At 43.0% G+C, this 72089-nt stretch overlaps 2 protein-coding genes across 2 annotated transcripts; one reads left to right on the top strand and one right to left on the bottom strand.

The window, feature by feature from the left end:
* Positions 1–3449: 3449 nt before the first annotated feature.
* LOC118937798 (voltage-dependent calcium channel gamma-5 subunit) lies at positions 3450–11546 on the top strand. Its single transcript, XM_036939338.1, has 6 exons — positions 3450–3765; positions 7854–8113; positions 8906–8992; positions 10127–10267; positions 10550–10695; positions 11221–11546. The coding sequence occupies exons 2-6, from the start codon at positions 7918–7920 to the stop codon at positions 11479–11481; spliced, it is 831 nt and encodes a 276-aa protein (XP_036795233.1). The 5' UTR covers positions 3450–3765; positions 7854–7917; the 3' UTR covers positions 11482–11546.
* A 3006-nt stretch (positions 11547–14552) lies between these two features.
* LOC110486798 (cytohesin-3) lies at positions 14553–64343 on the bottom strand. Its single transcript, XM_036939337.1, has 13 exons — positions 63937–64343; positions 37395–37477; positions 37110–37174; positions 36220–36286; positions 35696–35814; positions 34764–34844; positions 29885–29997; positions 29030–29178; positions 27520–27631; positions 21380–21456; positions 20975–21046; positions 20429–20583; positions 14553–18620 (listed from the first exon to the last, which is right to left on the bottom strand). The coding sequence occupies exons 1-13, from the start codon at positions 63953–63955 to the stop codon at positions 18548–18550; spliced, it is 1185 nt and encodes a 394-aa protein (XP_036795232.1). The 5' UTR covers positions 63956–64343; the 3' UTR covers positions 14553–18547.
* Positions 64344–72089: the final 7746 nt, after the last annotated feature.

The following is a 72089-nucleotide window of genomic DNA, read 5'->3' as shown; positions in this document are numbered from 1 at the left end:
TTCTTGCTTAAAAGCAACGAAATCTCACCAATATCCAAATGCCACATTCAGTATTTTCTCACCGAACAACAGAAACTTCACAGCAATAACTTTTCCATCTCCTCAGGGTGACAAAAGGATGAAGGTTGTCTGCCGTCTTCATATTAACCCTTCAAACGTGGCCTGCCAGATAGGAGCATTTAGAGGTTTCGCACACTCGGCCTGCACACAGACAAATTGTCAGCAATCAAAGCCTACTGAGCCCTCAGATGAATCAGCAGAGTCCTGCTGTTTGTTTTGTCTTGGGCTGGGGTTCGACCTCGTAATGTGTGTGTATGTCTGTTGTTTCTCCCACTCTATGCCCCCCCCTTCCCCCCCCCCCCCTCTCGCCATCTCTCTTCCCCCTCTCTCTATTTCTCTCTCTATTTCTCTCTGTCTGTCTAAGTGGACCACTCTGCATTCACAGCACACAGACCTGGCCTGGTACGTTGGCTCCTATTATATTCCAGTTGCTGAGCAAGTGAACCTGCTCATAAAGCCATAATAATGCAGAATACTTTTGGAATCTAATGGAAGTTCATCTAGATAAGATATGCCCTTGAGCTATATCTCGTCGGTTATATATGTAACGCTCGTCGTCGAAAGGAAGAGTGGACCAAAGCGCAGCGTGGAAAGTGTTCATGATCTTTATTGTCAAGAATCACTCAAACAAAAATAACGAATACAAAAACAAAAGCGGACAGTTCCGTCAGGCACAGATACTAAACGGAAAACAACACCCCACAAAACCCAAACGGAGAATGACAAGTTATATATGATCCCCAATCAGAGACAACAATAGACAGCTGCCTCTGATTGGGAACCACACTAGGCAAAAACAACAAAGAAATAGAAAACATAGATTCTCCCACCCGAGTCACACCTTGACCTAACCAAACATAGAGAATAAATAAGGATCTCTAAGGTCAGGGCGTGACAATATAAGCTAATACTGAACACATGAGTAAACAGTTTGCTTCATGTAAAGCACTCAAATGCCCCCTACACACTTAGATTGTACAACTTATTTACAACGCATTTGACATAATGGTTGTGATACAACAGATATTTTTCTGATACAATGGACAGTTTTGTCTGTTCCTTGTGTTGTTGTTTTTGTACAGAAGAACTCTCTGTTGTATCACAACGGTTGTGCCAAATGTGTTATGTATTCCTTGTACAACATGAGTGTGTATGGGGACAAGAAGACTCATATTTTATCCCTTATGAGAACGTGACTGTAGCAGACAACTTATCACTATGCACAATGACAGTCTTTGTTGGTACACTCTAAAAAGTAGGGGTTCAACAAGGGTTCTTCTAAGATCCTCAAAGTTCTTTGAAGAACCTTAGTCTTCCTGGCACTGCAAATGGCCCACAAAAGGTTCTTCCAAGAACCCCATATGAGGTGGGGTTCATCGAGGAACCTCCTTAGTTGGTGGGGGTTCTTGCAGGAACCTAACTGCCCAACTGAAACATTTGGATTTGAATTTGAAAGGACAGCAGGTGCAGGCACTTAACTAAAAAATGTAAAGATCTCCTCAATTTAAGGTTGGTCCCTTATATGATCTAAATTGATATTGTTTTGTAATGATACCATCTCTCTTTTCATATTTGTGCAAATCTTTCTAAAACAAAGACTGGACACAATTCAATGGATTTCAATCAACAAAGAGGTAAGAATTTGTAGGCTACAATATGTTGAAGGCTATAATATGTTGAAGGCTATAATATGTTGAAGGCTATAATATGTTCAAGGCTATAATATGTTGAAGGCTATAATATGTTGAAGGCTATAATATGTTGAAGGCTATAATATGTTGAAGGCTATAATATGTTGAAGGCTATAATATGTTGAAGGCTATAATATGTTGAAGGCTATAATATGTTGAAGGCTATAATATGTTGAAGGCTATAATATGTTGAAGGCTATAATATGTTGAAGGCTATAATATGTTGAAGGCTATAATATGTTGAAGGCTGGCTTTATTGGGTGCAGATGACTGAACTGCTCACTTTTGTGTCTGTGTCTGCAGGTATACAGACGAGGAGGCATACAAAGGTATGTCAATTGGAATGTTATGCAAATCACATTTGCCATCCTCTTCCCTTGCCTCTTCAATGAATAGCCTATAGGCCTCTATGGACAACGTGTGTATATGAAAACCCTCATCAAAAAGGGTTTTTTCATTCACATTCACCACAAAAAAACAAGGTATGAATACTGTCGTGTGTTTTGTTAATCTTATGTATAATTACATTTTGGGGGGATTCACAGACTACACCCTCCTACACCTCTGATGAATATAACAGGAAACCTGTTCGATCACCACGCAATGCAAAATCATTCTGGCTATGGATACAGAGAACATCAACACACTAACATCAACACACCAGAAGACTTGGGACTCTGCTGGGAGTTTGCCTCATATTATAATTTTTAAATTCGACTTTGCCACTAAAATCATAATAAACTGAGAACTAAAATATTGTGTTATTGTTATGCATATTATTATCATTAACAATAATAATATCAGGGAGGGGGGGGGGGGTATTTAAAAAAATAACCCCAAAAAGTTATTCAAAAGTTTATTTGATGATCCATTAAAATAGGTTATTTTAGGGTTCCTCAAAGAACTTCTAGAGGTTCCCCCACAGTTTCAATTTGAAGAACCCCTAAAGGATACTCCAGGAACCTTTTCTTTTTAGAGTGTATGTGTTCCTTATGTTTACAGAGATGTAAAAGTAATGTCCGATTGAGCTGACATATGAAGTGTTTACCGTCAATGAAGTCTCCGTGAACACGGGAACGTTGCCTTTAAATTTAAATCGAGCTGTAACATGGATTTTCTGCGATACTTCTGTCATACTCATTGAATCCAGCCCAAAGCATTCTCTCTCATCTGTCTTTCGTTCATGGCAGGAGCTGGCCTTGGTGCTGAAGTCCCAGGGGCCCGGGACTGTTTCTAGACAAGACAGAATAAAGGCACAGTGTTTATGATGCCTTTGTATCAGCTGTTTTGCTGGGGCTAATTCTGTATTTTTCCACTGGTGTGAAGTTATTTTCTGCTCACTCTATCAGAAATGTGTGACATGTTTTCACAAAATAAGAGGACATGTTTCAGATTTATTTTTAGGATACTTTGAGGAATTGCACACATAAATAACATATATCAATACGATCTCTCTAAGGCAAGAGGTAGACTTATAATTTCATTATTGATGATCTCAAAACGTTCTAAATATACAGTAAGCCATATGAGCATCTATCATTGGTGACTGGACTCCTTTAGGGGGTGATACTGACGCCACCTTTCTCGGAAAAAGTGTAAGACTGTATGTAACCTGATGAAATAGTTTGTTTTGGTTGGTGCCCCCCCCCCCCTCTCTCTCTCTCGTAGCCTCCGCATTCAGCATTCCGCGCAGCGATGATATCAATCACCATGGCACGAAGCGTCTGAGTTGAGCTGAGCAGGACAGCTACGTGCTGGTGCGGTCTGCGGATATGTCCGTCGTCAGTAGTGAGTGAGTGAGGTCGCCTGCTAAATCCTAGAAGCTCTAGAGGAAGCGCACCTTCATGCCAAGAAGCGAGTGGCTACGGTGTGCACCTCCGTCCGTCTTGTCTGTTTACCCAGCGGCGCTCCAACACTTTTTGTTACTGTCTGTGAGGGGTGCAGATGAAGACACACATAGGAGGGAGAACTACTGAGAGAGAACCCAGACTCATCCTACGCACACAGATCTGAGGTACGCAATCTGATGTAATGCCGAGTTTATTTGGTCCGGAATTTAAATTGGACGTTTTTATTTCCCAATGAGTTGCGTTTTGTATGACCTTCGCATTTTAATTTAAGAGGGGATATTTGGATTGAACCGGCAGTTAAAATTGATATATGTAGTCACAGTAAATTGTTTGAATAAAGATGAGTGATTAGAGAACACGTTTTCGTACTACAGCGCAGGGCACTTTGCCTCTATTTTTTTTCGTAATTTCAGGTCCATGGATAGTTCCCATGCATGCAGCGGTTCAAAGAAATGTCACTTCACTAAACCATTCAACTTGTAGCTGTAATACAAAGTGACGTGAACAATAGTTATCTCTGCAAATTATTTATTTTATCTCACCAAAGAGCTAAATTGGACAATTTATTGGTCTGTTTTCTTTCATCATTGTTTCTGATCGATATCTTTTCGCGGATCAGACCAATGGAAAGTTTTCGTTCTCTCTCTCTGTCTCTCTCTCTGTTTCTCTCTCTCTCTCTCTCTCTCTCCTCTTTCTCTCTCTCTCCTCTTTCTCTCTCTCTTCTCTCTCCCTCTCTCTCTCTCTCCTCTTTCTCTCTGTCTCTCTCTCTGTTTCTCTCTCTCTCTCGCCTCTTTCTCTCTCTCCTCTCTCTCCTCTTTTTCTCTCTCTTCTCTCTCCCTCTCTCTCTCTCTCTCTCTCTCTCTGTCAGAGAAAGAGATAATGGGTCTGGGCGGGAAATTATAGAGAATTGCGCGCTACTGTCACCTTTGAATCAGCTGCACAATAGAGCGCCGATGAAATGACGGTGTCGCCGCAGACAATCAGTTTATGGACTACCTGCAATATCCTCTGCAAGTCGACAACACCGAAATGACAAGTGCCATCCTCTAAAGTTGGTTAGTTTGAATCCTCGAGCCGACAAGGTTAAAAATCTGTCGCGCCCTTGAGCTACGCACTTAACCCTAATTGCACCTGTAAACTGCTCTAGATAAGAGCATCTGCTAAAATGATTATTGAAAACGAGTTCAACCCTGATTGAACCCTGAACCCTGAACTCAACCCTGAGTTCACGAATGTTTTTTAGCATCTGCATTCTGCAGCCTGTAACCATATAGCATATTAGTGTGATGGAATCTGTATTGAGAAAGTGTGTCCACATCTTTGGTCAATTATTTAAAATACTTTATTTGAATTTATATTTTGTCCATTTAGCTAATCAATTAAGTCTGGAATGCACAGATATGTTTTGGGATACTGCCAATAAAATTATTCAAATATGCCAAGAGAGACAAAGATAATAAGCACTTTTTTTTAAACAAAACAACACCTTAAAGTCCATTTTATTTTTCTGTAGTACATTTTGTTAATCTGTAAACCTAAATCCTCAAAGGCTGGACATTTCCCAGTAAACTGGCTGTGGTTCCATGTATTATAAACTGGTCTAGAAATCCCCCTACAAACCCCAGTCACAGTGAAGCCCACCATGGAAAGGTTTATGAGTTATGAGACTGAAAGAATGGGACTCTGCAGCTATCAGCAGTTTACAGCAGGTTGCAAATCTTATATAAATACATACACATCAATACGTAGCCTAGAAACAGAACCATCACAACCATAGAGCCAAAATATAGGCTACTATCAGTCACCACAGTGTCATATATTCATTCAATCAGGGGTAGTACTAGGATGGTCTTGATTGTAACTAACTGAAAGGACATGCTTCAGTCACTTCTAACCATCCAGTTGTATAACAGGTTGGGTGTAGGTCTGATGACACACTTGTAACATAGAGGATGCTTATGGGCCAGGCAATATGAATTGCTGGGCATATACAGTAGGACAAGCCATTTTCACAAGTTGAGGTGTTTTGTAGCCTTCACAGTTGTCTATTTTGTTGACAGTTTGCCCCTCTGATGTCTTTTACCTCCTTCTTTTTACCAGTGATGATGTCATGAACCTTGAACCCGATCACGCGTCCATAAAATGTTCTTCTTACTCATTCCCTCAGCAATCACCTTGGTGTTAATTGGGGGATTTTCATATCCAGTATGACACAGATCATTTGTTTTAATAAGTCACACTAAAGTGGAACATGTCTAAATTTGTCTTTTGACTCACTGCCTGGTGTGAGTGAGTGACAGGGTTGTGAATGTAAATAGAAGACTGTCTCTGTATTCAGTCTCGCTTCAGTCTGCCATGGTGAATGTTTCCTGTCAGAGTTCAGAGGCTACAGGTACTGAAATAGTAGAATCAGATTATAACTAGTAGAAGTCTTTGTGTGTGTGTGTGTGTGTGTGTGTGTGTGTGTGTGTGTGTGTGTGTGTGTGTGTGTGTGTGTGTGTGTGTGTGTGTGTGTGTGTGTGTGTGTGTGTGTGTGTGTGTGTGTGTGTGTGTGTGTGTGTGTGTGTGTGTGTGTGTGTGCGTGCAAGTTTGTGTGCATGGATGTGTGTGTGTCATGCCCTGACCTTAGAGAGACGTTTTATTTCTCTATTTGGTTAGGTCAGGGTGTGATTTGGGGTGGGCATTCTATGTTTTGTATTTCTATGTTGGCCTGATATGGTTCCCAATCAGAGACAGCTGTTTATCGTCGTCTCTGATTGGGGATCATATTTAGGCAGCCCTTTTTCCCACTTTCTGGTGTGGGATCTTGTCTATGTATAGTTGTCTTAGTGCACATCAGTAGCATCACGTTTTGTTTGTTTGTTTGGTTGCTTGTTGTTTTGTTCAGTGAGTTTCGATTTATTCAAATGATGTGGAACTCTACTCACGCTGCGCCTTGGTCCGATCCTTATGACGAATGTGACAGTGTGCATGCACAGATCCAGTCAAAAGTTTTGACACCTACTCATTCAAGGGTTTTTCTTCATTTTTTTAATATTCTACATTGTAGAATAATAGTGAAGACGTCAAAATTATGAAATAACACGATATAGGAAGCCGATTCTAGATTTAATTTTGGATTGGAGATGCTTAATGTGAATCTGGAAGGAGAGTTTACAGTCTAACCAGACACCCAGGTATTTGTAGTTGTCCACGTATTCTAAGTCAGAGCCATCCAGAGTAGTGATGCTGGAAGGGCGAGCAGGTGCGGGCAGTGATCGATTGAATAGCATGCATTTAGTTTTACTTGCGTTTAAGAGCAGTTGGAGGCCACGGAAGGAGAGTTGTTTGGCATTGAAGCTTCCTATATTTTCTATTTTGTCACTTTGTCCAATTTTTATTCCAAAATCTCCTCAATTACCGCCTCTCTCTCCTTTCTTTTTTTCTTTCTTTCTTTCTTTCACACTCACACTCACACTCACTCACACTCACACTCACACTCACACTCACACTCAAACACACACACACACACCAATCATGTAAGCATGTCCTCCTTCAGGGCTTGATGTTCCTCCAACACTCTTAACGCCTGCCGGCACGCCCGCACCGCCCACACAGTCATTTATATACCCTCTCAAGTCCAGGGGAATTCACCACAATGAGCCAACAGCTGTGTTTTAAATCAGGACATTAAGTCTATTCACTGAGAAACATTTTCAGTCTACCTTTGAAACGTATTTTCAAACACCTCATAGCACCCAGCCATGCATACTCCCACGGTTTCTTTCTTGTGTGGCTGTAAGGTGTTGCTCCTCATGCTTTATCATTAATTGGCCTATAGATTCATCCACATGTCCTCACAGCCACAGAGCAGAGAGAGAGAACTGAAAGGGTAGTATTAGAACATCAGCACAGGGTCGGGTGGCTGTGTCATGCTGTTAGTCGCACTCCCTCCCTCCCTCTCTCTTTCTCCCTCTCTCCCTCTCTCTCTCTCTCGCTCCCTCTCTCTCTCTCGCTCTCTCTCTCAGTGACACAGGGCAGTATGACATGTATCTCTGTCTGAGAGATCTAGCAGCATTATCCCATTATACATCCTCTACCAATCGTACAGAAAAGCATGCCAGTCAATTGTGTGTGTGCCTGGTCCTTTGCACCCTAAGTGTGTTCACTACCAGTAGGTCGCTCTTCTTGTGTCACCAACTACATCCGTGTAGTTGCTTGTGTCACCAACTACACCCCATTAACTGTAACAACCCCCTACTTCTCCCCACAGATCTGACCTCTCACCTCTGACCCAGTGCCCCCTACTGGTGCGGACCACCTCTGATCCTACCGTGATGAGCGCGTGCGGCAGGAAGGCTCTGGCATTGCTGAGCAGCGTGTTTGCGGTCAGCGGGCTGGGGCTTCTGGGAGTTGCGGTCTCTACAGACTACTGGCTGTACCTGGAGGAGGGGGTCATCCTGCCCGTGAACCAGACCACTGACATCAGGACCTCCCTGCACTCTGGACTCTGGAGAGTCTGCTTCCTGGCAGGTCACTACCATCTCCAGCTGATCCTGGATCAGACCAATTGAGACAAATTCTAGCTGTACACTCTTAGAAAAAAGGTTACAAAAGTGTTATTTGGGTGTCCCCATAGGAGAGCCCTTTTGGGTTCCAGGTAGAACTATTTTGGGTTCCAGGTAGAACTATTTTGGGTTCCATGTAGAACCCTCTGTGGAAAGGGATTTACATGGAACTCAAAGGGGTTATACCTGGAACCAAAAAGGGTTTCTCAAAGGGTTCTCTTATGGGGACAGCAAAATAACATTTTTAGGATCTAGATCTTCTTTCTCACTGTCTGGTTGTTTTTGGGGAATGAGAGGGAGAATGTTGCATTTCCGCATTAGCGATGAAAGGTGACAGAGCTAGAGCGGTGTTTGTCAGACCAGAGGACATTAGCGATGAAAGGGGACAGAGCTAGAGCGGTGTTTGTCAGACCAGAAGACATTAGCGATGAAAGGGGACAGAGCTAGAGCGGTGTTTGTCAGACCAGAAGACATTAGCGATGAAAGGGGACAGAGCTAGAGCGGTGTTTGTCAGACCAGAAGACATTAGCGATAAAAGGGGACAGAGCTAGAGCGGTGTTTGTCAGACCCGGAAAACGGTCTTCTCACAAAATCGTCTGTTGCGTCTGAACGGTTCGGCCTACAGTTTATGACCCCTCTATGGAAAGTCTCAGCATGTCTTTCTGTCTTCATGTCTCCCTGTCAAAATAAAGGTTAAATCATAACCTCTACAACCTCTGTATAGGCTCTCTATAATCCCTCTCTTCTTCTCTTCCAGGTGAAGAGGCAGGTCGCTGTTTCACCATCGAGTACATCATGCCCATGAACTTACAGCTGACCTCTGAGTCCACAGTCAGTGTACTTAGTAAGTTATATTTCTCTAATTTTCCTGTCTCTCTCTCGCTCGCTCTCTCAATCTTTATTGTGTGGTTGCCTCTGTTGCCAAGGCATTGTATACATAATTGAACAATATGCTTGAGAAACAATAATAATAAATATAAACCTTTAGGCCATCTGCTCTAAAGGGTCACTCCCTCTCTTCTCGATGGACCGTGTTTGGTTGAATAGACCCTGTCTGTGTGTGAGTAGATGAAGCACTCTTTGTGGTCAGAGTGAGTGGGTGGTTGGAATACTGCCAATGCATTCAGGACAAATAAGGACAAGTGACACAATGTATCAACATATGGCACCCTCTTCTGGTTACTTAGCTGAACAGTCTTTCTGCCTGAATAGCTGAAGCTGTGAGAGGGAGCAGTGCACTGTACAATTAAGAAGCTGTATGTGCATTGGAAGAACTATTACTGATGTTTTCTGAGTTCCTGTCGATGAATGGAGTGGTAATGATAATATCAGTCTGGCTTGTAACCAGCGTTCTAAAGTGAAGAAATGGAAGAACAGACTGAATGCGAGAGATAATATATTGCCTCTTGGGTGGCAAGATACGTGTAAAATGGTGCTTCTTTATCATCAGTAATTAAACTTTCACATCACCAATTAAAGCTCTAATGCTTAAACGTAATAATACAATGCAGTTTTATTGAAATTTGTTTTCCTCCTCCTAGCGTGTCTGAATGACTACCTCTTTACTATTCAAGTCTCTTTCCAATTGCCCCGAGCCCAGTCTGCCCATACAGAATAAAATGAGTCATCAGAACTCCCAGCGTCTCTGGGTCTCCACCCTGCTGACTCCTCTCTGCTTCAGAATACTTATTAGGTAATAACTCTGAGGAGTCACACTGAGGGGAGTTTGACTTTCTCTAAAGTCCCAGCCTCATTAGGTTTTGGTTGATGCCTGTTGAAAGGTCTCTGCTAGACAGGAAGATTGTTTGGACCTTCTATGTTCAGAGTTTCAGATGAAAGTAGAGTATAAGAGTTTGTAGATGAGCATAGCTATATGTGTCTGTTAAATTCTGTTTCTGTATAGTTATGTCTTTCTCTATGTTGCTGTTTTTCTCTCTCTCTCTCTCTCTCTCTCTCTCTCTCTGTCTCTCTCTCTCAGAGATGATTCGTTCAGCCACTCCGTTTCCTCTGGTCAGTCTGTTCTTTATGTTCATCGGCTTTGTGCTAAACAACATCGGACACGTCCGACCTCATCGCACCATCCTGGCCTTTGTCTCCGGAATCTTCTTTATCCTTTCAGGTACTCTTCTAATCTTCCCTCTCTTCCTCCTCACCTCATTTTCTTTCTCCTCTTCTTCCCTACTTCTCCTCTTCCTCGTTTTCTGCGGTCTCTGCTTCAGCTACAGAATGTGACGGTGTCTATCTCGCTTTAACACAATCACTATCTGTCTTCTCTGTCTGTCTGTTTCTTTCTCTGACTGATGTTCAGGCTTTGAAGGTTTGTTTAATCTCTCGTTTGTCTTCCCCCCTCTCTCTCTCTCCTTCTGTTATCTCCCCCTCCTCTTCCCTCTCTTTCTGTCAGGTCTGGCTCTGGTGGTAGGTCTCGTGTTGTATATATCCAGTATTAATGACGAGATGTTGAACAGGACTAAGAGCAGTGAGTCCTACTTCAGCTACCGGTACGGCTGGTCCTTCGCCTTCGCTGCCATCTCCTTTCTGCTCACTGAGGTACTTCAAAATCCAAAAGGCACTCGCACATCTGAGCTATCTTTGTTGCAGGTCCATGGTGACAGTTGAATAAGACGAGAAAAAAAGAACATGCACTCACTGAGGTAGATTTGTTGTAGAATAAATCTACATTGTATGATAGTTCACTACCAAAGAACATGCTTTTTTTTTTATTGTCACACACTGGATAGGTGAGGTGAAATACTACAGCCATAGTAGTAGAGCACCCCTGGAGCAAATTAGAGTCAAGTGCCTTGCATTTCACCTTGTAGGCTCGGGTATTCGAACCAGCAACCTTACGGTTACGGCCCAACGCTCTGATCACTAGTTTACCTATCGTCTGCTGGTGTGGTACCCTCTCTTCTGGGTCTTCTGGCTCTCTATACTACAGAGTGCAGTGTCCTCTAACCTTTATCGTCTGTCTGTCTGTCCGTCTGTCTCTCTTTCTGTCCCTCTTTCGGTCCGTCTGTCCGTCTCTCTCTCTCTTTCTGTCCGTCTCTCTCTCGCTCTCTCTCTCTCTCCCAGAGTGCGGGCGTCATGTCCGTCTACCTGTTCATGAAGCGCTACACAGCCGAGGAAATGTACCAGCGCCACCACCCCGGCTTCTACCGGCCACGCCTCAGTAACTGCTCTGACCACTCCGGTCAGTTCCTGCACCCGGAGACCTGGGCACGTGGACGCAGCCCCTCGGACATCTCCAGCGAAACCTCACTCCAGATGAGCACCAGCTACCCGGCCCTGCTCAAGTGCCCCGACTACGACCAGGTCTCCTCCTCACCCTGCTGAAGGGGTCATATCAGGTCAGGGCAGGTCGCCAAGGTCAAGGGTGAGAAGTCATAGGTGATGTTGCTTTTCGATTCTAAGATCAGCTTTCTTTTTTAAGTTATCTGGAGTCTGTGGAGGGTTGCTGGGAAGTTGCTGGGTGTGGATAGAACCTCCCGCCTGTTTACTGGGAGATCAGTCCCAATAGATATACAGGGAAGCCTCTGTCTCTTTATTTTCTTGTTGTTCGTTCCCATTGTGATGCTGTGCCCTGGACCTTGTTTGAAAACGTCTATGATTGCTGCTGAGGCAACAGTTGATGCCGCTGTGCCACATCTTACCTACAGATGGCAGCAAAGTGCAGAGTTTTTTCAGGAGTATTCACTTCTCACGTATTTTCTATTGTATCTGGATACTTACTGCCACTGATTAGTTAACTTGACGAGGACCAAACTAACATTTACACAAATGTTTGAACGGGAACAATATATGTCACTATGTTAAAGCTGCAATCAGCAGTTGAAACAATAACAAAGTAAACTCCCATCCCTTTTCAGTAAAAAGCTGAGGAATGGGGCTAGAGAAATATAACCACTCTCAAATTCATAGACAGAGCTATGGATGCAAGGACTGGCCATCCATGATATCTAAATGATTGTTACCATGTTTTGAAGGTATATAGTGTTTGTTTACAAACACTGGAGTGAAACAAGCTTTTATTTTGGTTTCCGATTGTTATGACAGTTGAACTAAGCACATGAGGCATTTGTAATATTAGAACATCATATTCTTAAGAGGTCCAAAAATGGATGAAACAACTGCAGATTGCACCTTTAAACGTGTATGTGTGATATGTTAAATTGTGTAGTTTGCTTCATGTTGGAGTTTTTTGATGTGTCCCTGCTGGCTCACGGATCTGCCAACATGACGTTTTCATGTTATGGAATCTCCTCCCAGACAATGCTTTGTTTATGTATCATGTAAAAATGAATTATTTGAAAAGTAATTGGTATTCACTCTAAGACAGATTGTTTATACATGCATATGGATAACTGTTGTACATTGTATGAATATAGCGAACCATTGTCAAATGTGTAGTCGCTGCTTAAAATGATTCATTCTGAGTGTCAGCTTCATGCCGTCGGCATAGCAACTGTTACAAACTGTACAATATCTGGAGAATATCTAAATGTGGGAAATAAATAGACTTTGTGAAATCTTTTTAATGACATTGCCTGTGGATGGAATGCAATTTCATTCATTAACTCCAGTTTCAAGATATTGATGGTTTGAGAACTAACACAGCAGGATAGGAGAATTAATGAAGGGTAGGAAAGGGTTAGGGCTTAGCTAAAATGCATGTTGTCAACAACTGCTATCCCCAACGTGACAACTAGATGGCGCTGTAATGGTAGCCACAACCTTATAAACCATCAGTCTCAACAAACCATCGGTATCATAACACCGGTTAATGGATTGGAGTTCAATTTGGCTTACATGTATTGTAATGCTACATCAATACACTGGGAGTCAGTGTTGCATCACACTATAAAGCAGACAGAAATCCCTTCAGGTCAGAAGTGTATAGAAAGAATCAGGACTTAAACACCCATCTGCCCACTATGTTACCTAAGAACTCGGTCCCCCTCTTTCAAATGATTTATTTTCACACCTTATCTAGACACTATCTATTTATTGGCCAATTAAGGGGGGAACTCATATTACTCTGACCTGATCTATGTCTGTTTGCTGATCAATGAAGTGGTAGATTTTAACCATCAGTAAAGGGTTTCACATAGACTTTAACCATCAGTAAAGGGTTTCTCATAGACCTTAACCATCAGTAAAGGGTTTCTCGCTCTGTAGACTTGAACCATCAGTAAAGGGTTTCACATAGACTAACCATCAGTAAAGGGTTTCTCATAGACTAACCATCAGTAAAGGGTTTCTCATAGACTTTAACCATCAGTAAAGGGTTTCTCATAGACCTTAACCATCAGTAAAGGGTTTCTCGCTCTGTAGACTTGAACCATCAGTAAAGGGTTTCACATAGACTAACCATCAGTAAAGGGTTTCTCATAGACCTTAACCATCAGTAAAGGGTTTCTCATAGACCTTAACCATCAGTAAAGGGTTTCTCATAGACCTTAACCACCAGTAAAGGGTTTCACATAGACCTTAACCATCAGTAAAGGGTTTCTCAAACTTTAACCATCAGTAAAGGGTTTCTCAGACTTTAACCATCAGTAAAGGGTTTCTCATAGACCTTAACCATCAATCAGTAAAGGGTTTCTCATATACTTTAACCATCAGTAAAGGGTTTCTCATAGACTTTAACCATCAGTAAAGGGTTTCTCATAGACCTTAACCATCAGTAAAGGGTTTCACATAGACTTTAACCATCAGTAAAGGGTTTCTCATAGACCTTAACCATCAGTAAAGGGTTTCTCATAGACCTTAACCATCAGTAAAGGATTTCTCATAGACTTTAACCATCAGTAAAGGGTTTCTCATAGACCTTAACCATCAGTAAAGGGTTTCTCAGACTTTAACCATCAGTACAGGGTTTCTCATAGACCTTAACCATCAGTAAAGGGTTTCTCATAGACCTTAACCATCAGTAAAGGGTTTCTCATAGACCTTAACCATCAGTAAAGGGTTTCTCATAGACCTTAACCATCAGTTAAGGGTTTCTCATAGACCTTAACCATCAGTAAAGGGTTCCTCGCTCTGTAGTCTTGTCCCACCACTCCACATTGACCATCTGTCCCTACACTCATAAGAATGTTCATGGACATGGTCTGGGCGTCAGTTGGTTGGTTATTGTTCAGGACATTGTTCTTTTCTACTGCTTTTCCACCATATGAAAAACAGGCAAATATTGTATCTAAAGTCTATTTAAATAATTACTACCCATGACAGTTGGTACTTATGATTAACATAAATTAAGAACTTAATAACCTTTGATCCATGACCTAAGTTTAATAAAATATACATTTCAGCATATTATCTACTGATAAACTGGATGATTAATTGCATATGGAAATATGTAGGTCAAGCTCAATAAATAATAAATCAATGCGTCGTACAACGGATGTAGTCTTTGTATACTTTATGTAGCTTTCCACGTCATGTACAATGTGACCAATAGCTTTTACAGAGATAGAAAAGTTCATTTAGCTATAGCCCCACACAAGGGGCAGTAGTAGGTAATATTCTGCCCTGAGATCAGGGGTCATATCTTACAAACACATAGAAAAACTACTGGATTCAACTTCATCAGTCAGCATTATAGTTCGGACATCATCATTTTCATCATCAATATTACTGCCACCCATATCCTATTCATCCTCAACATCTGCCTTATCATCATCATCAATATTACTGCCACCCATATCCTATTCATCCTCAACATCTGCCTTATCATCATCATCAATATTACTGCCACCCATATCCTATTCATCCTCAACATCTGCCTTATCATCATCACCATCATCATCAGTATTACTGCCTCCCATATCCTATTCATCCTCAACATCTGCCTTATCATCATCATCAATATTACTGCCACCCATATCCTATTCATCCTCAACATCTGCCTTATCATCATCATCAATATTACTGCCACCCATATCCTATTCATCCTCAACATCTGCCTTATCATCATCACCATCATCATCAGTATTACTGCCTCCCATATCCTATTCATCCTCAACATCTGCCTTATCACCATCATCAATATTACTACCACCCATATCTTATTCATCCTCAACATCTGCCTTATCATCATCATCAATATTACTGCCACCCATATCCTATTCATCCTCAACATCTGCCTTATCATCATCATCAATATTACTGCCACCCATATCCTATTCATCCTCAACATCTGCCTTATCATCATCATCAATATTACTGCCACCCATATCCTATTCATCCTCAACATCTGCCTTATCATCATCAATATTACTACCACCCATATCCTATTCATCCTCAACATCTGCCTTATCATCATCATCAATATTACTACCACCCATATCTTATTCATCCTCAACATCTGCCTTATCATCATCATCAATATTACTACCACCCATATCCTATTCATCCTCAACATCTGCCTTATCATCATCAATATTACTACCACCCATATCCTATTCATCCTCAACATCTGCCTTATCATCATCATCAATATTACTACCACCCATATCCTATTCATCCTCAACATCTGCCTTATCATCATCATCCATATTACTACCACCCATATCCTATTCATCCTCAACATCTGCCTTATCATCATCAATATTACTACCACCCATATCCTATTCATCCTCAACATCTGCCTTATCATCATCATCAATATTACTGCCTCCCATATCCTATTCATCCTCATCATCTGCCTTATCATCATCATCATCAATATTACTACCACCCATTTCCTATTCATCCTCAACATCTGCCTTATCATCATCACCATCATCATCAATATTACTACCACCCATATCCTATTCATCCACATCATCACCCTCATTGCCATCATTATCATCCTCATTCCTGCTGGAAATGGACTTTTCCTGACATCACGTTATATAGTATTTGTTTATGATCATGTTTTTGACTTGTGTACAGAAGACCTCAAACTGACCTGATGCAAAGTACAGCCAGTAGGTGTAACATGTTTCAGAGTATTCATACAACAACAAAAAGGAGACCCATAAAACCTCTACATTATTTACATATACATAACTTAAGTCTTTAGTTAACGCTTACGGACAGAATGGAACCATTTGACAAAGAAAATAAATACAAACAAGATAATAGATTATATTTTGTAAGGGGAACACAAAAAGCAAGCAAGGATCTTCGGTTACAAATGAAAAGCATATGGGTCACATCAATGCATCGCCCCTCACTGGCGCTGTTGGACCTCGAGACACTGAAAGAAAAGCTTAAAATGACTGGTACCCTATTGGGCTGTTTCACAAACCCATATTCAAGCATTCTCTTAGACTACAACACATTTTCAAAGGATGTTCAATTGCATTGCAGACACACCATTGAAAATGGAGTAACTCCAATCGTAGGCTAAATATAGGTCTATGTAACCACCCCTATAATTCACAACCAAAGTTAAAAGTATGCACATTTTAATATTCTGTGGTCCGCACAATGTTTGGAATCAGTCCAGCTGACTCAAGACTGTAATGTTGTAGTTTTTCTAGGTTTTGTCTTCCTAATTTCAGCACTAACCTAGCGTTGTATTCTGAGGTTGCAGCAGAACTGCTGCAATGGCACCTGGGAAAAAGAGTTGAGCACCATAGTGGGATGATTACATGGTTTATGTTTAGGGCCAGGAGTGTAAGGCCCAGATTTGTTCCTGGTCAGGTCACATGTTCATGTACGGTTACTGCAGCCCTGGAACTTTCTCTCCTTCCCTCTCTCTCTGATACACTCACTCCATCTCTCACTCTCCTCTTTCTGCCATGTCTTTCCATCCACCTGAACACTCACAAGAGGAACTCTGTTTTTCTACCATCTTCATAAATGATCACACACAAACCTTTCTGTATAATGGATGTCAGAGACAGTCGTTGTGTTAAATGTCTGCTCTTGGCTTGCGCACTACTGTGTTTACATACATACATGCATATATACTGTGTAGATACACACACAAGTTAGCACACCCACTTCTAAATGCACTTTATGGTATATCTATAAACAGACATACATGCATGTGTATGTGAAAAATTGCAGTTTTGCTTTTCAAGTCGCCCAAATGCAGAAGACACCTAGAAAGCAGGGGTTGGAACCAGTTCAGGGAACAGAACAGAAAAATAAATACATGTTTTGAGGAACAGAAACAGAACCGTGTACAAAAGTGATCCCTAGTGTTCCGGAACATAACTGTTATTTTCAAATCTTGAGAACCAATGTTCTTTTGAGTTCCAAAAATAAATAAATATAAATTCTAGTATATAATATTCTGTAATTCGTTGTATAAGGCTAGTAATACCCTACACTCATTCTAATTCAAGACCTGTTATGATGTTTAGAGCTTCAAGCCAAGCCCCCTCCATGTCCACCCCTCTCTCTCTCTCTCACACTCTTGCTCCACCCATTAAATTTCAGTCGCATCTCACACCTGCACTTATGTGACTAAATAAAAATGTAAACAACAATCTAACCCGTTCCATAGCAAGCTGCTCTATCGGCACTAATTGGTGGAGTACAAGAATTGTTGGAGTAAAAATTTGCTAAATGCAATGTTGATTTCACAGGTTAAACATTTTATGAAAAGGATATATATAAGCTGTTACTTTTTGATGGTTGGAACTGGTTCAGAACTTTATTTTCTGGTCGGAACACTGGAACGGAATGAAAAAAATAGGGTTTCTGCTCGGAATGGAACGATTGGGAAATAATTTCTGCTCCAACCCCTGCTAGAAACACATGGACGTAATCAGAACGAATGTGGGGAACACAGGAGGGCAGTGTGGGGGAGTAAAGAGACAGAGAGAGCGAGAGAGAATGTGTGTTAATACATGTTAATACATCCCACTGGCTTCCCTCGGTAATCTGTAGTGTGGCTGAACCACACTGGTCCTATAGAGGGATGTCTCCCTGTGTTGGTCCTCTGCTTTAGTCCTGGGACGTCATGTCCCTGTAACTCCAGCCCCTGGTACTGCAGCCAGGGCTGGGGAAGTGTCCAGAATGGGGACGGGGGTTGTCTTCAAGACCGGAGACTGTCCTCGTTGTCTTCAAGACCGGGTGCGAGTTCTATCAGGGTCTGAAGGGTCAGATGGCTATCTTTGGTTGACCATCATCTCTCTAGTGACAAGTTGGGCTCTGGGGGTCCAGGGGGAGAGGGATAGTAGGGAGGGAACTTCATGAGTGGAGTCTGTCCGTGGGAGTGGAGGGAGGGATGGATGGATGGGTGAGGGGTGAGGGAGGGGGAGTGTGGAAGGGGTGTTTAACTTCATGAGTAAGGTCTGTCTGGGGAAGAGGATTGGTGTGCTGAGGAAAGGGGGTTAGGGGTGTCCCAGTTTGGGGTGTCCTGGGATGAGGGGTGTCCTGGGACGAGGGGTGTCCCTGCTCACTTCTTGTTGGCAATCCGTCTTTTCCTGGTGGCCAACATATCATAGAAGGGATCCCTGCTGATGCTCGCCCTGGAACAGCCAATCAAAACAAATATATAATAATACGCCAGGGGGAAACTTGAGCATCTTTGATATGGAAATGCGGCCACATTTCTACTAACCCCTGCCTTAACTAACTAGATGAAAAAAATAAAAGTTTGTTCGGTGACCTAGTTTTGTTTCCATGGTTTCTGAAGAAAACCTACCCACCCCCTTTTTTCTTATTTTCCTCAGCACTACGGTTCCATCTCTTTCAGAGATTCTGTGGAATGTCGTTCCCTGATTCCCTGTTCTAGAACCCTTCCAAGTGTTCTCATTCTAGCACTCTCTCCTCTCTGCAGTTTTCCAAGTTTATAGGTTGGAGTGCAGGGCAAACAATAGTGCTCTAAATTATCGACACTCCAGCTCTCTTTTTCTGGGAGAGAAGGCACTCGGTACAAAGCGAAGTGAGTCACAGAGCCATTCTGGCTCCGGCACAGAGCGCAGTTTCAGTTTCACGGGTGTAAAATCCTGTTAGCACCAGCACAAAGCCAAAACCGGCTCAACCCCCCACTGCGGATTCTCTCTCTCTTACTCCCTTTACATTGTCCCCCATATACGACTATGTCTCTGAGCTATGGCAACAATTCCTCTCCTTTTTTTTTAGCTTTTGGTTATTTACCGCAACCTAATTTCAGAAAAACAAAAGAAGAAACCCCGGGGCGCCTTTCTTTCTGGAAATAAATTCAACAGAGAATGTAATAGGATGAAGTATATCCATGAAAAGACATTGCGACACATTGAAATGGATATGAATGTGATACCAAATATTGACTTATTTACAATGGAGCTACAGTATAGCAAATATATTGAGATAGCCTACATAACATGTATTTCATAAGTTATATAAGAGCTTCATAGCCCAGTTCAGAATTTTCCAAACTCACACAGATGGTCCCCTAAAAGTAGTCTTAACTGTTTGTTTAAAGACTGTCCTACATCGCGATTAAAGATAAGAGGATAAGGAGCGTGACTATACGACCATCCCTATTTTACTGAGGAAATGTGATTGACATAAAAGCCTTTTATCTTGGCTAAATCCTTATTGACTCCCTCTGAAGAAGATAACACACACACTGCATGGTAATGGTTAGCCTCTGTGGCAACAGGGGGGAAGCGCTGGGGCTTTAGCCCAGTTTTGAGCCTCCTTTCCTGGCCAGGCTAGCTGGGCTCGATCCCCATCCCCCGGGGTGCTTTAAGCGATAACTAATCCTTCCCGTATTTCCCCTGGGGGAGCTAACTAGCATTATAGCCTAGATAGTGAATGTGTTGGGGAGTGGTTTTGGGAAGCGAACTAGCATTGCAGCCTAGATTGTGAATATGGTGGAGAGTGGAGGGAAGCTAACTAGCATTGTAGCCTAAATAGTAAATGTGGTGGGGAGTGGAGGGAAGCTAACTAGCATTGTAGCCTAAATAGTAAATGTGGTGTTGAGTGGAGGGAAGCTATCTAGCATTGTAGCCTAAATAGTAAATGTGGTGGGGAGTGGAGGGAACCTAACTAGTATTGTAGCCTAAATAGTAAATGTGGTGTGGAGTGGAGGGAAGCTAACTAGCACTGTAGCCTAAATAGTAAATGTGGTGGGGAGTGGAGGGAAGCTAACTAGCATTGTAGCCTACATAGTAAATGTGTTGGGGAGTGGAGGGAAGCTAACTAGCATTGCAGCCTAAATAGTAAATGTGGTGGGGAGTGGAGGGAAGCTAACTAGCATTGTAGCCTAGATTGTGAATGTGGTGGGTAGTTCCAGGAAGCTAACTAGCCTTGCAGCCTAAATAGTAAATGTGGCGGTCAGGAATCTTACTTGATGGACTTGATCCACTCCTCTTTCTCCTCAGTCGTGGGCGCCGATATCCTATACACCGTGTGGTTGCCCTCGACGACCCGGCCGTCCGCCTCCGTCTTACACGCCTTGATCACCGAACCCTTGTGGTTGGGGTTGTAGAGCTCGAAGCAGTTCTGGGGGTTGCAAGGTAGTGGTGAAAGGGTGGTCCAACACTTTAGGAAACCCTAGTGTCTTTCCCCAGCAATCAGTTCTGATGGGTGAGGAGATGGTTGAGTGGGTACTAGCATTGTAGCATAGTCCCAACAGGGTGGAGGTGAAAGGGTGGTTGTATTGCCCAACAATTAGAGACCCTATCCTCAACTAGGTTACATGTTCCAGGTCAAATACATGGCTAGAAATATGGAAGACTATGTTGACTTTTGACCCCTGGTGATATCATGAGTTGGGCTTCTCCACTGGGTGAGTGGAACCTTGTGGATGAGGTTGACTACCAGTACCACCTAATATAATAGTGACATAATAAGGTTTCAGAAGGGATGTGATGCAGTATCATGAAGCACTCACTGGTTTCCTGGGTTCCTCCACCTCTCTGATACTGAGGTTCTCTAAGGGGATGATCCCACGAGGCTCCTTATCCTGGAGGAGAGAGAGAACAAGACATGATCTGTGACATTGTTTCATAGACTGGAAAACAACCTTCATTCCCCTCTGCTCTGCTCTCTCTAATATAACTAATGATGTTAGTGTCTGGCAGGCAGACAGTCTGGAGGACAGAGAGATAATGATATGATCCTCTAGGATAATACAAGGGTAGAGGACAGACTGCTGATAAAGCAGCTGGATCTCTGGATAGAGAGGCAAATGCTTTGATAAAAAGCTTCCAGTTATACTACCACATATAAACGCCTGTACAAACACACAGGCAGCGTACTTGCCTACAATACTGCGCTCGCACACACACACACTTACTGTTGTGTACTCAAAGTAGTACAGGCAGTTGTCTGTCAGGATGAACCACCTTCTCTTCCAGGTCTTCACTCTTCCCCCTGAGACAGGAAATAGGAAGGGGAAACAGGAAGTGATGACACAATGGAATTAGTGACAGACTGACAGCCTCCACCATACTCCTCACAGTAGGAACAACAGGAGGAAGGCACTCCAACAAGACCAGAGCTGGAAAGTAGGCAAAGTAATGGCCGACCTTGACCACAATAACATGACAGCTCTAGTGTTATAAATCAGCCAAGATAAATAAATAAAGTTGCTGAGAGATTTGTCTCAAACAATGGCAGAAAATCTAGATACTGTACGTAATGCATGTATACCAATGCCACAGGAGAAATAGAATATGAGTGAGAAAGAGAGAGAGAGAGACCTTACACTTCCTCTCAAACACCCCATCCTCCTCCTGTGGACCTAAGACACTGAAAGATCAAAGCCAATGAACTCTGCTGTTGGTACTTGGCACCACTGATTGAGAGGTGATGCAATTCCATCACAGGATTTGTTCAGCAACGTGATTGGTTAAACCATGTCTTCCAGTTACTGCATAGAGAATATTCAATGATTAAATGATCACTCACACAACTCCTGAATTATTGCTAACTTTGCTCATTCATTTTTTAAAGGCAACGGAATAAAATGCTATTGGCTCTCCAGAAGAAGGAAGGTACACACCACACTTGATATGAACCTAACTTGGCATCTAAAGCACCCTTGGAGGAATAACACACACGCACACAAACGCATTTGTAAGCACAAATGCACACACACACCAAACCCCCAAGCAAAGAGTTTTGTAGCATGGGTATACCAAAGCTGAGGGGTATAGAGGGGAGGCAACACACAGTTGAAATAGTTTTTAACAGTGTTCCCCCTCAGGCAACTACAGCCCAATACAGTGCAGCGTTCAGCTGAAATGAAACACACAGAGATGCAAGGCAGGGATGCTGAGAAGACTTCCCTGTTGGAAGACAGCAATAAATACACCAATACTGTGTTACTCTCTCTCACACACACACACACACACTTATCCCTCAGCACTGGCAGTGGTATTCACATAAAACGATACTAAATACAGCTGTTTATGAGTGGAGCGGCATTCAAGACTTTCAAATGCATGTTTTTCTTTCCATACAGTCACATTTCAGCGCTATGCCGATTTTCTGTGTATTAGTTGGGTAAACTGGTACATGCCACACAAAAAGCGTAGAAATAGACAGATATATAAAGAGAAAAGTAAGCCCCGATCCAATTCTATACTTTTGATTTACAAATCAAATCAAAGTTTATTTGTCACGTGTGCCAAAAACAACAGGTGTAGAACTTACAGTGAAATGCTTACTTACAGGCTCTAACCAACAGTGCACTTTAAAAAAAGTATTAGGTGAACAATAGATAAGTAAAGAAATAAAAACAACAGTAAAAAAAGACAGTGAAAAATAACAGTAGCGAGGCTATAACAGTAACAAGGCTATAACAGTAGAGAGGCTATAACAGTAGCGAGAATATAACAGTAGCGAGGCTATAACAGTAGCGAGGCTATATACAGTAGCGAGGCTATACCAGTAGTGAGGCTATAACAGTAGCGAGGCTATATACAGTAGCGAGGCTATATACAGTAGCGAGGCTATATACAGTAGTGAGGCTATAACAGTAGCGAGGCTATAACAGTAGCGAGGCTATAACAGTAGTTAGGCTATATACAGTAGCGAGGCTATATACAGTAGCGAGGCTATATACAGTAGTGAGGCTATATACAGTAGCGAGGCTATAACAGTAGCGAGGCTATAACAGTAGCGAGGCTATATACAGTAGCGAGGCTATATACAGTAGTGAGGCTATAACAGTAGCGAGGCTATAACAGTAGCGAGGCTATAACAGTAGCGAGGCTATATACAGTAGCGAGGCTATAACAGTAACGAGGCTATATACAGTAGCGAGGCTATATACAGTAGCGAGGCTATATACAGTAGCGAGGCTATAACAGTAGCGAGGCTATAACAGTAGCGAGGCTATAACAGTAGCGAGGCTATAACAGTAGCGAGGCTATATACAGTAGCGAGGCTATAACAGTAGCGAGACTATAACAGTAGCGAGGCTATATACAGTAGCGAGGCTATAAACAGTAGCGAGGCTATATACAGTAGCGAGGCTATAACAGTAGCGAGGCTATAACAGTAGCGAGGCTATATTCAGGGTAGCGAGGCTATAACAGTAGCGAGGCTATAACAGTAGCGAGGCTATAACAGTAGCGAGGCTATATACAGTAGCGAGGCTATAACAGTAGCGAGGCTATATACAGTAGCGAGGCTATATACAGTAGCGAGGCTATAACAGTAGCGAGGCTATATACAGTAGCGAGGCTATAACAGTAGCGAGGCTATATTCAGTAGCGAGGCTATATTCAGTAGTGAGGCTATAACAGTAGAGGCTATATACAGTAGCGAGGCTATAACAGTAGCGAGGCTATATACAGTAGCGAGGCTATATACAGTAGCGAGGCTATAACAGTAGTTAGGCTATAACAGTAGCGAGGCTATATACAGTAGCGAGGCTATAACAGTAGTTAGGCTATATACAGTAGCGAGGCTATATACAGTAGTGAGGCTATAACAGTAGTGAGGCTATAACAGTAGTGAGGCTATAACAGTAGCGAGGCTATATACAGTAGCGAGGCTATAACAGTAGCGAGGCTATAACAGTAGTTAGGCTATAACAGTAGCGAGGCTATATACAGTAGCGAGGCTATATACAGTAGCGAGGCTATATACAGTAGCGAGGCTATATACAGTAGTTAGGCTATATACAGTAGCGAGGCTATATACAGTAGCGAGGCTATATACAGTAGCGAGGCTATAACAGTAGCGAGGCTATATACAGTAGCGAGGCTATATACAGTAGCGAGGCTATATACAGTAGCGAGGCTATAACAGTAGTGAGGCTATATACAGTAGCGAGGCTATATACAGTAGCGAGGCTATATACAGTAGCGAGGCTATATACAGTAGCGAGGCTATATACAGTAGCGAGGCTATAACAGTAGCGAGGCTATAACAGTAGCGAGGCTATATACAGTAGCGAGGCTATATACAGTAGCGAGGCTATAACATTAACGAGGCTATAACAGTAACGAGGCTATAACAGTAGCGAGGCACACAATGCAAATAGTCCGGGTAGCCATTTGATTACCTGTTCAGGAGTCTCATGGCTTGGGGGTAAAAACTGTTGAGAAGCCTTTTTGTCCTAGACTTGGCACTCCGGTACCGCTTGCCATGCGGTAGTAGAGAGAACAGTCTATGACTGGGGTGGCTGGGGTCTTTGACAATTTTTAGGGCCTTCCTCTGACTCCACCTGGTGTAAAGGTCCTGGATGGCAGGCAGCTTAGCCCCAGTGATGTACTGGGCCGTACGCACTACCCTCTGTAGTGCCTTGCGGTCGGAGGCAGAGCAATTGCCATACAAGGCAGTGATGCAACCAGTCAGCATGCTCTCGATGTTGCAGCTGTAGAACCTTTTGAGGATCTGAGGACCCATGCCAAATCTTTTTAGTTTCCTGAGGGGGAATAGGCTTTGTCATGCCCTCTTCACGACTGTCTCGGTGTGCTTGGACAATATTAGTTTGTTGGTGATGTGGACACCAAGGAACTTGAAGCTCTCATCCTGCTCCACTACAGTCCCGTCAGTGAGAATGGGGGCGTGCTCGGGCCTCCTTTCCCTGTAGTCCACAATCATCTCCTTAGTCTTGGTTACGTTGAGGGATACGTTGTTATTCTGGCACCACACAGCCAGATCTCTGACCTCCTCCCTATAGACTGTCTCGTCGTTAATCAGGCCTACCACTGTTGTGTCATCTGCAAACTTAATGATGGTGTTGGAGTTGTGCCTGGCCATGCAGTCGTGGGTGAACAGGGAGTACAGGAGGGGACTGAGCACGCACCCCTGAGGGGCTCCTGTGTTGAGGATCAGCGTGGCAGATGTGCTACCTACCCTCACCACCTGGGGGCGGCCCGTCAGGAAGTCCAGGTTCCAGACGCAGAGATGGGATAATGGTTTTGATGTGAGCCATGACCAGCCTTTCAAAGTGATGGTTGTCTTTTGCACCTCCATTCTATCCATTATATTTCTACAATTGATAGTTATTAATCCACAGCTGAGAATATCTGGAATGATCCTGTTTTCCGTTTGTTGTTTTTCTTGCCCTCCAGGTGAGACATGTCATAGGATGTGGTGTGGCAGGCTGACTGTGCATCCTGTGGTTTCCTGGGTGTGTGTGAGTGGGATTTGTCCTAACAACGTTCTTGTGGGAGAGCTTTGTCCCAACATTCCTACAGGGCTCATCACTGACCATCCCTTAGGGCAGTAGTGTCCATGGAAAAACACATGTTTGTAAAGCACACTAAGTACTACCAGAGAGTTTTTAGCACCATCTTCGGTCTTATTCATTTCATTGAATCTCTCATTTCCTTTCTGTCTTTTAGTCGATAAATCCATGCTAAAAAGTCATTAATCCTATACACGCTGTTTTCATAGACTTTTCTGGGGAGTTTTGCCTGGCATATTTACATGAGGTAAAATGCTTAAAATACTTTCTCTTAATTTCCACAGTGTACAGAGTGATCCTCTCTAAAAGAGACTAATTCATTTAGCCTTCAGGGTTTATTTGTACTGGGCCAAATTAGAATTATTACAGAGAAAAGTCCAGTTGTAAACTGCCTGGGGAGAGAAAGCACTATAATATAATCATTCACAGGTCTTAAGGCACACTGGGACTATTTGCAAACATATATACTGGGTTTGATGAGGCTGCAGAGACGTTACATAGAGCCAGTGGAATGTGCAGCATGTCTGAGCCAGTGTGTGTGTGTGTGTGTGACAAGGCTTGGCCCACCTGCACGGAGTTGGCCTTTAACCCTAACAAGTCATAATAAGGCAGTTGGATGGCAGCGTTACAACAGCTGTTGAAACAGGGACCTGTCCAAAACACAGGGGCTGTAGGACGCAATAAAAACAGGAAATGAAAAGTGGGTTGAGATGGAGGTAATGGGAGAAGGGAATGAAAAGAGAGATGGAGGGATGGAGGTTAGGGACAGAGAGGTGAGAGGTCAGAGAGAATAAGCACAACAGAAAATAATGTGTATGCAACCTTACAGCCGACCAACCAGAAAACCCCAAATACATTTCTAAAGATATCACACCAAGATAATGTTGGTGAGGAGGAAGAGGAGACAAGGGATGACAATCAAAAACCCATGTAAACAAATAAAACATAAACATGGGAGAGAAATAGAGAAAAATGTGATAAGGTTCAAATGTGGGAAACTGCACTACTATATTTAGGAAGGCGAGAGCTCTGTATAATATAAATAAATTAAATGATTGTCTTTGAGTGTTGCTATGACACCCGTCAGTTCCACAGCCCCCGGTTATTTTGTGATCACTGCATTGTGGGAGAGCTGATGATGACCGCTCCCTCAATTAATGCTGCAACCATGGTAACAGGTCAGCTTGACTGTGTGTGGAGAGACATTGCTACCTGTCTCTGGGTCTTACAGTGTTATGTAACTAACAGTTGTGACCTCAAATGCACCTTATCATGGTGATTTACCATGGTGATTCTTTCAACTTTAACATACAACCATTTACATAAAATCCTGCTCGAATATCCTTTAAACTGGCCAAAGATTGTGAAATATTTATTCCTGAATCTTCAACATCCTGAAAACCTTGAATCTGGAGGTTTAAAATAGACAACACTACAGATAACAGCCCACTGTGTGAGAACTCTGAACACTGAACCTTGTTCATATTGTACCAACAAGACGTGAGTCATGCAGCAAAACACATTGCTTGAGAGACTGCAACATTACAGTCTACAGCAGAATCTGGATCTTAGCTGCACGGGTCAGCCAGTGAAACACTGTACTGGTTCATAGCAAGAGAATGGTGTAAGAGGAACCAAAAACCATGTATAGCAATAGCATAGCACTTAGAATGAATCTCCAATACATTGCTTCATTGTAAGTAGTATGCTAATGGAGCCATTGGAACAGAGAGGTGGGTGTGATGCAGGCATTGTTAGTAAGGGACTGCATTCTCATCTCTACTAACCCAGTTTGAGCAGCCATCCCTCTCTGTCTGGGTTGAAGAACGTGTGAGTTAGGTCGTTCCCATCATCCTCTGGGATCTTAAAGGGTTCACTCTTAATGCTCTCATAGAGATTCTGGAGAGGAGAGAGAGGGATGAGGATGGAGTGATGGAGAGAAGGAGAGAGAGGGATGAGGAGGGAGTGATGGAGAGAAGGAGAGAGAGGGATGAGGAGGGAGTGATGGACAGAGAGAGAGGGATGAGGAGGGAGCAATGGAGAGAGAGAGGGATGAGGAGGGAGCAATGGAGAGAGGAAAGAGAGAGGGATGAGGAGGGAGCAATGGAGAGAGAGAGGGATGAGGAGGGAGCAATGGAGAGGGGAAAGAGAGAGGGATGAGGAGGGAGTATTGATATTGGAGAGAGAGAAGGATGAGGAGGGAGTGATAGAGAGAGAGAATGATGAGGAGGGAGTGATAGAGAGAGAGATGAGGAGGGAGTGATAGAGAGAGAGAAAGAGAGAGAAAGAAAGAAAGAGTGAGAGAGAGACAGAGAGAGAGAGAGAGATGGTGATGGGGGAAAAGGCGGTGAAAGCATTAGTGTTAAACTCCTACCACTTGAACAGCCACTTCCTGCATCTTTTAACAGCCATCCCAGTCCATAACTAAATCAACAGTGCATAAAACATGACAGAACAAGATCCTATGAAGGACTTGTTAGAAAAGGAAAGTGTTGGAGGGTGTGCTCATTCATAGGGGCTGAAACTGGGTGTTAAATACTTGGGACACTTTTGACAATCTGAGTTACAACTTTGAGAACTGTTGGGAGAGAAAGGAACAACAAGCCACCTGCAAGAATGTGTGTTATGTGTATGCCCTTTGAACTGCGGTTGAGCTGAAGGCTGTGTGATTATCTCTCTGAGCTTGTTAGATAATAATGTTCATCATTAGCATTACTGGCCTGAAAGAACAGCACATTAGATGAGCTAGCATTTTGCTACAGTATCACCCTCGATGGAAGAGAGTAAAGCTTCTACGTGACGTGGGAGAAACACAAACACACACTCATCAACCATATCCACCCCCCCCCCCCCCACTCCACACACCAAACACACACTCATCAACCATATCCAACCCCAACCACTCCACACACCAAACACACACTCATCAACCATATCCAACCCCCCCCCACTCCACACACCAAACACACACTCATCAACCATATCCAACCCCCCCCACTCCACACACCAAACACACACTCATCAACCATATCCACCCCCCCCCCCCCACTCCACACACCAAACACACACTCATCAACCATATCCAACCCCCCCCCACTCCACACACCAAACACACACTCATCAAACATATCCAACCCCCCCTCCCCCCACCAAACACACACTCATCAACCATATCCAACCCCCCCACTCCACACACCAAACACACACTCATCAACCATATCCAACCCCAACCACTCCACACACCCTCATCAACCATATCCAACCCCCCCACTCCACACATCAAACACACACTCTCACCCTGAGTAGGTCCTCTGGCAGGTCTCCTCCCTCGTTGATGCCTCTGTTCATGGAGATGAATCTCTCTACGGGGGGCTTGTCTCTGACGTTGGGGTTGTGGAGGCTGGTATTCAACATGATGATGGCGAAGGACAGGACATAACATGTGTCTGGGGAGGACAGCAGGGATAGGTGGTGTGAAGTGTGTGTGTGTGTGTGTGTGTGCGCGCCGCTATGACTTTGCAATCATGACTATACCACCCACTTCCCCCACCACCCCACTCTGTTCTATAACCCCTGGCCATTTTAACCTGGTGTGTGTCGGGGCACCAGTCCCCAGGGGGACGCAGCAGAAGCAGCTATAACTAAGTCAGCGTGTCACCACTGCAACACATCCATATTCATGAGGCCAAGACCACACATCAACCCACCACTGGTTACTGGGACAGGGGACACAACACTGCAGATAGAACATAGAGCTGACATGACACAATATCATATACGTCCTAGACAATACATGTCTCTACAGAGACAACGTGTGGCCTGAGCGTGCTTCACTAGTCACTAATGACCCTCTGTTATTGACCAGTGATCAAAGTCCTTATTAGAGGAGCCATGCAAGTAGTGATGACACAGCAACAATGAACCGCAAGTCTGTCAGCAACAAAGTGCATTAAGTCATCGGACAGAGAGTCAAGTACCGACTGATAGTGAGTGATTCTAGAAATGTGAGTGTACCGGTATTTGGGTTTTTAATCGTTATAGCAATTCAAGACTTCCTTTTCAACAAACTGACGCATTGATCTAAGGCAGGGGTGGTCTGGCGCTGCTCTTTATGACAGGGTCTGTCCAACGTGTGTGTGTGTGTGTGTGTACCTGTGGATTGGAAGACACCGGGGTTGCAGGAGCAGTACCGCGAAGCGAAGGCCTCCATCATACGATCGATCTTCTGAGCCTCACCAGGCAGTCTGAAACTCCACAGAAACTGTCTACACTAGCAGAGAGAAAGATAGAGAGAGGGGGAGAGAGAGCGAGAGAGAGAGAGAGCGAGAGAGAAAGAGAGAGAGAGGATAGAAGACAGGAAAAACAAATGAGAAAGAAAACAGAGGCTCCAAAAGTGTATTGAAAGCAGCAGGACATCATTATAAAGTGTATTGAAAGCAGGACATCATTATAAAGTGTATTGAAAGCAGCAGGACATCATTATAAAGTGTATTGAAAGCAGCAGGACATCATTATAAAGTGTATTGAAAGCAGCAGGACATCATTATAAAGTGTATTGAAAGCAGCAGGACATCATTATAAAGTGTATTGAAAGCAGGACATCATTATAAAGTGTATTGGAAGCAGGAGGACATCATTATAAAGTGTATTGGAAGCAGGACATCATTATAAAGTGTATTGAAAGCAGGAGGACATCATTATAAAGTGTATTGAAAGCAGGACATCATTATAAAGTGTATTGAAAGCAGGACATCATTATAAAGTGTATTGAAAGCAGGACATCATTATAAAGTGTATTGGAAGCAGGACATCATTATAAAGTGTATTGAAAGCAGGACATCATTATAAAGTGTATTGGAAGCAGGAGGACATCATTATAAAGTGTATTGAAAGCAGGACATCATTATAAAGTGTATTGAAAGCAGCAGGACATCATTATAAAGTGTATTGAAAGCAGGACATCATTATAAAGTGTATTGAAAGCAGGACATCATTATAAAGTGTATTGAAAGCAGGACATCATTATAAAGTGTATTGGAAGCAGGAGGACATCATTATAAAGTGTATTGAAAGCAGGACATCATTATAAAGTGTATTGAAAGCAGCAGGACATCATTATAAAGTGTATTGAAAGCAGCAGGACATCATTATAAAGTGTATTGAAAGCAGGAGGACATCATTATAAAGTGTATTGAAAGCAGCAGGACATCATTATAAAGTGTATTGAAAGCAGGAGGACATCATTATAAAGTGTATTGAAAGCAGGACATCATTATAAAGTGTATTGAAAGCAGGACATCATTATAAAGTGTATTGGAAGCAGGAGGACATCATTATAAAGTGTATTGAAAGCAGGACATCATTATAAAGTGTATTGAAAGCAGCAGGACATCATTATAAAGTGTATTGAAAGCAGCAGGACATCATTATAAAGTGTATTGAAAGCAGCAGGACATCATTATAAAGTGTATTGAAAGCAGCAGGACATCATTATAAAGTGTATTGAAAGCAGCAGGACATCATTATAAAGTGTATTGAAAGCAGGACATCATTATAAAGTGTATTGAAAGCAGCAGGACATCATTATAAAGTGTATTGAAAGCAGCAGGACATCATTATAAAGTGTATTGAAAGCAGCAGGACATCATTATAAAGTGTATTGAAAGCAGCAGGACATCATTATAAAGTGTATTGAAAGCAGGACATCATTATAAAGTGTATTGAAAGCAGCAGGACATCATTATAAAGTGTATTGAAAGCAGCAGGACATCATTATAAAGTGTATTGGAAGCAGGAGGACATCATTATAAAGTGTATTGAAAGCAGCAGGACATCATTATAAAGTGTATTGAAAGCAGCAGGACATCATTATAAAGTGTATTGAAAGCAGCAGGACATCATTATAAAGTGTATTGAAAGCAGCAGGACATCATTATAAAGTGTATTGAAAGCAGGACATCATTATAAAGTGTATTGAAAGCAGGAGGACATCATTATAAAGTGTATTGAAAGCAGCAGGACATCATTATAAAGTGTATTGAAAGCAGCAGGACATCATTATAAAGTGTATTGAAAGCAGCAGGACATCATTATAAAGTGTATTGGAAGCAGGACATCATTATAAAGTGTATTGAAAGCAGGACATCATTATAAAGTGTATTGAAAGCAGCAGGACATCATTATAAAGTGTATTGAAAGCAGGACATCATTATAAAGTGTATTGAAAGCAGGACATCATTATAAAGTGTATTGAAAGCAGCAGGACATCATTATAAAGTGTATTGAAAGCAGCAGGACATCATTATAAAGTGTATTGGAAGCAGGAGGACATCATTATAAAGTGTATTGGAAGCAGGACATCATTATAAAGTGTATTGGAAGCAGGACATCATTATAAAGTGTATTGGAAGCAGGAGGACATCATTATAAAGTGTATTGGAAGCAGCAGGACATCATTATAAAGTGTATTGGAAGCAGGAGGACATCATTATAAAGTGTATTGAAAGCAGGACATCATTATAAAGTGTATTGAAAGCAGCAGGACATCATTATAAAGTGTATTGAAAGCAGCAGGACATCATTATAAAGTGTATTGAAAGCAGCAGGACATCATTATAAAGTGTATTGAAAGCAGGACATCATTATAAAGTGTATTGAAAGCAGGACATCATTATAAAGTGTATTGAAAGCAGGACATCATTATAAAGTGTATTGAAAGCAGCAGGACATCATTATAAAGTGTATTGAAAGCAGGACATCATTATAAAGTGTATTGAAAGCAGCAGGACATCATTATAAAGTGTATTGAAAGCAGCAGGACATCATTATAAAGTGTATTGAAAGCAGCAGGACATCATTATAAAGTGTATTGAAAGCAGCAGGACATCATTATAAAGTGTATTGAAAGCAGGACATCATTATAAAGTGTATTGAAAGCAGGAGGACATCATTATAAAGTGTATTGAAAGCAGCAGGACATCATTATAAAGTGTATTGAAAGCAGGACATCATTATAAAGTGTATTGAAAGCAGCAGGACATCATTATAAAGTGTATTGAAAGCAGCAGGACATCATTATAAAGTGTATTGAAAGCAGCAGGACATCATTATAAAGTGTATTGAAAGCAGCAGGACATCATTATAAAGTGTATTGAAAGCAGGACATCATTATAAAGTGTATTGAAAGCAGCAGGACATCATTATAAAGTGTATTGAAAGCAGGACATCATTATAAAGTGTATTGAAAGCAGCAGGACATCATTATAAAGTGTATTGAAAGCAGCAGGACATCATTATAAAGTGTATTGAAAGCAGGACATCATTATAAAGTGTATTGAAAGCAGGACATCATTATAAAGTGTATTGAAAGCAGGACATCATTATAAAGTGTATTGAAAGCAGCAGGACATCATTATAAAGTGTATTGAAAGCAGCAGGACATCATTATAAAGTGTATTGAAAGCAGCAGGACATCATTATAAAGTGTATTGAAAGCAGGACATCATTATAAAGTGTATTGAAAGCAGGACATCATTATAAAGTGTATTGAAAGCAGGACATCATTATAAAGTGTATTGAAAGCAGCAGGACATCATTATAAAGTGTATTGAAAGCAGGACATCATTATAAAGTGTATTGAAAGCAGCAGGACATCATTATAAAGTGTATTGAAAGCAGCAGGACATCATTATAAAGTGTATTGAAAGCAGCAGGACATCATTATAAAGTGTATTGAAAGCAGCAGGACATCATTATAAAGTGTATTGAAAGCAGGACATCATTATAAAGTGTATTGAAAGCAGGAGGACATCATTATAAAGTGTATTGAAAGCAGCAGGACATCATTATAAAGTGTATTGAAAGCAGGACATCATTATAAAGTGTATTGAAAGCAGCAGGACATCATTATAAAGTGTATTGAAAGCAGCAGGACATCATTATAAAGTGTATTGAAAGCAGCAGGACATCATTATAAAGTGTATTGAAAGCAGCAGGACATCATTATAAAGTGTATTGAAAGCAGGACATCATTATAAAGTGTATTGAAAGCAGCAGGACATCATTATAAAGTGTATTGAAAGCAGGACATCATTATAAAGTGTATTGAAAGCAGCAGGACATCATTATAAAGTGTATTGAAAGCAGCAGGACATCATTATAAAGTGTATTGAAAGCAGGACATCATTATAAAGTGTATTGAAAGCAGGACATCATTATAAAGTGTATTGAAAGCAGGACATCATTATAAAGTGTATTGAAAGCAGCAGGACATCATTATAAAGTGTATTGAAAGCAGGACATCATTATAAAGTGTATTGAAAGCAGCAGGACATAATTATAAAGTGTATTGAAAGCAGGACATCATTATAAAGTGTATTGAAAGCAGCAGGACATCATTATAAAGTGTATTGAAAGCAGCAGGACATCATTATAAAGTGTATTGAAAGCAGGACATCATTATAAAGTGTATTGAAAGCAGCAGGACATCATTATAAAGTGTATTGAAAGCAGGACATCATTATAAAGTGTATTGAAAGCAGCAGGACATCATTATAAAGTGTATTGAAAGCAGCAGGACATCATTATAAAGTGTATTGAAAGCAGCAGGACATCATTATAAAGTGTATTGAAAGCAGCAGGACATCATTATAAAGTGTATTGAAAGCAGGACATCATTATAAAGTGTATTGAAAGCAGCAGGACATCATTATAAAGTGTATTGAAAGCAGGACATCATTATAAAGTGTATTGAAAGCAGGACATCATTATAAAGTGTATTGAAAGCAGGACATCATTATAAAGTGTATTGAAAGCAGCAGGACATCATTATAAAGTGTATTGAAAGCAGCAGGACATCATTATAAAGTGTATTGAAAGCAGCAGGACATCATTATAAAGTGTATTGAAAGCAGGACATCATTATAAAGTGTATTGACTGCACATTATCAATAATAAATACTACTATATTATTTTTTTTAAATGTGATGAACAGCTGGGAATCTTAGTCCAGTAATATGCAGAAACAGCTCACCGTAAAGCCTGTACGAGGTTGAGATCTGCAAACTCATGAAGGTCTACGAACGCCTGCAACACCTTGAGGTTGAAGTCGTCCCTGGGATGAGGTTCAGATTCAGGTCAGGAAATGTCTGGTATTCAGTGTTAGTCAAGATCAGTCTAGCACTTCCAAAAACAGAACTATTAGAGGTAAAGTGTGTTTCAATCCATTAGGAACTGAAATGTCTGTTAGGGGAGAGGCCCTTTTTAAACCCAACTCCACCCCTTCTCTAGATTATGACTCTATCAAACCATTATACAATATGATAAGATTGCAGGTCGTAATAAATTGCTATTTGTTTGTGCATTCAACCAACTTAACATACAAGATGTTGTTGCTTTCTTAAGGGCATTTTCTAAAGAAAACGATCTATCCCAACCACAGAGCCAGCCTCAGACTCTGCTCTGTCCATTTGCTACACAGGTTGTTTTGACAGTCACATTCCTGCGAGGTGGCCCACGTGTCGTAGATATGAAACACATGTAGCCAGGCAGAGCAGATCTCTGTTTTACTGGCATGGCCCCTTGTCTACTGTCGCCGCTGTGCTCTGTAAATCCAGACAATCCATTTCCCAAGGCTTTATGCCCGGGCTTATACACGCACAGAGGGAGAAATCTCCCTGAGAGATGGACAGAGTGTAGGAAAGAGAGAGGGAGAAATCTCCCTGAGAGATGGACAGTGTAGGAAAGAGAGCGAGAAATCTCCCTGAGAGATGGACAGAGTGTAGGAAAGAGAGAGGGAGACATCTCCCTGAGAGATGGACAGAGTGTAGGAAAGAGAGAGGGAGAAATCTCCCTGAGAGATGGACAGAGTGTAGGAAAGAGAGAGGGAGGGAGAGAAGGGAGAAAGAGGGGGAAAGAGGGAGAGCGAGATGAAAACAGAGGAGGTTAGAGCAGTGTGTTTGTTACCTCTCTCCTAAGTAGTCCCCTATGACAGTTTTGTTGAGGCCCTCTCCTTTGTAGAGGAACTGGGATACGTCCTCAGGAGTGTGCTGGAGAAGGTCGTTCTCCAACAGAAACTGGATCCCCTGGAAGACACACACAGTTTGGTTAGCACTCCAAGCCACACACCCACCCACACACACACACACACACACACACACACGGTTATCTGTTTTGACCTGAAGGAGAGCTAGGAGGCATTACAATAAGTCATTAATACAGATAACACAACATCCAGATAACACAACATACAGATAACACAACATACAGATAACACAACATACAGATAACACAACATCCAGATAACATCTTTGATGGACATGGTTTATTGTGTAACCTTTTCTACATGGCTAAAGGAGGCATAACAGGTACACATGTAAGTTTCTATCTGTTTTTATAGAAATCAGAAAACATTCAATAACACCAGATTAACATCAGTGCAAGTGGGTAAATCATGTATTTAGCATGGATTGCATGGACTTTAGACAAACCTTTTTGGGGTCCATGTTGAATTTCTTCCTTCCCATGGCGATCTGTTTATTTCTTTGTGTTGTTTTACTGTGATTGGACAGAGCAGAGAGATCCATCAGCTCTCTAGAACAGGTGTGGCATTATCAACAACTGACGCCGGTATTTGTTCACCAGGTCAACTGTCACATTTGTCTACTTCGTACAGTATTTATCCAGGATACTGAACGGTATTGTGGTGAGTTAGTGAGTTTACACGGTTAGTTTACATAGGGCTGGGTTCAGGAGAAATTCAGCTGGATTCAGTTATTACTGTTCCAAGACAGCTATGAACATGAGAATGTAATGATCTTCTAAAAACAAGGATCTTTGACTTGTCTTTCCATTTGGACTGTAACATCAACCATGTAGGTTGTTGTACCGACTAACTGATTAGCAGGAGAAACTCAATCTAACTCAAACTCAGTCTAATGAAAAATGAATGAAAACCATATGCCTTTCTTTGTGTTCGTGTGTGTGTGTGTGTGTGTGTGTGTGTGTGTGTGTGTGTGTGTGTGTGTGTGTGTGTGTGAGAGGTGTGTGTGTGTATTATTGCATGTGTGTATACTGTGTTCTCCCTGTGTCCTAAAATAGCTTGAACCATTCCCCAGCTGCACCTAAGACACACACACTAACACACACTCTCTCCACCTCATCACCAATGAGCCCTGAACAGCCAATCAGTTGTCAGTCCCTGAATAGGAGCGGTTGTGGGGCATTTATCAACTGTTTGGCAGAGGGGACGGCTCAGCTCTACAAACAAAGATGGATTATTAACCCACACTGGGACAGGTGTGTGGCTGGACGACTTGGAGAGGAGAAGGGAACAGCAGCTAGGAGGGGGGAGGGGTGTTGAAGGGGGGGTGTTACGCACCTTTCCCCCACGCAGGTTAGCTGCTCGATCTCAGTCATCACCTCTGCAATCTCAAACTTCAACCGCTGCCAACAGGATTAGAGGGAGAATTAGCTGGGTTGAATTCACAACTGAACTCTAGTTGTTTAAGCAGTGCATTATAAATCAACAAACAGATTCAATGTAAGTGGTTAGAGTCAAAGTAACATTTTAGCCACCCACATAAAGTCATATCATATCAAGGGTGACTGATATCTTTATAAAAAATATTAAATCTTGATATTTCTTTTCATTTTCTTGACTCACCTCAATGTCATCCAGTAGCTCTTTTTTCCTGCGTCGTATGTTTGACAGCTCATCTCTCTCTTCCAAGGAAAGGTCTTCAGGTACTGTGAAAGAGAGAGATGTAAGTATGGAATTAAGATACAAACATAGTCAGACACTTCCATGGATGAAGATGTGATAGCTAGTGTGCTGTAAAACAACACACAAGGCTGACGAACCACAGATCTAGGATCAGATTAGTGTACCCCAATGCTAAACCTAACCATTAGGGAGATGGAAAAACATCTGATCCTGGATCTGTTGTTAGGGACACGTTCCAGTTCCACCTACTAGTAAAACAACACATCACTCTCTAGCAGTATACTGGAACTTCTGAGAGCTCTTGACTTCCTCTCTGGCAAAAGGAAAACTCCTCCATGAATTACAACCAAACCGCCCAGGACCTTGGACCCCCCCCCCCCCCCCACACACACACACCAGCGCTGAACATCTGCTAAAACGTGCATCGTCCAATATTAGTTCTCAGATAGTCTGCTTCCTCATTTGAGGTAATTAGTACCACTGAGATATCTGGGCCAAATGCTAGCCCACTTTTCACACACACACACACACACACACACAGACTATACTGTATGTGAACTGAGCACCCAGTGGTAAATCATACAGACTGACATTTACACGTGTTCTACTCAATAAGGAGTCTCCCCAGTCCGTCCTGCTTATCCCTCAGTTTACCAGCAGCACGTACATCAACCTGTCTCCCCAGACCTCTCTCTGAGGACGTCCTCCTCACCACCTCCCTGTTAGAAAGCAGGCAGAGGCAGGCATGCTCAGGCTCACAGGATGTAGGTCATTCTCACATCAAGAGCCGTGGCAGAGAGTGGAGGGGGGGATTAAATCCCAGCTGATTCATAGAGCAGCTTTACGATTCAGATTGTTTCTCTTCTCTCTTTCCATTGTCAATAGCTATTGACTTGTCTTTTTTTCTCTCTCCGTAAAGACAAAAAGAGATACCACGGACCATTAAGTCGGGATGGGATGGCATTGTGGTACTCAACTCTCGGTGGCTTCTCATCACGGATGAGCAGCCAATCAGAGCCAAATGCAGATGGTAGACAGAGGAAAAGGATCTCAGAAGTGGTGATCATTCTCTCTCACGGCCGAGTGGACCCACTCAAAGCCTCTGACTGACTTCTACATAAATGAAACAGAGAGATAGATGAAGGAGAGAGGACACGGAGTGTACAAAACATGTTGCCCTCAGAACAGCCTCAATTCATCAGGGGCATGGACTCCACAAGGTGTTGAAAACGTTCCACAAGGATGCTGGCCCATGTTGACTCCAATGCTTCAGAAAGTTGTTTAAAGTTGGCTGGATCATTCTTGATACACACAGGAAACTGTTGAGCATGAAAAACCCAGCAGCATTGCCGTTCTTGACACTGAAAACCAGTGTGCCTGGCACCTACTACCATACCCTGTTCAAAGGCACTGAAATATTTTGTCTTGCGCATTCACCCTCTGAATGGCACACATACAATCCATGTCTCATCCTTCTTTAATATGTCTTCCCCCTTCATCTACACTGATTGAAGTGGATTTAACAAATGGGGGTGCAACCCAATATTAGGAAGGTGTTCCTAATGATTTGTCCACTCAGTGTAGCGAGAGGGGAGAAATAAATAGAGTAGATACAGAGAGAGGAAAAACAAATAGAGTAGATAAAGAGAGCAAGGATAAATAAAAAGAGTAGATACAGAGAGAGAGGAGAAATAAATAGAGTAGATACAGAGAGAGAGGAGAAATAAATATAGTAGATACAGAGAGAGAGGAGAAATAAATAGATACAGAGAGAGAGGAGAAATAAATATAGTAGATACAGAGAGAGAGGAGAAATAAATAGATACAGAGAGAGGATAAATAAATAGAGTAGATACAGAGAGGAGAGAAAAGAGAGAAGAGATATATATACTAGACAGCTAGAGAGAAGAGATATATTTATTTTTTATTTTACCTTTATTTAACTAGGCAAGTCAGTTAAGAACAAATTCTTATTTTCAATGACGGCCTAGGAACAGAGAGAGTGAGATATATACTAGACAGCTAGAGAGTGAGATATATACTAGACAGCTAGAGAGAGATATATATACTAGACAGCTAGAGAGTGAGATATATACTAGACAGCTAGAGAGTGAGATATATACTAAACAGCTGGAGAGTGAGATATATATTAGACAGCTAGAGAGTGAGATATATACTAGACAGCTAGAGAGAGAGATATATATATACTAAACAGCTAGAGAGAGATATATATACTAGACAGCTAGAGAGTGAGATATATACTAGACAGCTAGAGAGTGAGATATATACTAGACAGCTAGAGAGAGAGATATATATATACTAAACAGCTAGAGAGAGATATATATACTAGACAGCTAGAGAGTGAGATATATACTAGACAGCTAGAGAGTGAGATAGCAATAGGGGACAGAGAGAGAAATAAAATAAACCAGAAGAAAAAAAGACTATAGATACCACTACCATAAGACAGCCAGAGAGAGAGAGAGAGAGAGAGAGAGAGAAAAAAAGAAGCGATTCCCAAACCTTCCATAACAAAGCCATCACCTACAGAGAGATGAACCTGGAGAAGAGTCCCCTAAGCAAGCTGGTCCTGGGGCTCTGTTCACAAACACAAACAGACCACACAGAGCCCCAGGACAACAGCACAATTAGACCCAACCAAATCATGAGAAAACAAAAAGATAATTACTTGACACATTGGAAAGAATTAACAAAAAAACAGAGCAAACTAGAATGCTATTTGGCCCTACACAGAGAGTACACAGCGGCAGAATACCTGACCACTGTGACTGACCCAAAATTAAGGAAAGCTTTGACTATGTACAGACTCAGTGAGCATAGCCTTGCTATTGAGAAAGGCCGCCGTAGGCAGACATGGCTCTCAAGAGAAGACAGGCTATGTGCTCACTGCCCACAAAATGAGGTGGAAACTGAGCTGCACTTCCTAACCTCCTGCCCAATGTATGACCATATCAGAGAGACATATTTCCCTCAGATTACACAGATCCACCTGTTGCCGTGAGAAAAGGGCAACCAGTGAAGAACAAACACCATTGTAAATACAACCCATATCTATGCTTGTTTATTTTATCTTGTGTCCTTTACCATTTGTACATTGTTAAAACACATATATATATATATATATATATATATATACAGTGCCTTGCGAAAGTATTCGGCCCCCTTGAACTTTGCGACCTTTTGCCACATTTCAGGCTTCAAACATAAAGATATAAAACTGTATTTTTTTGTGAAGAATCAACAACAAGTGGGACACAATCATGAAGTGGAACGACATTTATTGGATATTTCAAACTTTTTTAACAAATCAAAAACTGAAAAATTGGGCGTGCAAAATTATTCAGCCCCTTTACTTTCAGTGCAGCAAACTCTCTCCAGAAGTTCAGTGAGGATCTCTGAATGATCCAATGTTGACCTAAATGACTAATGATGATAAATACAATCCACCTGTGTGTAATCAAGTCTCCGTATAAATGCACCTGCACTGTGATAGTCTCAGAGGTCCGTTAAAAGCGCAGAGAGCATCATGAAGAACAAGGAACACACCAGGCAGGTCCGAGATACTGTTGTGAAGAAGTTTAAAGCCGGATTTGGATACAAAAAGATTTCCCAAGCTTTAAACATCCCAAGGAGCACTGTGCAAGCGATAATATTGAAATGGAAGGAGTATCAGACCTCTGCAAATCTACCAAGACCTGGCCGTCCCTCTAAACTTTCAGCTCATACAACTTATCAGAGATGCAGCCAAGAGGCCCATGATCACTCTGGATGAACTGCAGAGATCTACAGCTGAGGTGGGAGACTCTGTCCATAGGACAACAATCAGTCGTATATTGCACAAATCTGGCCTTTATGGAAGAGTGGCAAGAAGACAGCCATTTCTTAAAGATATCCATAAAAAGTGTCGTTTAAAGTTTGCCACAAGCCACCTGGGAGACACACCAAACATGTGGAAGAAGGTGCTCTGGTCAGATGAAACCAAAATTGAACTTTTTGGCAACAATGCAAAACGTTATGTTTGGCGTAAAAGCAACACAGCTGAACACACCATCCCCACTGTCAAACATGGTGGTGGCAGCATCATGGTTTGGGCCTGCTTTTCTTCAGCAGGGACAGGGAAGATGGTTAAAATTGATGGGAAGATGGATGGAGCCAAATACAGGACCATTCTGGAAGAAAACCTGATGGAGTCTGCAAAAGACCTGAGACTGGGACGGAGATTTGTCTTCCAACAAGACAATGATCCAAAACATAAAGCAAAATCTACAATGGAATGGTTCAAAAATAAACATATCCAGGTGTTAGAATGGCCAAGTCAAAGTCCAGACCTGAATCCAATCGAGAATCTGTGGAAAGAACTGAAAACTGCTGTTCACAAATGCTCTCCATCCAACCTCACTGAGCTCGAGCTGTTTTGCAAGGAGGAATGGGAAAAAATTTCAGTCTCTCGATGTGCAAAACTGATAGAGACATACCCCAAGCGACTTACAGCTGTAATCGCAGCAAAAGGTGGCGCTACAAAGTATTAACTTAAGGGGGCTGAATAATTTTGCACGCCCAATTTTTCAGTTTTTGATTTGTTAAAAAAGTTTGAAATATCCAATAAATGTCGTTCCACTTCATGATTGTGTCCCACTTGTTGTTGATTCTTCACAAAAAAATACAGTTTTATATCTTTATGTTTGAAGCCTGAAATGTGGCAAAAGGTCGCAAAGTTCAAGGGGGCCGAATACTTTCGCAAGGCACTGTATATATATATATATATATATATATAATATGACATTTGTAATGTCTTTATTGTTTTGAAACTTCTGTATGTGTGATGTTTACTGTTCATTTTTATTGTTTATTTCACTTTATATATATATTCACTTTATATATTATCTACCTCACTTGCTTTGGCAATGTTAACACATGTTTCCCATGCCAATAAAGCCCTTGAATTGAATTGAGAGAGAGAGGAGAGAGAGAAAAGAAGAAGAGAGAGCGTTCTCTTCTCCGTGTTACTCTGGCTCTTTAACCAGGCCCATAAAGCCAGTGATTGTAGAGCAGATCGCCCCCCCAGGCAACCTACATCTCTAATGGGCAAAGCAGAGCGCCATCCCACCTACTTTCCCTCAAAAAACACAGTCAACCAAAATAAAAGGGACAAATTGTCTGGGATTGATGGCCGCTGTGTTCAGTGACAATCCCCCTGCTGTGTGTATGCATGTGGAAACGCTGGGTAATCTGATATCATCATTGTGGATGAACTGCTGCTGTAGGCTATACACCGTCAGCCTGGTTATCTAATGCATTATACATGAAGGATGTGTGTGTGTGTGTGTGTGTGTGTGTGTGTATCCCTTTCTTCCACCTCCAGTCTGACTCCCTTCCTCCGCTCCTCTCCTCTACCGTGACCGACCAGATCAATGTGATCTTCAAGGGTCACCGAGGTCGTCACAGAGGTGAGAGGTCAGATACCCCTAGGCAGGGTCAAAGTGCTACTGCTACTGAACGGTCACTTAAGGAACTCACTGTTGCAGTGTAATCAATTATACAGACCAGTGGCCACACACCACACGCCATGGGAGACTTCCTCCTTCACTTCGTTTTAGACTGAAAATAATCACTTATTATACACACTCGGGGCTGAGCACTAACTAGAGCTCATGCAACTCTAAATCTAATGTGAATTATGCATTGATGTCAATAGGATATTTGAGTGGAAAGTTTGAATTCTTCAATATTTCAGGCCCTATGCGAATTGAACTAGGAAGTCATCTTGATCTGAGAGAAAGTGCCTATTTTCCAACAGACACGTTTGTCCAACGTTTCTCAGTGTTCTACTTGTTATTAAGTCTTTATAATAATCTGTAGAGGAGATCTGAGCCCTTATTAACAAAGTGTCTCACAGTAGTGCTGATCTAGGATCAGGTCCTTCCTGTCCATATAATCTTATTCTTTATAATCTAAAAGGGATAACTGATCCTAGATCAGCACTGCTACTCAGAGATGCTTTGTGAGTACTGGCCTGGTTCTGATGGGCCCCATGATATTAAGATCTTATGACTGATTCAATTTGACATTTGACTTATTTAGCAGACGCTCTTCTCCAGAGCAACTTACAGTAGTGTATTCATCTGAAGGAATGCTAGATGAGACAACCACATCACAGGCATGGTAAGTACATGATCATCCTGTCTCCTCCACCTCCTCAGTCAGACTTCTCTCTGCCCTGGTCTTGAACCAGGAACAGACAGGGAGACAACATGCAAATTCTCCACGCCATTGATAAACCAATGTCATTCATCTCCTGATCCAAGTGACGCTGTGATACACTGGACCCTGATAGAATCAGTACAACACTTGGACTTGGGGATCCCCTTTGTTGGATCAAGTTGGAACATCTCTCTGGAAAAGTTGCAGACACAGTGGTGCTGGGCTAGCCTTGTCCCAGATCTGTTTGTCCTATCTTGCCATGCTAAGGTTTGGCTGGCTTGGCTTGGAAACTGCTCTGTTATGCTGACCATGCTTCCCCCAGCCTGGACGTGCATGCCTTTAGTCCCAAGTCTTGTAACTGTTAGCTTTGCTAGCTAAGGCTACTTAAGGCCTTTTGCATAATGCATAGCTGTCTCTGGCTGCCGGTATAAGATAGATAACATACTCTAGAGATTCTAGAACACCCTGGCTGTATTCACAGTAAGAGGGCTGATCAAGGATCAGGTCCTACTATCCATAAGAAATAGTAATAATTAAGATCTAAAAGACTAAACTGATCCTAGATCAGCACTCAATGTGGGAAGCTGTGTGAATAGAGGCCCTAGAGTTCTCTCTTGGACAGTGACTGACATAGACAGAGGGTGAGATAGAGGTCAGATGCATGCAGGGAACAGACCGTTCCCGAAGTCAGATCTACAACTCAATCGAGTGTCACGCCTTTCAAATCTCCTTGGTAGCGAGAGAGAATACAAAAGCTGGCCACTGATCCCCTGGTTGCACTGCAGAGGGAGATCGACGGGAGAGGCAGACATGTTGGAGTGTCCCTTGTTGCGTGGTTTCATGGTTCCGTGGCTAAAGACAGATAGTGACAACTCTATCTGGCTATTATAGAAACAATGGAACACATGGACTTTTTGACAAGAAATACAATTTCAACTACTAAACTTAAACGTAACCTTTAGGCTACTCTCACCTCAACCCTGACCTTACCTTTGACCCTAACCCTCGATTAAGAGCACATAGCTATGTTAATAGGCTACTATTGTCCTTTCTAGCATGGCCATCTAGTGCCTACTGTGACAGCAAGGCAAGGAAACCACTAATAAACAGAGCCAGTGGAGCCACTTCCTGATTTTCTCCAGGTCTGCACTGTGACAATGAGAGAGGATGCCTGCACTGATTAGGCCCACTGACTCTGGTCCGCCGTAACAATAGTAGCCACACAAACACAGGCTGGGTTAAACTAAGTTCACATCACGGCTAGCTCAGGAACACTTATACAAGCGCTCGCCATAGTCTCCTCATTGTGTTACTATAATCATAGAGAAATATGTGCAACAACACAGCTGAGACTGTTGAATGATGTAAGTAGGTTGAATAAGTGTGTCATGGAAGACAAAACCTGAAACATGTGTGTCTGAGTCAGGGCCGACCTGAACCGTACTGTGCTAGCTGGATATTTTCTTCTCACATTGAGGTTCCAGCAACTATGGTGGAAGCATAACCAGGCCAGCTTGGTTTGACTCGGCTCTGTACTGGGAATATGGTATTATAGTATTGTTACGACCTCATGTCTAGGACCCAGTCAAATACCACAATCTGTCATTAAGTGTCCTGCAATATCACTCAACTGTTCACAAAATAAAAACCATCTATAACCCAATTTGTGTTATCTTGCATACATAGCTCAGATCTGAGTCCAGCTCTGTATCTGAGTTGAATACATACCCCAGATCTGAGTCCAGCTCTGTATCTGAGGGTCAGTAGTGGTCAGTAGGACTGCAGGACTGTGTTGTTGGCTGAAGCTTTACAGCTACATTGCCCACTGCTTTTAGCTGGTTGTTTTCCTCTCTCAGGTACAGGTGTGATGGCAGGTCCTTTGACAGCCATCTCTCTCTTATCCTCTCCTTCTTTCATTTTCTCATTCTTTCACCCTGTCTTTCATCATCTCCCCTTCTTTCAACCTCTTCTCTGTTTTTAAATATTTTAAATCACTATTCTTTTCCTTGTCTTGCTTCTCTTTCACTCTTTAGTTCTCTCTCCCCTCCATCTTCCTCTCCTCTCCCTCCATCTTTCTTTCCCCTAATTTTCCCTGGAAAACTCTTCACTATAAGCCTTGTCTCATAAAAAAACATGTGAAACTTTCAAAGTGAGCCATGTTCTTTCGGAGAGCTTCATTGGCTATTTATTAGCCTCATCTCCATGGTAATAGTCAGGAGGATGATGTGGTTCTGGTCTGACCCACCAGACCAGTCTAGAGAATGCTGCAGCTTCTAGTGTATAGGCCCTTTAAGAGTATTGCAACTTTGATCAGACTACCGTAGCAGTAGCTCCTGTGTAGTCAGACTGAATGCTCTTAGGACCCGGCAAAAGCTGTCTGCTGCTTGCCTGCTTCAATGACCCTTCTCCAAAGTTCAACACACAGAACGGACTAAAGGGTTCTATGCTCAGACCCCAAGTAGTTCTACAATTAGCACCCAGAGTTCAGACCCAGTAAATCATTCTGTTATCGGAACTCAAACTGTTCTAAAATCAGAAGATAGAGTTTAGACCATCAGACCCTTCCCCAGCAAGGTTCTTCGGTCAACACCCAAACAGTTCTCAGGTCAGAACCCTCTCCCCATTGGAAATAGTTCTACAGTCAGAATCCTCCCCCGCCAAGTGTTCTCCAGTCATATGTAGCATGATTAAACCATGTGCTAACCTCATCCAGTCTCTCTCATTAGCATAGTCTCATGTCTCTCATATTGTTATTGGCTGCATTGATTTAATGCCGGTCATAAAGCACTCTGATTTACAGTCTTCTCCTGTTTAAACAAATGGCTGAAGGGAATTTCCATCACTGAGGGAATCATGCACATGTATTTCAACAGGCTCTAGGATCAACCACTTGTTTTTTCTCCTTGTGAATGCGACCTCTTTCACTCTATCGTTCAGTTGCTTGCTCTCCCTCTCTCTCTCCACCTCTCCCTACCTCTCCCTCTCTCTCTCCACCTCTCGCTCTTTCTCTCTCCACCTCTTTCTCTCTCCCACCATTTCAAAGTAAATCAGTCTTTAAAATTAAAGTATTTTCTAGCACCAAAAAGACATGCGCGCGCACGCACACACACGCGCGCACACACACACACACACACACACACACACACCTACTCTGTGTAAATGGAGACAACAATTTCCCACTACTCTCCCTTCGGTGCCTGGACCTGCTAAGCTCATCAGTCAGTCTGCTAAAGTCATCTGATCTGAAAAACATGTTATTGTACTGGGACTCCTCATTTACTGGAAGACAGACCTCGCCTAAGACACTACACTGAACAAAAATATAAACGCAACATGTAAAGTGTTGGTCCCATGTTTCATGAGCTGAAATAAAGGATCCCAGACATTTTCAAATGCACAAGATGTCTAAAATTCTGGACACTAATCTGTTTACATCCCTGTTAGTGGGCATTTCTCATTTGCCAAGAGAATCCATCCACCAGACAGGTGTGGCATATCAAGAAGCTGACTAAACGGCATGGTCTTACACAGGCGCACCTTGTGCTGGGGACAATAAAAGGCAACTCTAAAATGTGTCACACAACACCACAGATATCTCAAGTTTTGAGGGAGCGGGATTTTTTAAAGTAATTTTTTATTGAACCTTTATTTAACTAGGCAAGTCAGTTAAGAACAAATTCTTAATTACAATGACGGCCTAGGAACAGTGGGTTAACTGCCTTGTTCAGGGGCAGAACGACAGATTTTTACCTTGTCAGCTGGGGATTCGGTCTAGCAACCTTTTGGTTACTGACCCAATGCTCTAACCACTAGGCTACCTGCCTCCCCAGCATGCTGCAGGAATGTCCACTAGGGCTGTTGCTAGAGAATTTAATGTTTATTTCTCTACCATAAGCCACCTCCAACGTCGTTTTAGAGAATTTGGCAGAACGTTCAACCGGCCTCACAACCGCAGACCACATGTATGGTGTTGTGTGGGCAAATGGTTTGCTGATGTCAACGTTGTGAACACCCCATGGTGGCGGTGAGGTTATGGTATGGGCAGGCATAAGCTACCAACAACAAACACAATTTCCTTTTATCGATGGGAATTTAAATGCACAGAGATACCGTGACAAGATCCTGAGGCCCATTGTTGTGTCATTCATCCGCCGCCATGTTTCAGCATGGTAATGCACGTCCCCATGTCACAAGGATCTGTAAAAAATCCTGGAAGCTGAAAATGTGGCAGTTTTTTCATGGCCTGCATACTCACCAGACGTGTCACCCATTGAGCATGTTTGGGATGCTCTGGATCGATATGTACGGCAGCGTGTTCCAGTTCCCAACCAATATCCAGCAACTTCGCACGGCCATTGAAGAGGAGTGGGACAACATTCCACAGGCCACAATCAACAGCTTGATCAACTCAATGTGAAAGAGATGTGTTGCGCTGCATGAGACAAATAGTGGTCATAACCGGACACTTACTGTTTTTTTACCTACCTTGTTTTCAAAGGTATCTGTGACCAACAGATGCATATCTGCATTCCCAGTCATGTGAAATTCATAGATTAAGGCCAAATGAATTTATTTTAATTGACTGATTTCCTTATATTTATTTTTATTTTTATTTTTATTTTACCTTTATTTAACCAGGCAAGTCAGTTAAGAACAAATTCTTATTTTCAATGACGGCCTGGGAACAGTGGGTTAACTGCCTGTTCAGGGGCAGAACGACAGATTTGTACCTTGTCAGCTCGGGGGTTTGAACTCACAACCTTCCGGTTACTAGTCCAACGCTCTAACCACTAGGCTACCCTGCCGCCCCTTAATGAATATGAACTGTAACGAAGAAAAAAACTTTCAAATTGTTGCATGTTGCATTTATATATTTTGTTCAGTATAGTTTGGTTCAGTCGTTTGGATTGTCATTGATTTACACAAAAAAATATGCAGCGTAATCATCTGATTTTGTACAACTCATTCTTGCTTTCATGTTTGTTTTCAACGGCATCTTTCACTTGATTGAGTCGGCGACAGTCACTGGGAATGTTTGCTGTCATTTCTGCTATTTCTGAGATCCAAACATTGCCCCAAATAAAAGGGGATTTCAACATCAAAACAAATATATCACAACACAGCTGTTTAATGATCAAAAAGCCCCAGAGGAAACACAAATCGCTCCCCCTGTAAGCCTAAACCCACCTCGACAGCCACAATGACTTATTCATATGGAATTAAACAGGATCACCGTTTTTACTGCTAACGTTTGCCAAAAATACACATTAAAGGAACACATCCGCTTCCCTTCCGGAGATGAAAACAGGGCCGTAATTGGTCTATTTTGGGGTCATCATGTGTCATGCTCTTCCTAACAAATGAGATTAGTCGTTTTGGCAGCAGGGTCCCCTGTTCTTTATCTCTTCTCAGTTACAGGCGCTGACTGCAGTGGGTTTGCCTTCGATTACTCTTGATGATCCTCCTTTCACGTGTCACTTCCTGCGTATTAATGGAGCGAATCACAACATCAAATCAAATTGTATTAGTCATATGCGCAGAATACAACAGTTGTAGACCTTACCGTGAAATGCTTACTTACGAGTCCCTAACCAACAATGCAGTTTAAAAAATATATATGAATAAGAATAAGAAACAAAAAGTAACAAGTAATTAAAGAGCAGCAGTAAAATAACAATAGCGAGACAATATACAGAGGGGTACCTGTACAGAGTCAATTTGCGGGGACACCGGTTAGTTGAGGTAATATGTACATGTAGGTAGAGTTATTAAAGTGACTATCCATAGATGATAACAACAGAGAGTAGCAGCGGTGTAAAAAGGGGGAGGGACAATGCAAATAGTCTGGGTAACCATTTGATTAGCTGTTCAGAAGTCCTATGGCTTGGGGGTAGGCATATGTTGTGAATGAGTATATTATGACTGTATGCCTGCATTATTTTCAGTGTACATTTTTATAGAGAGTTTACAGTACATTTTTAGAGAGTTTTGCATGTTTTAAGTTGTGACCAATGATTACCCCTTTAAAATACCCTTGCCATGAGTCTACCTCAGAGGGGCCTTATTATCTTATCGTGCATGCACCATCCTGCTGGGGCCATGTCTCCTTTTCCAAGGAGAGACTTCTAGGGGGGAGGCTGGGTATGGCATGAGGGCATGAGAGCACAACTTGGGCCCCTTCTTACCTACACATTGACTTAAAGGAGGATAGAGGGGATACTGTGGAAGCACCGTTCAGACCTCTACTACCGTTCTCTACAAAACATCCATATTGTTGTATACTGTATATCGCAGTACTTAAAATATAGAATACTTACATAATACAAAATAATACTTAAAATTAATTTAGACAATATTAATTGAAGCATTGGCCCTAGGCTGTAATTAAAGCAACCAAGGACTTTTGTCTGTATTGTGTGTCAGGCCAGACAATGTGTGAGGATTACTGATTGGCGCTGGAGAGGAGAAAGTAGCACAGCTCACTAACGGCGTCTAGAGCAGCATCTACAATGTCACCCTACGACACAAATACTACAGTCTACAACGTCACCCTACCATAGGAGGCACTACAGCGTCTACTCCAAAGTCACCCTAGGACACACACCACTGATCAGAGAACAGTGTGACCGCTGGATCGGACCGTTTAGGAGGCAATAAAACAGCTCCGGGGACAGTGACTGTAGATAATAATGGGAGATACGGCTCTGAACCTCCAATGATGAGCAGAGGTTATAACTGACTATCAATCATCAAGTCATTTAGGGTCAGACTTTAGAGTAGGGGGTGGTTGGCGAAGGAACAAGCGCTTAGAAGTTGTCATGCACGGCAATCTCTGAATTCCTATATGGTGGACGGAATATAAAAGGCCTACTGGAACGGTGAGATCTCCATTGGGTTGGCTTTACAGCAGTGGATGACTGCCAGCACGTGAGAGTCCTGTATTCTATTGTGAGGTTCAGAAGCCTCACCCCCCCACTATCACTACTATTAGTCATAGTATTAGTAGTAAGGAAGTAAAAGAACAACACAAATGTTAACAGGGCCTCTCTTAGAACCCTCTTTAGAACCCCAACAGTCCTCCAGTGTGAGTCACTCAGGAAATGACTGGAGTGTATCTACCACTAGCCAGTTGTCTGATACGGAGACCCTGAGGAGACAAACAGAACAGAGCCTGTGAGGCTGAGGAAGGCTGCACTGAATGACTGAACTGTTTATATTGGGCTCTGGCCATCCAGACAGCACATCTGGAAAAGAGCATGAAGGAGTATAAGAGAGAGAAAGACTAAAAGAGAGAGAGACACTCTGGCTGCCAAGTAGGACTCTAGCTGCTGTTGCCTGCTCTCTGTGTTGTTCTGTGAGAGGAGAACAGCAGGATCACAGCAAACATGAAAAAAGTCGAGCTGGGATCACTTTATCACAGGGAATACGTGGGTGGTTGAGGTCAGTCAGACATCCTCTTTTTCTCTGGACGTTATTATAGAAAACTTTTTGCAGATTGTACGCCTCCACATAAGAGGGTTTTTATTCACTTCTCTAGTGTGTCTGGAACTGAAGATGGTGATGAAGTTTACAGAGATAGACATTTTAACTGTTACTAGCAGCATCTTTATGAGGAAGTGTTGTGAAATGCAGATGTTCTATTGGTGGAGCAAAGGTGCAGGGTGCAGACCTATTGGTTGCTATGTGATTTAGTATGGTACCATTGGGCAGTTAGTGTGGCATTTAAATGCAGCTTCAGCAGTGAGGTCTACAGTAATCAGTTGATAATCTCTATGCTGCCTATAAGATATTAAAAACAAACATTTGACCACAGATTTCAAGAAAAACCCCATTTAATCCAACTGATGCCATTTTCAGATATCAGAATTGGCCTACAAGATATAAATATGACATGGATTACATATGTTGGGGAAATAATGAAAAATAGTAACCCCCTCTAGCTACAGTAATACCCCCCCCAATTATCCTTCAAAACACATTAACAATTTGATATAAATTACAATATTTTGATATAGTCCCACTGTTGCATTCGACCCACCTGAACCCATGTCACATCCAGCTGTGACCCAGCTTCATAGAGCTGAATATTGGGGTAGCCAGATGTTGAGGAGATAGGAAAATGCAGTCATGCAAAATAACATAGGATACAGGAAATAATATGAAGCTTCCTGTTTGAAAAGATCCAGCTGGATGGAACTCAGATGTTCTGTATGAAGTTCAGTAACGCTGGGTTCATATCTACTGTATGCATCTATGATTTGAAAATGAAAAGATTGATCCATCACTAACCTATAACAACCATATGGTTTCCTTCCTGGATTTTTATTTTTTTATTTCACCTTAATTTAACCAGGTAGGCTAGTTGAGAACAAGTTCTCATTTGCAACTGCGACCTGGCCAAGATAAAGCCTAGCAGTGTGAACAGGCAACAACACAGAGTTACACATGGAGTAAACAATAAACAATAAACAAGTCAATAACATAGTAGGGGTGAGGAGGTAGGCAATAAATAGGCCATAGGAGCGAATAATTACAATTTAGCAGATTAACACTGGAGTGATAAATGAGCAGAAGGACATGTGCAGGTAGAGATACTGGTATGTAAAAGAGCAGAAAATAAAATAAAAATAAAAACAGTATGGGGATGAGGTAAATTGGGTGGGCTATATACTGATGGACTATGTACAGATGCAGCGATCGGTTAGCTGCTCAGATAGCAGATGTTTAAAGTTGGTGAGGGAGATAAAAGTCTCCAACTTCAGCGATTTTTGCAATTCGTTCCAGTTGCAGGCAGCAGAGAACTGGAGGGAAAGGCGGCCAAATGAGGTTTTGGCTTTAGGGATGATCAGTGAGATACACCTGCTGGAGCACGTGCTACGAGTGGGTGTTGCCATCGTGACCAGTGAACTGAGATAAGGCGGGGCTTTACCTAGCATAGACTTGTAGATGACCTGGAGCCAGTGGGTCTGGCAACGAACATGTAGCGAGGGCCAGCCGACTAGAGCATACAGGTCGCAGTGGTGGGTGGTATAAGGTGCTTTAGTAACAAAACGGATGGCACTGTGATAAACTGCATCCAGTTTGCTGAGTAGAGTATTGGAAGCTATTTTGTAGATGACATCGCCAAAGTCGAGGATCGGTAGGATAGTCAGTTTTACTAGGGTAAGTTTTGCAGCGTGAGTGAAGGAGGCTTTTGTTGCGAAATAGAAAGCAGACTCTAGATTTGATTTTGGATTGGAGATGTTTGATATGAGTCTGGAAGGAGAGTTTACAGTCTAGCCAGACACCTAGGTACTTATAGATGTCCACATATTCTAGGTCGGAACCATCCAGGGTGGTGATGCTAGTCGGGCGTGCGGGTGCAGGCAGCAAACGGTTGAAAAGCATGCATTTGGTTTTACTAGCGTTTAAGAGCAGTTGGAAGCCACGGAAGGAGTGTTGTATGGCATTGAAGCTCGTTTGGAGGTTAAATAGCACAGTGTCCAAGGAAGGGCCAGAAGTATACAGAATGGCGTCGTCTGCGTAGAGGTGGATCAGGGAATCGCCAGCAGCAAGAGCAACATCATTGATATATACAGAGAAAAGAGTCGGCCCGAGAATTTAACCTTGTGGTACCCCCATAGAGACTGCCAGAGGACCGGACAACATGCCCTCCGATTTGACACACTGAACTCTGTCTGCAAAGTAGTTGGTGAACCAGGCAAGGCAGTTATTAGAAAAACCGAGGCTACTGAGTCTGCTGATAAGAATATGGTGATTGACAGAGTCAAAGGCCTTGGCCAGGTCGATGAAGACGGCTGCACAGTACTGTCTTTTATCGATGGCGGTTATGATATCGTTTAGTACCTTGAGCGTGGCTGAGGTGCACCCGTGACCAGCTCGGAAACCGGATTGCACAGCGGAGAAGGTACGGTGGGATTCGAGATGGTCAGTGATCTGTTTGTTGACTAGGCTTTCGAAGACCTTAGATAAGCAGGGCAGGATGGATATAGGTCTGTTACAGTTTGGGTCCAGGGTGTCTCCCCCTTTGAAGAGGGGGATGACCGCGGCAGCTTTCCAATCCTTGGGGATCTCAGATGATACGAAGGAGAGTTTGAACAGGCTGGTAATAGGGGTTGCGACAATGGCGGCGGACAGTTTCAGAAATAGAGGGTCCAGATTGTCAAGCCCAGCTTATTTGTATGGGTCCAGCTCTTTCAGAACATCTGCTATCTGGATTTGGGTAAAGGAGAAGCTGGGGAGGCGTGGGCGAGTAGCTGTGGGGGGGGGGTTGGACTAGTCAGGAGGAAGGCATGGCCAGCCGTTGAGAAATGCTTATTGAAATGTTCGATTATCATGGATTTATCAGTGGTGACCGTGTTACCTAGCCTCAGTGCAGTGGGCAGCTGGGAGGAGGTGTTCTTGTTCTCCATGGACTTTACAGTGTCCCAGAACTTTTTGGAGTTAGAGCTACAGGATGCACATTTCTGCTTGAAAAAGCTGGCCTTTGCTTTCCTGACTGACTGCGTGTATTGGTTCCTGACTTCCCTGAACAGTTGCATATCGCGGGGACTATTCAATGCTATTGCAGTCCGCCAGTGGGTCAATAAGATAGGAGAGTGGAAGACACAAAGGTGCTCAAAAAAGACTGAAACTCCAAGAAATAAGATCAATACTTTTCTTGATGATCCAACATGGTGGTTCTGTTGCTGTAAACACAAGGGTTTAACGTGCCACTGTTCTCATTATGGCTCTTTGAACATTTCCAGGCATACAGGGCTCAAGTGCTTCTCCCTTTCTTGAGAAAATGAATGCTGATGATGATTTTAAATAGTGAAAATTGTATTTTATCTAGAGGAAGGACAATTTTCACTGTCTTATTATTATTTACAGCCACCTGTACAGTTTGTCAAGTCTTCAGATAAGTGAAGTATCATATTTACTGAATATTTCTCCCTGCGTTTTGAATAAATCCTAGAATTACAAGGGAACGATATCTTTCAAAGCGGAAAGTGGGAAAACTAGTGGAAACAATTGGAAAACTTAGACCCCTTCCTCTGGAAAACAAATATAATCATTCCATCCAGGTCCAGATGTTGGTAATAACCATTTTCTCCATATTCACCCTTGGAAACAACTCTATAACCATTTCATTTATGGACATCTCACACCAGTGCGTCTGGCTAATACACATGGTATTGTCTACCACCTCATTCTACAGTAATATCATGCTATAACTTATCTAGCCATCAAACCTCTGATGAAAAATCAGCAATGACAGTTTGCTCTGCAAAAGCTACTCAGAGAACACCAGGATGTTAGTGGCCATCGTCTAGATATTTGGAATATCACTTTAACACACATATGGAGATCCTTATTAATGACTGTGGGATCTCTCATAATGTATTTCCGTAGCTAGTGACCCCTCAGAGGGAGGGAGGGCTTGTTTCGTAGTGTTTGTGTATTCCAGCCAGAGAGATGATGTGAAGTGACAGAGGTGACAGGAGATTAAATGTGTGTGTGAAGGGACCCATGCCTCAGAGCCACTGTAAATCTCTGGTTACACCCCGAGGCGCTCTTGTCTGTGTGTGTGTGTGTATTATTCCACCCCAGGACAGCATGTTGATGCAGCTTGATATCGAGCCGCTACGTCTCGTTATCAATGCTCTCTTGGACATCAGCAGGCCCATTCTTGAGCCTGTCAGGCTGACCTAGTCCAGAGAGCCTGAGTAGACCGACCTGCCTTGGAGGCCATTCACATTTCATTTCACGCTGCCCACCATGAAAAACATGAGTCATTCTTTCTGCTCTCCTCTCACAAATCCCCACACAATGTAGTGGAGAGGTTTGAAAGGTCAATAGAATACGTTGGATCCTCCGTATTGTATAAGCAGAACAGATACCGGCTACACACAGTTCACTGCACTGTGCCTCCTATTCACTACTGGAGATTGTCCCACTGTCAAGACGACTCGGCTGATCCCAGATCTGTGTGTGCTTTAGCCAATTATCATCGGCAGGGGTTTTTCTGGATCAAAAGGGGGTTTAGGTGGTGGGCGTGGCAGGGGCGTGGCAGAGTGCGTGGCAATGAGCGCGGTCGGCCTTATGGTGCGGCTACATTTTTGATTATTTTACACCTTTTTCTCCCCGATTTCATGGTATCCAATTGTCTCATCGCTGCAACTCCCGTATGGACTCGGGAGAGGCGAAGGTCGAGAGCCACGCATCCTCCGAAACACAACCCAACCAAGCCAAACTGCTTCTTGACACAACGCACATCTAACCCGGAAGCCAGTTTCCTTCGGCACCAATGTGCCGAAGGAAACACCGTACACCTAGCGACCTGGTCAGCGTGCACTGCGCCCGGCCCGCCACAGGAGTCGCTAGAGCGCGATGAGACAAGAACATCCCTGCCGGCCAAACCCTCCCTAACCTTGACGACACTAGGTCAATTGTGCGCCGCCCCATGGACCTCCCAGTCGCGGCCGGCTGCGGCAGAGTCTGGCCTCGAACCAAGAGTCTCTGGTGGCACAGCGAGCACTGCGATGCAGTGCCTTAGACCACTGCGCCACCCGGGAGGCGCAGTTACATTTTAGAAGCCCCCATCTTGGCGCTATAGATAATTTTTTGCATTTTTAAGTCCATTTCCTGCAATTCTACAGCTTTTGCCATGGAGCTGAGAGAAATCGTTGCAGTTTTAAAGCAAATTTCCTGCAATTCTATGCATTTTGCTATGGCCTATCCTGTGTTCTTTTGCTCAAACATAAAAACAAAATTAATACTGCTAAATTCATTGTTTTGGGAATTTTCAATTCTCCTTGACTGCCTAGATTTTTATTTTGATGATTGTTAGTTCTCAAAGATGACATTATTTAAATATACATGGGTCCATTATCTTTTCTACATAATTGATATCTGGTTTTAATTGTTCAAGTTAATCACTTAAATATTTTTTCCATCCTGAAAATGTTTTCCTGACTGTTTGGACTTCAGTGGGTTAGAATGTCAGAAAGATGCCTGATTGGTATGCCGTATATGTAGTCAGAAAGATGCCTGATTGGTATGCCGTATATGTAGTCAGAAAGATGCCTGATTGGTATGCCGTATATGTAGTCAGAAAGATGCCTGATTGGTATGCCGTATATGTAGTCAGAAAGATGCCCGATTGGTATGCCGTATATGTAGTCAGAAAGTAGTCAGACAGTCATCAGCTCTAGTTGGATGTAGGGAGGTGACAGTCATCAGCTCTAGTTGGATGTAGGGAGGTGACAGTCATCAGCTCTAGTTGGATGTAGGGAGGTGACAGCCAGCAGCTCTAGTTGGATGTAGGGAGGTGACAGTCATCAGCTCTAGTTGGATGTAAGGAGGTGACAGCCAGCAGCTCTAGTTGGATGTAGGGAGGTGACAGTCATCAGCTCCAGTTGGATGTAGGGAGGTGACAGTCATCAGCTCTAGTTGGATGTAGGGAGGTGACAGCCAGCAGCTCCAGCCCATGAACCTTAATCTACTAACTGTCCCCATCCCTCCAGAGCTCATCTCCCCCATTTGTTTAAGCATGGAGAGGGCTTGCAGCAGCTGGTAATCCTCTCCATTTACACACAAACACAAATGCACAAATGCACACACACATCAAAGCACATAGCAGTTAATCTTGTGTGTATCTCATTGTGGTCCATGGGAGTGGGAAACCGTGAGATACTGAACACACAGCTGGGGCTGATCCCTCCACCACCAACCTACTTTGGCTGAGTACTATATAAATGGTAACGGCAGCATTCACTTTGCTCTGAATACTCCTAAACACTCACTATATATACAGTACACTCATAAAGCCACACACACACACAAAAACACACAGTCATGCAGAGGGTCCCTGTTCGCCTCTCCTCACAACTAAACAACACATTCATTTTACATGATGAGGCTGTATTTTACAGCAGAAAAAAAGCAGTGTGTGCAGATCTACCATGAGAGAGAGAGAGAGAGAGAGAGCGAGAGACAGACAGAGAGAGCGAGAGACAGACAGAGAGAGCGAGAGACAGAGAGAGCGAGAGACAGACAGAGAGAGCGAGAGAGACTGACAGAGAGAGCGAGAGAGACAGACAGAGAGAGCGAGAGAGACAGACAGAGAGAGCGAGAGAGACAGACAGAGAGAGCGAGAGAGACAGACAGAGAGAGCGAGAGAGACAGACAGAGAGAGCGAGAGACAGACAGAGAGAGCGAGAGACAGACAGAGAGAGCAAGAGAGAGACAGAGAGAGCAAGAGAGAAAGAGAGAGCAAGAGAGAAAGAGAGAGTGAGAGACATACAGAGAGTGAGAGACAGAGAGCATGGTCTACTCTACTGATATGCTGGTCCAGAATAAGCATTACTGTACACATCCTCTTATAGAGGAGAGGAGAGGAGAGGAGAGGAGAGGAGAGGAGAGGAGAGAGCACTGAGATAGACAGATTATGTAGTACAGCACTATACTGTTGATTCATTGTCCTGCCATCACAAATGTACAAAGTACATTTCTTTCCAGTAAGCTGCAAGCTCAAAAACCAACAGTGCATATCAAACCTGATGTGAAGACAAGACAGTGGTCAAGACGATAAAATCATTTTTCAGGAAGATACACTCCTCTCCCTAGCCAACACCAATCTATCCCTAGAAAATGAACACCATGGTCAAAAGAATAAAAGTATAAATAGTCTCTGTTCTGGCCACCCCGTGATCCATCCATTTGAAGGACGCATTTAGTCTGAGGAAACCAGAGGTTATATGATCCTGTGTGTTTGGAGACAGAGGGGGGCTGGATGTCCTGGCATGCTGGCTGGCTGTAGTGACTGAGGGTGGATACACCTTTTTCCTGCATCTTCAGCAGCTTTTACAATCTATGATCCCTTACATAACTGTTCCAGCCGTGCCTTTTCCTCCGGTCCACTCTGGTCGGCCTTCCCTTCCCTTCCCCAAAATCCAACATGTAACACATGCAGGCACAAATGCACACATAGACAGACGCACACAGGCACAGATAGAACCTTGAACTAGAGGGCCGACAAACCCCAGACTGGAGAGGGGGCTGTTCTTTCCCGCAAATATTCTTTCCAACATATGACCCAGGACTCCTGGGAGTTCTAGCACGCTCTGAGAGAGAGGAGAAAAATAGAGCTCAATTTGCCTCACGCTTCCAAAATCCCCCTCCCACACACACACACACACACACACACACACACACACACACACACACACACACACACACCTCCGTATTGTTGGCCTGGTCTAGGTCTGTTATTAATCTATTCAAACATTGTTCATGTGGACCCCTTTACTCCGCAGCCCTGTATATTAGCCAGCCGGGGAGGGAACATGGACTGGAGAGGAATCATGGCTGTTATTGAGAACCTCTGTGTGCTCTCTCCAACACTAGAACCCACTGCTGGGGCACAACAGTTCACAGATTGCTGTCACACACACCACACTCACTTATAAACATTTCTTAGACCCCTTTTTTAAAAGACTGAGAAAACAGTGCTGAGGTTCAGGAGGATTTCCCCCAGTCTCTCCTAACACAACAGAACACAGAGCGCATTTACGCAGCTACATCTACCCTCCAAACCCTATCAAATCCATTGAGAGAGAAACTGATTCAACTTCCATGTGGGCCCGTCTGTCAATAATCCCAAAACTCCAACTTAACTAACTCCAACTTAACTTCAACTCAAGTAGGGAGTATAGGGGAGTATCAAAGACTTACCTGTAGCACGCGCTCCACCATTCAAAATGTGGACTTGACACCCTTCAGTCTCTCTTAAAAAAGAGATCATATCTCAATAACATTAACCTGGGTGAATAAAGGTTAAATGCAATAGAAACATCTGCTTGTTTGGACCTATAGTAGGGTGTGTGTGATAGGAACAGACTTGAAACCCCTCTGGCCACACGCCCACTCAACCCATCCACCGTACAGTATCAAGTCCCCCTCTCTGCTGTATCTGTTGGTATGATCAGATATTGAGCCAGGCCAAACAAGGTCTCTGTTATACAGCCAGCAGGGCATCAGGGTGGGGACAACCACCCAGCAGTCACAACACAGAGCCCAGCCTGACAGAGGTGACTCACACTGGGCTGAATCACACAGGGAGGCCTGGGTGGGGAACCAGACAACCCACCAATCAATGTATAAGATATATATTTAGACTGAAATACAGTATATTTAGACTGGAAAGAAGATGACTGTTAAACTAAGATAGAGGAAGAGAGAGAGGCTATAGGACATAGTATTGACCAGTCTGGCTGACTGGTGGTGGCCCTTCAGGGTTAGATTGAGAAGTAACTGATTGGGGCAGCAATGGATGTTGACCACGCCCACAGTCAGCAGACAGAGAGATGGAGAGACATGGAACACATAGGCACTATTACCAATAAAATGTAGTCTTCATATTATTTTTGGCTGCTACTTTTTCCTGTTAATGCAGTTGTGGTAGTCTAAATCCAGACTGGCCTGCTGGGATCCAATCTATTTCTGCAGGACTGCAGTAGTAAACTAGAGCTGGTTCCAGCTCTGTAAGTGCTTTAGTGCCCTCACTATTGTTGTCAAGCCATACATACACATTGAGAGCTTCCCACTGGGCAGACGTCAATTTATGTCTATAACACGTTGGTTCCACGTCATTTCATTAAAATGACGTGGAAACAATGTTGATTTAACCAGTGTGTGCCCAGTGGGTTGGAACTATAAGATTCTATCAGCAATGATTCTGACATAATTGGCCTTAAAGTTCTGAATGCTCATTGGTTTGACTGGTGTCAGGAATCTTTATCTTAACAACGTGAATTGGAGTATTTACTGCACTATATAAGTAGAGAACATTGAACAGAAAAAGGCTATGTCAACAACTACATTTTGACAAAAATGAAGAGAGAACCTTCTAGTCCCAAGCTCTTGACCCACTGGTCAGGTCAGTGGAGCCCTGGGAGGGCCAGTCAGTCTGGCAAAGTATGTGCTGTGACATACTTTGAAGGACTCCAGTCCACCTGAATAAATGGTGGATCGGCACAATGTGCGCTCTGTGCTGCACCAGAGCAAAGGGACGTCTTCTAGCTGGACCAGCTAAGCGTGAGTTGCTCTAAATTGTGGAGAGTTCATATAGTCATTGAACCGTGACCCATCAACTTTTCAGCTGCACTTCTCTTAGCTACTTCACAGAGGGTGGGCCTTGGGTAAACAGAGAGGTCCAGAGACGCAGCATCTATTCCACAGACCAAACGTAAACAAACAACCTCCTTAACATTCTCTGTCTGAAGCCATTTTGCCATCCACAGAAGCAAGCACACGGGAAGGTCTGGGACCGTTGCTTCCTCATCTTCTATCCTGAATGTGGGTTGGTCAGAGTAGAGGGCATAGCAGGCCTTCAGGTCAAATAAATACTGTGGTTGAGTGTAGTAGGTGCTTAATGTCCAATTCTTCATTAGTGCAGATGAAGGACAGGAGACAAGCAGAGGAAGCCATATCAGACTATTGAGATATGCCTCCGAGGTGGAAGGTGTCTCGCCTCGGCTAGCCTGGAGCGTGCATGGCATAACCTCGCGGCTGCACGGGCACACGAGCGTAGCCAATGAAAACGGTTGGTTTTCGCACTGAGTAAACAGAGCGGTTTGTGGCCAAACATACACACAGACACACAGTCCGTCGGTAGACATGCTGTGAACGTAACTAAAGGGATAAAAACACTGATTCATCCCATATGGTCTCTCTCTCTCTGTCTCTCTCTCCATCTCTCTCTCAGAAATGACTCTGCTAATAAACACACTGTTCATTTAATCTGTTCAAATGTGCCGTTCAGAATTGGTCATTAGAGTCTTCTGCTTCATGTCAAATGAGTGGATTAAACAAAGCAGCAGTGAGGCACCAATCAGAGCAGGTGCCTGTGGAGAAGCATTGTATTGTGGAGTGTCATGCATGTCAGACGGATTCAATCACCTTCGTTTCTGCTGCTGCCCAGCGTTTTATAACGCTTGGCTTGTGTGTGTGTGTGTGTGCGTGTGTGTGTATGAGGAGTACTCTGCTCTCTCCTATAAGGCCTCACTGGTGGAGAGGAGTACAGCACATCACTACTACCACCCACAGTTAGCTAATCATCACACAACAGATAGGAGTTTTATTGAACATAAATCCAGTAATAGACTGAAGAATTGATTAAGGAGGAATATGTACTCATCCCTGCACTGACCTGGCCTTCCTCCTTACCTCTCTGGTCTGTCTCCAACCTTCCCTCCTCTTCCTCCCTTCCTCTCTCTGTCTACCACTTGATCTCGCTATTATCCTTTGGCCACACTCTCATTCTCCTGCTCTCTCCATCTCTCTCTCTCTGGCAGCTCTCCATCTGGTCTGGCATGCTATGTGTGTGTGTGTGTTAATCACACTGGCCCAGCAGGACTCCTGTCGACCGCCCCACGCCCGGCGTGTCACAGACAGTATCCCACAGAGCAGAGCCAGGAACCGTCTCTCACCCACTCTGCCCTGCTCTGCTACCCAGCCTAATCACCTCCTCCCTGGGCTGTCTCTCCTCAGTGACCCTGGTAAGCTCTGGTTCTGTTCGGACATACAGTGTATATACTGTAGATCTTGGGTGAGGAGATCACTGATGATTGGTGATGATGATGTCCTTCATGTGTCCTAAATCAAGCCAAGCGTGCTAGACAATAAGCCCGGTGGTCTCTCTCTCTCATCAACTGTCTGCAGAACTGGCCTAGGTGGCGCTATGGGTATCCTTCCAGGACATATTAATACGTTATTCCAGATGAGTGGAAACAGCATGGCCTATATTACACACACATCTCCTCCAACACATACACACACACCCCCATCTCTTCCAACACATTGACTCACACACACACATCCCCTTCAACCCACACACAGACTTCCCCTCCAATAAACATACACACACATCCCTTCCACTACTCACACACACACACACAAAGATCCCCTCCATCACACACACACACACACACTGACACTTCTCTTATCATTCCAGACCACAATCTATCCATCCATCCATTCATTCATTCTCTCTGTTAGGGAAGACTGCCGTGAGGGAGAGGGGGAACAGGGATAGGATGGAATGGAGGGGGGGGGGGGGGGGTCGATCTTCCTCTCTCGGCAGTCTAACTGTCAATTATCTCTGGTTGGCATCACAGGACCATACAATATGTCTGTCTGTCTGTGGTGTGTGTCTGTGGTGTGTGTCTGTGGTGTGTGTGTGTGTCTGTGCTGCTGCTGACGTCTCCCACCCACCACTGGAGGGGAAGCACTTTGATAGCAGCACAATGAGGGCTCTGTACCCTCTTCCCTCGCTCCACTCTGCCACAGTGAACAACATACATCACATCACATAGCTCTGGACTAAACAGTAAAGGGGCCTAGCAACAGCTGTAGATCAGTGTTTTCTCAAAAGGTGGGTCGGGACTGTAGTTGGAACTAGGACCAGATGTTTTTCCTGGACTTTTCTGGCTCAAATAGAGATATCCAAATCATGTGTAGCGTACTGAGCCGATTGTGCTTATGTCAACACACACATATTCATTCCCAAAGCATCTAGTCATGGAACTGAGCCAGAGAGAGCACTCTTTAATTCCTCATAACTTTACATATCACTGAGCAATGCTTGTATTAGCCTTCCCTACATATGGAATGACCTGTTGAGCTTGCCTGGAATGAGTGTGTAACTGACCTGGTGACTTAAAGTTTTAATAATAAGCCAAGGGAGTAGCGTTCTGCATTCAGCCTTGTGACAGTGATGTATCATACAGGCATCATGCCTATCCGCTGGAGTGTGACAGTCCTGCTTGTTATTTACGCAGAATATAGGTCAATCCATACCCCTCCATCCTGCATTAGCGCGCTACACATCCACTGTGTGTGATGACTGATGGTTATGTTTCAGATGACTTCTCATGGAACCATGAAACATGCTCATAACTGGGTCGCTATACCATACACGAGTGAGGGTGAACATGTAAATTGTGTCTCAACGTAGAGGTTCACATTCAAAATGCCTTCTATTTATTTTCGTATTTTTTCTTATTTTCTAACGTCATCCTTAAATCTATTGTAACATAAAACATAGACATATTATTATTATGTGAAATATCACAATACCAAATACGGTGTTAACCTGATTGTTGTCATTAAACCGGCCTTGGGTCCTGCTGTAGCCTACCCAAAATGATCATAGTGTACACAACAACACATCGACACATGAAAGATAAACATGCGTGTGAAAGGGATGTAACGATACCTTGATTGTCTTCGTCCATGGCTGAAGGGGAAAATGCTAAGGTCCAAAAAAACAAGTAAGATCGCTGAAACTTGTTGTATGAATGTGGGGTAAATGATTGAAATGCGCGTTTTAATTTGTAGGGTGCATTCGCAGACAGGTTAACCACAGAAGCCGCGTCTTGTTTTGGGGAATATTATTTTCTTGCCATCAATGCTGGAATCACGAGGCAATCCGCTTGGATATCCGTCACCAGTGTAGCCTATTTCAGATGGAACTGAATCGGCGACGTCTTTTTTCTAGAGTGATCGGTAGCATATTATCCGACAGATACACCTTCACTCCACTAGCATCGGGAGAGCAGGCTATCCCATCCGAGCTCCACGACTCCGCTTCTCCACTAGACAGACAGGCAGCTTTCACTGTACGTCATCATTATCTGTCCCGCCCTGTGGAGCAGCGACTACAAACCTGCCCTCATGTGACTGTACTGTACAACGGCTGTACTGTATTGTAATATGTGAGGGAATTATTCAATCATATCCCTAGATCAGTGATTAGGTCAAGTATGTATAATATAGGCCTACATATGAAATCACTTCTCAATGTTGCCGTCCTACGGTCACTGCATCTGGTTTCTTTCATTGACAAATAAAATATGCTCATTGTGTGTGAGTGTGTGTGTGTGCTGACGATTTTAGAAACTAGACTATTATATCATATTATCCTCTCCAATGTAGGCTATACTGCAGGATCTCTGCTTGGTCCAGTAATGCAGATCCAGAAAACAAGGATGCCACTATGAGACAGGGAATGGTACTGGGGAGTGAAGTGGTATCTGATTCCAAGCCCAGAACAAACACGTACACAAGCAATGGGAACCAGCCAGTGTGTAGGCCAATAGCAGGGAAAAGGCACACACACACTCTGCGGCTGTGTTTCTACAACACACACGGTTTCAATTATCGCATTCCTGCCTCTTCAGAGAAAGAAGGGGGTCTCTCTTCCTGTACACATTACTCCAGGGGTCAATAGTGAACAGATGTTTTAATGTATTCATTCATTCTTTCATTTGTTTATTCATTGATGTGTCTAACAAAAATGTTCCAGAATTGAATGCTTCTTCTTGTACAGAGACAATTGTGAAGACAAACCCTGATGTAGGCTATCCCTATAAACTGAAACGAATGGAGTGTGAAGCATCCAGCTGATTTTCCTATAGTCTACATACTGTAGTTTATGTTTGAACAACATGTGAAGCATCCAGATGATTTTCCTATAGTCTACATACTGTAGTTTATGTTTGAACAACATGTGAAGCATCCAGATGATTTTCCTATAGTCTACATACTGTAGTTTATGTTTGAACAACATGTGAAGCATCCAGATGATTTTCCTATAGTCTACATACTGTAGTTTATGTTTGAACAACATGTGAACCATCCAGATGATTTTCCTATAGTCTACATACTGTAGTTTATGTTTGAACAACATGTGAAGCACAAAGGAATACATGAAACTGTGTGTGAATATTCCTCACATTACAGACTCCAGCATTCCACTTCGATTGGTTCTAGAAGTCCTCTGCAGTCTAAACATTACATCAGCATGACACTACCAGAACTAGCTCAATCCAGAATGATCCAGTGTAGTCCGGTTGGGATGGAGTACTTGTTGGTTCACATGGCAAATGACAAACTAACACCTCTCTGTTTGCTGGTCCTGCAAGTCATCCTTAATTTAACTGATATATACACTCTTTGAAAAAAGGTGCTATCTACAACCTAAAAGGGTTCTTCGGGCTGTCTCCATAGGAGAACCCTTTGAAGAACCGTGGTTGATTCCAGGTAGAACTATTCTGGTTCCAAGTTGAACCGTTTTGGGTTCCTGGAACCAAATCGGGTTTTAGTTGGAACTAAGAAGGGTTATCCAATGGGGACAGCCGAGAAGCCTTTTGGAAGAGTTTCCACTACGTTTTGAGCAGCATACTCTTTGTCACCGTTGACTTATTTCTGTGGCTGTTTGTTTTTCTCCAGCTCTCGTGTTAAGTTGACATCCATCAACACTCTCTTTTCAGCCTTTAACACCACAGCAGCTGAAACTGGAGCCACTGGGCTTAGAAGTACAGTATAAACAGGGCCCTGAAGCTCCACCTGGATAACCCCACAACGCCTGGCGTAGACCAGGTAGACCTGAGGGGTGGTGGGAATGTACACCATGGACCAGTGGCTACACATCCACACGCTGTTTGCTTTTTCTGCACTCGGACCTTCTGCGTACCCTGTGATGATCTAGACATGTGTTTTAATAGGAACATAATGCTGGGGGATCATGTCACTTAGCTTGGAGAGAGGAGAAGAAAGAGGAGGGGGGGTCGTGGGAGAGTTGGGAAACGTGTGTGTTCCTGTGTTTAGTAGGAGTTTAGGGGACTGATTTGAAAAAAAGGGAGCGCAAAGGGAGATGGGGGACTTTTAGAAGTGGGGGCTCCCGACCAGGCTCGGGGTGGGGGGGGATTCAAGCAAAGTATTCAACAACGCACAGCACACAGGCCTGATTTGAATATTTTCTGTGCTACAGAATGCCTAAATGTCACCCAAGCCTGTTTAACTTCTTAAAACCCAACATATGCTGGCCTTTCTGGCTGACTACCAGGGCTCTCTCTCTCTCTCTCTCTCTCTCTCTCTGAGAGTGTGCCACTGCGGGCTGATGGCAGTTGCCTTATGCCCCGAGGGTGCCCATGGCACTGCATCTGGCAGATTACGCTCCCCCTCATGTCAGACGAGACGGCTGTGGCGCCCGGCGCTCCTGACCAACTTCACGTGACCTGATTGAGCAGTCAGAGAAACAACACGACTTCATATGCTCCAGTCTCCACGGTAACACCAGGGGGCAGGTTAGTGGTTACCTCCCCCTTCAGCCGCCAACTCCCTAACTGTCGAACGACCCCCACACCCAAATTACCCCCCAAAACCCATTCACCTCATAATCCAGTCAGGGGGCAGCTGCATTACATACAGTACAGCTGTACAGTAGCATCACACTGGCTTTCTATGGGGATTGTAGGGCAACATCTTTTCAACATTTATATAAACCCAGAATATATGATTTATAAGGGCAAATGGGTGCATTGGTATAGCATTTGGGATGTTTGAGTACACACCACCAGTTGGACCAAGCATTCTGAAAGAGTCTTTACTGAAGGGGGTGCTGATAGCTGTAGTGTGAAAGAGTGGAAAGACTGAGAAAGTCTTCACTGTATAAGTCAGATTGAGATGTAGTCCACAGTGTATAGACACATACTGTATATCCTAAATCTATATCATATCCATTTGACTGATCAGAGAGTAACCAATCTACACGTCTTACACCAAACTGACCATAAGTCAGTGACGGAGTAGCTTCCTTTACATTGGGGAATGGAAGTAGGGCTTTCAGGAGGTCTGATACTCTCCTCGTTGGTCAGGGTTTGAATTGGCTTGGGGGTGCCCTAAAAATAGCAGTCTAGAACAACATCAATATCCTTTCATGCTTGGAGATGCCCTAATTTATTTTGGGAGTATCCATTATATTCTCATGATTTGACCCGACACAGTAGAACAGGTTGGTATGTTGTATTAGAGTGTTTCGATTGTGTGAATTTCTATGCTGACCTCACAGAGTGAATTTCTATGCTGACCTCACAGAGTGAATTTCGATGCTGACCTCACAGAGTGAATAGCTATGCTGACCTCACAGAGTGAATTTCTATGCTGACCTCACAGAGTGAATTTCCATGCTGACCTCACAGAGTGAATTTCTATGCTGACCTCACAGAGTGAATTTCTATGCTGACCTCACAGAGTGAATTTCCATGCTGACCTCACAGAGTGAATTTCTATGCTGACCTCACAGAGTGCATTTCTATGCTGACCTCACAGAGTGAATTTCTATGCTGACCTCACAGAGTGAATTTCCATGCTGACCTCACAGAGTGAATTTCTATGCTGACCTCACAGAGTGAATTTCTATGCTGACCTCACAGAGTGAATTTCCATGAAAATGAACTCTAAAGTTACCAAGTCAAGGGTTTCCATCATAACTAGGTTGATGATTCTCCTTCTTCATACAGGCTACAGCTTGTGGGCGTAGACTGAGACAAGGGATATGGGTGGGGGATGGTGATGATGGTGGTGGGGGATGGTGATGGTGGTGATGGGGGATTTGGGTGGCGGGGGGGGTGATGGGGGATTTGGATATGGTTGGGGGATGGTGGTGGTAGTGATGGGTGGTTATGGTTGTGGTTGGGAGTGGGGTCTGGGGTGAAGGTTGAAGGGGCGACTTCCTATCTTGTAAGTGGGGCGAGGGGAGTTCAGCTACTCAATCCCAAATTGACCTTCAGCCACAACCCCTACATGCTTCATGTATATTTGAATAGACTGGATAGGTATACTTATTGTCATTGTAAATAAGAATTTGTTCTTAACTGACTTGCCTAGTTAAATAAAGGTAAAATAAAACATCTATAAATAAAAAATACTTATTCTGGTAATAACTCCATCTTGCCATATATTTACTATGGTAATACTGTAGCTTCATCTTGCCATATATTTACTATGGTAATACTGTAGCTTCATCTTGCCATATATTTACTATGGTAATACTGTAGCTTCATCTTGCCATATATTTACTATGGTAATACTGTAGCTTCATCTTGCCATATATTTACTATGGTAATACTGTAGCTTCATCTTGCCATATATTTACTATGGTAATACTGTAGCTTCATCTTGCCATATATTTACTATGGTAATACTGTAGCTTCATCTTGCCATATATTTACTATGGTAATACTGTAGCTTCATCTTGCCATATATTTACTATGGTAATACTGTAGCTTCATCTTGCCATATATTTACTATGGTAGTACTGTAGCTTCATCTTGCCATATATTTACTATGGTAATACTGTAGCTTCATCTTGCCATATATTTACTATGGTAGTACTGTAGCTTCATCTTGCCATATATTTACTATGGTAATACTGTAGCTTCATCTTGCCATATATTTACTATGGTAATACTGTGGTAATAAAACAAAGAAAGGTGCTGGGGCAGACAGTGGGCTGTTAACCCTAATGCGGATTCCATCATTAAAAGGGGATGTACAATATTTTACAACTTAATGTCAAATCTGTAGCATTATCTTGCCGTATGAGGGGTATACTACAAAACAAGAGCAATGACTTAGCCAGCTAACTTGCCTTAATATTCTGGAGATTTTTTTTTTGGGGGGGGGGGGGCGGCATTGTCTAACAGACTCAACAACCCAAAATACACATCTAATTTTAGCTTTCTTAATGATCCAGAAATCATTAGTAATTTCTGGTTGTTTATCAAAGTTAGCTGTGTAACTCATTGATCCTGATGTGTAGTATAACCCTCTGATTGGCTAGGTGGAATTGCCATTATATTGTTTACTCCTATCCAATAGGTGGTAGGGGCAAGGGGTCAGTCTGGATTCTCCATTCACCACGCTGATCCTCAACACGGGGGCACCTCAGGGGTGCGTGCTCAGTCCCCTCCTGTACTCCCTGTTCACTCATGACTGCACGGCCAGGCATGACTCCAACACCATCATTAAGTTTGCCGATGACACAACAGTGGTAGCCCTGATCACCGACAACAACGAGACAGCCTATAGGGAGGAGGTCAGAGACCTGGACGTGTGGTGCCAGAATAACAACCTATCCCTCAACGTGATCAAGACAAAGGAGATGATTGTGGACTACAGGAAATGGAGGACTGAGCATGCCCTCATTCTCATCGACGGGGCTGCAGTGGAGCAGGTTGAGAGCTTCAAGTTCCTTGGTGTCCACATCATCAACAAAATAATATGGTCCAAGCACACAAATACAGTCGTGGAGAGGGCACGACAAAACCTATTCCCCCTCAGGAGACTGAAAAGATTTGGCATGGGTCCTCAGATCCTGAAAAGGTTCAACAGCTGCACCCTCGAGAGCATCCTGTCTGGTTGCATCACTGCCTGGTACGGAAACTGCTCGGCCTCTGACCGCAAGGCACTATAGAAGGTAGTGCGAACGGCCCAGTACATCACTGGGGCCAAGGTTCCTGCCATCCAGGACCTCTATATCAGGCGGTGTCAGAGGAAGGCCCTAAACATTGTCAAAGACTCCAGCCACCCTAGTCATAGACTGTTCTCTCTGCTACCGCATGGCAAGTGGTACCAGAGCGCCAAGTCTAGGTCCAAGAGGCTTCTAAACAGTTTCTACCCCTAAGCCATAAGACACCATAACATCTAATCAAATGACTACCCTGACTATTTGCATTGCCCCCCCTTTTATACTGCTGTAGGTGCTACCTACACAACATGTAGGTAGAGTTATTAAACTGCATTGTTGGTTAGGGCTTGTAAGTAAGCATTTCACTGTAAGGTCTACACCTGTTGTACTCGGCGCATGTGACAAATACAATTTTATTTGATTAATACCCCTTAAACCACAGGCTAGAATACCCGACTGAGGTAGAGGTTGAGGGGGGTGGAGGAGAGGGGGGTCTGGTTTGGGTCTGGCAGGGGGATAGGGTGACAGATACTTCCTTCCTTGTGGGGGGTGAAAGGGGTCAGTCCATGGGTAGCAAGACGGAAAGGAGTCCAAGGGGGGCAGGGGGAAAGTGGCTTAACAGAGGCCACAGGAAGTTCTGTGCGGCAGGACTTCCTCTTTATGTGTTGTTGCTATCCGACTCCAATCTCTTTCCACTTCTTTCCCAGCCACGGCCATCAGATCTGCCTGAAGTTTGGATCTCATCTGTGAAATTTAAGGGCCCAAATGAGTCCCATGGTCTCTGTTGTTACTCTGTCTGGGTCTGGTTGGTCTGGAGGTATGCAAAGACAGCACCGTGTCCAGGAACCAGAAACGTGTTAGTAAGTAAACCAGGTTCCTCTCATTGGTTATGTAACTACTGTAAAGTAGGTGTCAACGACAGCCTCCAAACACCTCTGGAATTTCCTCTTAATATTTATCTTCTCGTAATGCAGAATGCAGCTGTCTACCAGTCCTACCTGCTGAATGTGTTCATGAGCACAAAGTATTGACAGATAGATATTGATACAGATAATCAGTCTGATTTAATGAGTTTTATTTTATTTATTTATCTATCTATCTATTTTATTGTTGTTTCTCTTCACATGCTGTGTGTCAAAAATCAGCCAATCTTTGCCATCTAAACCATATCAGTCCTAATTAGGAAAGTAGCTCAAGGGGAATCAGCTCCGTGGCAGAGTATTTGACTAACGGAAAAAGGATATTAATATCATATGAAACAATAGTGTGATAGGTACACAAACACATTTAGATTAACTATGTTGTGGGGGTATGTTGGAACAAAAGCCACAACGCTGCAACATTGAATGCATTATGTTGGTGCAGTTTTTCATTAGTAGACTTCTGAGTGAGCCAAACATTTACAGTGTTTGTCACAGTCAAATGATGTGTACTACTAATAAATCAACTGTGTCATTACTGACAGCTATATTACCTTTGACAATATTGCATCATTCAACACTTCAGCTATGGGGTCAATTTAGGGACTATAGAAACAGAAACACACACACACATGATGAAACACGTGATAAACCCAACATGTTGGCAGGAGTAGAGATAACATCACCAATCTCTCCCTCCCTCCCTCCCTCCCTCCCTCCCTCCCTCCCTCCCTCCCTCCCTCCCTCCCTCCCTCCCTCCCTCCCTCCCTCCCTCTCACACACACAAACTCACACACAACTTTAATTCAGTTGCGAGGTCAGGTTACATGCAAAGTACCTGTCACCTGTTCTCATCCTTTTTCATACTTTGCACACTTTGCATGAACAAGTGTACATGCAAAAAAGCTGGTATTGTTTGCTTAACCATCAAGTGGACCCATATACTGTAACCAGCCTTGGTGCCAACGCACGGGCATGTTCAGCAGGAGAGCGTTGTGGAGCATTTAAGATAGAAATGTCATGGATAGAGACTGCTTATTCTAACCTACATGGTTGCTCTACATAATATTTATATTTCCACAATGCTGTGGCCTGCTCTGCTGAACGCAGCCAGCAGTACATTCATTCTACTGCCTCAAACAACATCAGTGATCTCATACTCATATCATTATTATCAATTCTCAACATCCAATCCAG

The sequence above is a fragment of the Oncorhynchus mykiss genome, chromosome 12 (genome assembly GCF_013265735.2).
Source record: "Oncorhynchus mykiss isolate Arlee chromosome 12, USDA_OmykA_1.1, whole genome shotgun sequence".
In the NCBI taxonomy this organism is placed as follows: Eukaryota; Metazoa; Chordata; class Actinopteri; order Salmoniformes; family Salmonidae; genus Oncorhynchus; species Oncorhynchus mykiss.
This window is presented reverse-complemented; position numbering and strand designations above follow the sequence as displayed.

Bases quoted from the DNA above. Each gene is read 5' to 3' on its own strand.
- LOC110486798 (XM_036939337.1), bottom strand. The intron at 37,175-37,394 runs GTGAGTCAAGAA...TCCTGTTGGCAG, and splicing joins AGCTACTGGATGACATTGAG to CGGTTGAAGTTTGAGATTGC. The intron at 27,632-29,029 runs GTGAGAGTGTGT...TCTCCTCTCCAG, and splicing joins TGCCAGAGGACCTACTCAGG to AATCTCTATGAGAGCATTAA.
- LOC118937798 (XM_036939338.1), top strand. From the start codon at position 7,918: ATGAGCGCGTGCGGCAGGAAGGCTCTGGCATTGCTGAGCAGCGTGTTT. The intron at 8,114-8,905 runs GTCACTACCATC...CTTCTCTTCCAG, and splicing joins GAGAGTCTGCTTCCTGGCAG to GTGAAGAGGCAGGTCGCTGT. The intron at 10,696-11,220 runs GTACTTCAAAAT...TCTCTCTCCCAG, and splicing joins TCTCCTTTCTGCTCACTGAG to AGTGCGGGCGTCATGTCCGT.